The following is a 72,089-nucleotide window of genomic DNA, read 5'->3' as shown; positions in this document are numbered from 1 at the left end:
TTATTTTGAGAAAGATTATGACACCTATATACTCTCTACCCATGGGCTTGTAAGACCACCTTCAGGAATTTTTAAAACACAGTGTTTCCAAGGTGCATATGGGTTTGGCCTTATCTGACACCTCTACACAGGAGAACAGGGTGCCTCAGAGCCCTCTCCTGAGCTTCATCCTTCTTGCTGCAGCAGTTAACCCTATTATGGTATGTCTCCTGCTAGGCATCCCCAGCTCCCTTTTTGTTGATAACTTTGCCATCTATTGCAGTTCTCCATGGACCTGTCTCTGTGAGTGGCTTCTTCAGCAAAGTCTCAATCATCTTAACACATGCAGCATCAACAATGGCTTTTAGTTTTTCACTGACAAAACTGCTTATATGAATTTCTGGTGGGTTTCTTCCACTGTCTTTACATCTTGGACATGTTGCTCTTCCATTTAATTAAACTATGAAATTTCTGGGGCTCACACTTGATGGAAATTCTTCTTGTTTCTCCCATGAGCCTTTCATGGCTGCACACTGTATCCGGTTCCTCAGTACCTTACATGTCCTAAGCGGTACTTCAAGGGGAGTGGATTGGACCACCCTCCTTCAGTTGTACCAATCACTTGTCCATTCAAAAACTAGACTATAAGTATTTTGTTTATACAACTGCACATCTGTCCATCTTATGTCATCTTAATAAAATCCACCATTGTGGAGTCTGTTTGGCCAATGATATCTATTACACTAACCTGGTTGAGAGTCTCTACACAGAAGCTGCACAACTACCACTGTTATACCTGTGTAATGTTCTCCTCAGCAGATATGCATGCCATTTGTCTGCCATGCTGGGCCACCCATCACAAAGCTTCCACTTGCAAACTGTTGAGAGAGCCACTGTTGTCATGTTCATGTGAGTACCTGGTCAGGTCAGTCTGATGGGAAATTATGGTGCTGGCACTGCTGCCAAGGCTGCAGTCCTTCTACCTTGGCCTGATAGCTCTTACAATCCTCCAGATGAGCTCCATGTTGCCATCTGTCGGTGGGTGGTGTCACTTTGGCATCATCAGTTGTCTTCTCTTCGTGGGAACAAGCTCCATGAAATTAAACCCCTCCAAGCAGCTTGGTCAACCTTCTCTCAGCCCACTCACTGCAAGGAAATCATGTTAGCTAGGTTGTGTATTGGGCACAATCTTTTTTAGCCATCACCATTTGTTAATTGGTGATCCCCCACCACTTTATGGTCATTGTCATTAACTTTTGACAGTTTGCCATTTCCTGACTGAATGCTCTTTTTTTAAGTACTTACATTCTAGTGTATGTTTGATGTCAGGGTCATAAGTCATTTTAGCGAATGACACATAGGCTGTTAAATGCGTATTACATTTCATCCATGGTAGCAGTATGGCAAAACACATTTAATCTTTGGTTCTGGACCTCCTCTGCCTCTACAGCATATTTCGTGGACCTTTCTCCAAGAAAAAGTCCTTGTTCTTAGCTCTCTTTCCTTCCAGCAGTTGGGCTTAAGGTGTAGTTGCTTTTAACTTCCTTTTCACATTATTTAGTTTTATAAGGTTATGATATGGGTGCTTATGACCTCATTGTTTTTAAGCCCTAAAACAAAACTAATAAAAGAAGCTCCAGATTGCAGGAGGTGAGCTGTCTTGGAGATTCTTCAGGTATAACCAAGTGTAGCTGCTGCTCCAGAGAGTGTGAGAGGCACTGGAGAACCAGTTCCTGGCTGTCCCATACTTTTTGTGAGAAGGTGCTGTCAGAAAGAGGTCACTGATTATATCTGTGTTTTTACCAATGTGGCTGAGTAAAGTGATAAATCTCAGATCATTATTGATGATTCTGTGAGCAGACACCAGGCACTTGCATAAGGCAAACCATACTGCTGGCAAATCTACATGAAACATGGGCTGTGCACATGGTACAGGCCAGAGCATAACATTAACTATCACAGCTAGCACGGGACCGGCAGAGTGTGTAGTATACAGTTGCTGCATCTTGTGGAAGTTCATGTCAGGTGGGAGTGTGATGGCATGCAATGCAGATGGCACAGGTATTACATCATATGTAGTACAGGCCTTGGTTAATGTCTTGTACTGTTGAGGCTGTTTCAGAAGTGCAGTGGTGTTTGGCTCAAAAACTGACATTTCAGGTGCAGAAGAGATGGAGCACAGTCTATCCAACAGATATATCTCAGTTCTGTGTGGTGCATGAGAGGTCAAAAACACTCAGCATGAATGGTGTGAATGCGCTGTCAGACATGGTTTGTCCCTTCAGAGGCAAAGTATGAAGCGGTAAATGCTGCAAAAGTTCACACTTGTGGAGCACATTTGCATTGTACACAGTAAGCACCAAAGAGGTGTAAGATGTGAGGTATAAGGTTGTGGTGAGGTTCAAACCACTGTGTGACATGGGAGATGGAGCTGGAACAGAGGTGCCATCATTGTTATTGCACTGGAATCACTTTTGAGTGGAACAGACAGTATGTAAATAGGTGCAGCATTTCTCAGTCACTGTAGAGGGATGATCCATCAGAATTTGCTGTCCATAAACTGAAGATGTAGACAAGATAATGACAGGATTGCTTGCCAGACTCCATTGTTGATGAATGGTAAGGGCACTGATCACATCGTCTGTACAGTGCTGTTCTCAGAGATTGTCACTGGAAAGGTTTGAAAGTTTGTGGACAGAAACAGGAGTCAGTTCAGTGAAAACCCTCGTGGCATGTGAGGTAGCTGTTGCAGGATATATGTGCCATTGTTTGTGATTCCTCTCAGTATTGTACCTGCACAATGCATTGAACTGAAATTCAGTTGGTGCATGTTGGAGGTTGTTTCACAAATTGTCATACAGAACATTCACAACACATTGTGACACTGTATGTGAAATATCTTCAGTGCTGCCATGGAGGGGGTGAGGAAAAGTGGTGGACAATGGCAGTGTTGTTGTCTACCCAACTGGTGTAGTAGATTTGCACAAAATTGTGACGCAGTGTGGTAGGTGGGCTCACTAATGTAGGAAGTGCCACACTGGTAGGAATGTAGATGGAATAATATACACTGGCACTGAGTAGACAATTCCATACCTTATTAGCAGGATAGCCACTACACCATGACACTTAAGTCAGAGACACAGAACAGACTGAACCAGAGTCAGAGACATTACTGTAGCCTTCTGCTCGGGGCAGTGACATCAATATTTACAGTGAGAGATGATAAATACTTGCTAAGTCACCACAAGTATATTGTTTTTAGTCTTTTTGTTTGCTATAAAGCAGTGCTACTTTACTCCTAGGTGCATAATTTTACAGTAACGAAAGTCTGTATTCCATACAGATAAAAAATGTCCAACATAAAAAATGAATACAAAATACAATACAAAAAATTGACAAACTCTCCAAATAAGTAATGACAAGCTGTAAGCTGGCAAAGGTGAGATAGGAATGGAATAACTAACCTTATATCATTTAAATAGAAATTCAGATAATGCTACCCAACTGTAAATGAAATCCAAAAGTTGAGTGAGACTGTGAACCGATCACAATACCCTAGATATAATTATCAAGTCAAAACCTGGTGGAAATATGCTTCCTACAAACAGAAAACTAGCACATGCCTTTCCCTAACACAGAAGCTCAAATATTCTTAACATAAACAGCAAGCAGTCTGCAGCAAACACCAGCTCCACAATTGTTTTCATAATGTGTTGGCTCCAGTTGTTCGTGACAACTGAAAGCAAAGTCTAAATAATCATACCATGTCCTGCACAGTGAACTAACAGGACCAGCTCCCGACTATGCTGCCCAGCACCTGTCTACCCAAAGCAATCTATGGCAGCCCACACGAGAATCTCAATCTACAACTTTGGTGGCTGTCTACATACTTCAGCCACTGGTGCCAGAACAGTCTTCTCCTCACTTGCAGACTGCTGCACTGATACATGGCTCTGTCTTACTTGGACCAAAGCTGTTCTCCACCAAATAAGAAAATTCTGTGCCTTTACCACACCTATAGAGTAACCTAACACCTACAACTAGACTCCCTCCATCACAGCAACAGAAAGTCATCCAATTGGTGGAATATCCACAAAAAAAGCAGGGCCACTTTGATTATTTCTGACATTGGTGAGCACAACAGCCAAGTAAAGCTCATTCCTCCTGTTTCCATGTGAAATAGCTACCTTGCTCACAATAGGAAGTAAAAGAACTTCTGTCATCACTCTAGTGTGAGACCTAGCATTCTGTGGTGGCCACTTTCTCTAGGGTCACTGCCATAAGGAACCACGAAGAATGTAAGTGCCACTACTGCAGGCATGACCAATGTTTACATTCAGAGCTTCACTGACACAAAGAGGACTCAGCACCACCCTGGTGGCTGGCTGACCAGTGCTATTGTACACAGATCCTTCTAGTTCATCCACCTGTACCGTGTTGTTGGGTGTGCCTTCATCATTGGCACCAGCATTTTTTGATATCAGCTTCCGGAACATGGCTCAGTATTTATAACAGTGCTCTCTGCCCTGTATCAGACCAGACAGTACACCTGGCTTTTCAATTGTGTCATCTCTTAGACTCTCTCAGTACCCTTCAAAGACTCTGTGTGCTGCACACCACTCATCCATTAGTGTAATGGGTCCAGAAAAACTGTCACTTGCTCACTCTTGATGGGGCCACTGTGATGTTTATGTGGGTTCCTGGTCAGTCAGTCTGACAGAAAATGAGACCACTGACGCTGCTGCCAAAGCTGCAGTCCTTGTACCTCAGCCCACTTGTTCTTATATTTCCTCCGATGATCTCTGTGTTGCTGTTTGTCAGCAGGTGGTGTCACTTTGGGATCACCACTAGTCCTCCTTTCATGGGAACAAACACAGAGTTATGAAGCCTCTCCCAGTGGCTTGGACGACCTTTTCTCAACCCTCTCACTGTGAGGAGATCACTTTAACTAGGTTGCATATTGGGCACTGCCTCTTTAACCATAACCATTTGCTAATTGGTGCCACCCAACACTCTGTGCACATTGTGCCCAACTTTTGACTGTCCACCATTTCCTGATGGGATGCCCTTTTCTTTAATTGCTTACATTGCCATATCTGTTTGCCATCTGAGTTATTGGCAGTTTTGGTGAAAGTCACGTGGACTGGCAACCACATTTTACTTTTTATCCTCTGTAACAATGTGGTGAAGGCCATTTAATTTTTAGTTCTGGACCACCGATTCCCTATTGTGTATTTTATAGACCATTCTCAATGTCCCTATTTTTAGATGTCTTCCGTTCCATTGACTGGGATTGACATGTAGTCATTTTTAGCTCCTCTCTTTGTCATTGTCTTTGCCTTCTGCAGTTTTGACATGGGTGCTTATGACCATAGTTGTTCTTGTAAAAAAAAAAAAAAAAAAAAGAGAGAGAATGTGTAACCTCTGTTTTCTTTATGAGGGGTAGGCAGCCATCTTTGAGCTGTTACTCAGAAAAACTGTGTATTAAGTATGGAATAGCACAAGGCCCCATTGTGAAGACTGTTTTGTTTTTGCAGTACATAAATTACTTGGAACCAACCAACCTACATCATAAGTATATTGATAAGTCCTATAACACAAATCTGTTAGTCAAAGGAATGACTAAAAAAGAATAACAGAATGAAATCAGAATATGCATTTCAGACATTACAAACTGGTATTCTGCAAACAATCTAATAAGAAACATAAAAAAGTTACTACAAATATACACACACTACAGAATAGACATGTTAGCCCCATCTGTAAAGTTATTCACCATAAAGTTGGAAAATATAAATGTTACAAAGTTTGTTAGAATATGAATAGTAGAGGATCTAAGATGGATTCAATACACATAATGTGTAACCAAGAAACGGAAGACCATCTGTTACTGCAATAAAAAATCTTTCAAGCTGCACATTAAAAGAAACAATAAAAAAATGTGTACTTTGTCAAAGATGAATCTCTACTGTAATATGGTGTACCTTTTTAGGGAAACTAAAGTGCTGGCAAAAATTGTTTCACGTCCTAAAGATAGTTTTACAGGCCATAGAAAGGACAGCTATAAGAAACTCATCCAAGCCTTCATTCACACAACTTCAAGTCCTTCCATTGCCTTGTTTATATTTCTTGCAAGTAATGCTTTTCATTAGGAAAATCTTATATGATGATAACCAACTTCTAATCAGAAATCAGGGTAGTCACTCACATAACATGAGAAGAGACCAGGATATACATGTTCAACATTGAAATACAACACTGAAACAAAATGGAGCCCTTCGAGCAGGAAAGAAGCCTGTGATGAAGCAAGCTGGTATATTTTTACTTCCCCTCTTGTTTTGCCATATGCCTCCTTAAAATTCATTTTTACATTTTAACTGAGTACCATTAACATGTGTGAGTATAATCTGCATTTTCATAAAAGAGGAAGATTGGCCTCAGTTTTAAATAATATAACACCAGATCTAATTTTGTGCTCAGTTTTATGTATTCTCATGCCCATTGGCTGTCGTAATTAAATTTATTATTTACTACAGAAATTGATTGGTAATGGTGATTGTTGCCAACTTACGTGGTGGGCCATAATCAAAATGATATTTCATTCAGTTTTGATTTACAGTTAAATGCTTCTGTGAAGCTCATTTTTTTAACAATATTAATCTTCAGTGTAAATTATTTTTTATGTCAATGAATGTTAGACTCACTAAATCTTAAAGCATGAGCATATAAGTTGAACAACAGAATAAACTTTTCATACTAATTTCCTCGGCTAGACAGTTCACTTTAAAGCAAAAAATCTTTAGTTATTAATTACATTTGTGGCCCAAAACCCGCAAGAGTATTTTTTCTAACCTCTGTTAACCATTGCATTGCAGTTGGAGTCCTGGCTCTGGCTCTTGGCTGTTGTACTGAAAATAAGAATCTTAAAGCTACGTATTTTCTGCAACACTGGGCGGCTGTGGAAAAAAATGTATATTATGTTAATAGCGGATGAGTTTTTCACTTCTGCTAATTTTTATAAGTTAATATTGCCATGTAATGGCGTCATTGGCTGCTTCGGCCGCTGTGATTGTTGCACTGTAAATTACTTGAATGCAAGTTAATTCAAAGAAGGCAGACATGAAATAAGGATCACCTCTTACAAATTAAAAGTGAACAATAATATTAAATTAATATATTATCTGCTTAATTAGTATAAATATGCTGCATTTGCCAGCACTTGCAAGATGTCCGTCTACATGCAACCAAGACAAGAGAAGAAGTGAAGATGTCTAAAAAATTAACAAAAGAGCATATCTTGTCATCTCTTTACATCATTTTGTTACATTTCTTTGCCCTCAAAACTTACACAGAGAAATTATTATAATACGGATACATGAGAAAAATGTATATTCCCCTGAGCGGCTGGTGTCCACTTATTACTCAATTTTTAAATGTCTCTTCTTTATAAATACTGTTTTTTTTAAGTCTTTTCGTATTATTTCACTGAGGACACTATAGTATGTAATTGATTTTCTAATTTATTTGGACTATTCCTAGTTAATATCTTTTGTTATATGGTGAAATCAGTGATTGTTTTGTAACTTAAATTCTATTGTTGACTTATAAACGAATATAAATTCTGCACTAATTTAAACATATGGAGGAACAACTAATAGTATACTTAAAGGATCTATTTGGCTCTATTGGAAAACGTGTTAGCAAAGCCAGCCCTTAATTAATTCCAAAGTAATTTTCAGTTTCATCAAAAGTATTGTTTTCATAACTATATTTGTTATGTGGATATATAAGGGCCCAATTTTTTTGTCCCGAGTCAGTCAGTCCACAGCTGAGTTTCAGACAAGAAACCTGTGTTGGTTAGAACAACAACAATGCATTTACTTAACTGTGAAGTAGGTGTAACACAATTAGGCTGTGTGTTAAAACAGTGACAGTGTTTGTTCCATACATACCTTTTTATTCTTCAAGAACTGTGGACTGAGTGGTTAGGCTTTTACTGCTTGTAGATGTTCAACAGTAAACTGTTGTTGCAGTATGTGGATGTTTGCCTGCAACCTATTAATGAGATGTACCGAAAGTTAAACAATAGTTAACTGGCCATATAACTGTGTAATATTGGGGAGGGGGGGGGGGGGGGTTGTTAACAGTGAAAGTAAAGGACTGTGAAATGCATTTGTGCACCTGTTGGCTACATCATTATTTAAAGTAGTTAGTGTTGGACTTTCAACCCCCATTTTTCAGCCAGTATCGCAACACAGTACATTAACACTGAGGACAATCAACAAGATAATAAAGCAGCTGAACATCACGTATGGAGCCCCAGGTAAGGAGTATTTTATGTGGTCACAATAAAGTGGGACTCGCAAACATTGACAATGTACTCAAGTGGTTTACAGTACAGTCTTAATGAAGGAGGAGCAGCAGCTAATCAGTGCATGGGTTCCATGCCCACAGTATGAAAGCAGTCAATCAGCGAGTGAGTTCTGTGGGAGCAGCCACTGAGTACAAGAACAGCCAATCAGCACACAGGTGGACACATCTAACTGGGATAAACAAGACACTGTGCTGAGAGAATTACAGCTTGCAGCAGAAGACAAATCGAGATGACAACCATAGCAACAGCAGCAGTAGAAGAGTGATTCAGAATAAGGTAATTTCAAAGCAAAAACCATTTTATATTAAGTGATACATAATGAGTGGCCTTAACAAACAAGACGGTGTGACTGAGAACAAAGCTGTTAAGGTTAAGTTGTTAAATAGACAGAAAGACCTAAGTGGGACTGGTTCTGTAGATGATAGTCATTATAAATCAGACATGAATGTAACTTTGAATGATGCTGACGAAAGTCCTATTGTGTAGTAATGTGAGCAAAATGGACGAAAACAATACTGAATTGGATGAAATCATTAAGGTTAAGGGGGAGGAATGAAGAGCAAAAGTCAGCAAGGGCAAAAGTTTGTGGCAGATGAAAAGGTGGAAGTGATGTTAATGCTAATTCTGAGTCATTTGAGTGATATGTGTATGAAGGAAAACATTAGTAGTATGAAAGTAGACATTATTTGTATTAAAACTGACACGACTAGCTTAAAAGATGAACTGAAGAAAGAAATTAAAAATGAAATTAAGGTAATGCTTATAAAGAATCTGCCTTGATTGCAAATAGAAACCGGATGTTGACCTAGGTTCCAGCATGGATAACCAAGTCTTCTTTGGAACACACTAAAACTACAAACTGCCTAAAGAGACCTGGTCCAACATTAATACAGAACGCCCAAAATGGCAAAAGACTCGCATAAAATGTAAAATAAACAATACGTGTGTAATATGTCAATAGCTGAAGCATGCTTCCTCACCCAAGTCAACATTCGGTGGGCTGCAGGCTCTCAGGTAAACTGAGGTGGTGCCAGCTGCTAGGTTGTGAGAATGTCGGAAAGGAACACGCATGCGCAAATTGAGAAATCATCTTCTTCCATGTGATTGGCATAAAATGTGTTACAAAAGTGATCCGATGACTGGGTCAAAGGTGCATGAAGTTAATGTGTGTATTTGTATAATGTCCTAGCTCAAGGACAATTTTATAGAACGTGGATAGGCTGAAACTATGTATGTGGGATAGCAAATTCCAAAGATGCTCAAAATGCATGCATGCAGGACAGAAGAAAAAAATACCATCAGCTAGAAGCAGGCTAAAAATATGAGGGATGAATAACCCATTTTTCAATTACTTGGGGTCAGTGATAGTATTTGATGACTATGCTTGGATAAGTGTGTAAAGTTACTATATTAAATTCTAAGCACTATTGACCAGAAAAGGGTCAAATTAGTATTTGTAGCTTTAGTGTGTTCTGAAGAAAGCATGGTTATCTGTGCTGAAACTTAGGTCAATATCCAGTTTCTATTTGCAATCAAGGCAGATTCTTTATAATCATTAAATTATTCATGATTGCTGATGTGCTGCAGTGTTAAAAGTTCTGAAATTAAGGTAGTTAGCTCTAGTCTTTGAGAATTAAATAAGAAGTTTGAGGTGGTAGTTAAAGATTGTGATAATACTACTGAGAAATTAACATTAATGAGTAGTAAATTTGTGGAAGAGAGAAAGAAGCTACTTGATGACAATAGTAGGAAGGTGGAGGCTTCCGAGAAACAGCGTGCTGAAAATTCAGTTAAGGGGAGTTGGAATGCCCTATCTCGCCAATGTTAAATTTGCTAACTTTGTGTACCTTTTTCTTTGGAACTATTATCTTCAGAACTTTGAAATTCTGGCAGAGGTTTTCAGCATATATTGTGAGCCCACTGAACTAGAACCAATGTTTTCTTTTTGTTGGTATAGTATTTATGAATTTTTTACCATTAAGCCATTTTTTATTGGAAAAAGTATAACATAAACTTCCCTAGTTCAGAGAATAAGCCAGTTCTTGTCATGATTCTAGTTCAGTGGCCTCTTTGAACTGTTTTGCAGCATTTCTGAAAATTTGAATGTTGTTGGTTGAGTGGTTTATGAGATAAAGGTACATGTAACACTAAAAATGTCAAATGCCAGAAAATGCGATTAAAGTAATTTATTATGAAAATTCACAAATACCTTTTATTCTATTATCAAAAGTGTCCAGCAGAGTAATCAGGGTCATCTTCTAGTTCTTCTTCTTCACCTAGAAGCTTTCTTCTCCTTGCTGCCCTTGCTTTTTTTGTATTAAATTCAGCTGCATACTGAGCCTTCCTTACTCGCACGCTGTCCAGAAGCTGAAGACCTCTGATGGTGTTGATACCAGGAGCAATGCCGAGCCTTGCCATGACCTTTAGCCTACCCATATGACCATCATTGAATGAAATAACAGCATCACTGACTCCCCATTTCAATGTTTTTATCCCAACAAATACATTCTTAGGTACACGAGTCCAAATGAGGTTGTTGAACGACTCGTTTTGATTCTGGGTACAACCATGAAGACATTTTCGCAGAAGATCAGGATGCCCCAAGTCTCTATATATTGGTTTAATTACTTCCATAACAGCCAATGGAATATAATTTTTATGGTGATAAGGATCCCCAGTAGCTTGAGATTTTCTATAATTGCACCATGACTGAGGACCATCTGGACAAGCAAAATGTTGAGGATTATCATCAGTTGATGATCGATGTAAATATGTGGCCCATACAGCTTGTCTCATTTCCTGCAAATTATTTGCATTATTTCTTATTGCCATACCATAGTATTGTTGTAATTCATTTATAATTTTATCTGACAGGCGACCTCTAATGGTTTTACCATCTGACAAAATTTTGTCCTTCAGATTCTGTTTCAGTTTCCTTAGACGAGTGCCCATTCGTTTCTGAACATGACCGACACATTCTAGTTTAGTTATTGTCTTATTGACATATGGCATGGATTCTGTAACACTTTTGTATGCCTTGGAGTCCCCATCTCCAAGGAATTTTGTGTAAAATACTCCCCGTTCTTTTTCTGATCTGCTAAACATTTTCACAGCAGCGGCAGCCTCCATGCCTCCACTCGTACCTTCATAATTCTTGCTACATATGTGAGCTGCTTCTATCTTACCAGATGCACAATGGTAACAATGTTTAGTGAGCACTTCATAGTCCAAAACTTTACCGCTGTCCACACTAGTAACAGTAGCAACAGCATTTTTGGATGTGTGACCCCTTTTCTGCCAGGTTCCATCAAAAGCAACAGGGATATCTGGGTTTCCTTCATTTATATATTTTGCTTCACTGGCAGCAGCTTTCATTGATAAATCTGCTACAGACTGAACAGCATCTCCTATCACTTCAGTGTAATTGTCAATTTTAGCAGGTGGAGGTGGAAGATTCATTATGGCACAAAATGTTTGAGCAGCAGTATGTCCTTTACCAATTGCTCTCATTGCATACATTAGCCTGATATTACTCTCAAACAAATTGCTACTGCATGTTTTAGAGCTCCAAAAACAGGTCTCATTTTCACAACTGGCACAAACTATAGCAATTTTGCAGGAAAGTCCTATAGATTTTGTTATGTTCATATCAAAAGAACCTCCACAAAGATTACAACACAAACATTTCTTCATAAACTCAGTAAAAACAGGAAAGTCGACTAAAACATATTGTTCATTAGAAGCTTCATCTGTAATTTCACTTGCACAGTTTGATAACTTCTTTTTTGATGCACTGGTGGGCGTGTCTCCTTCACACATCTCAGCTGTACAAACGTCAGAACTTTCACCAGCATCAACAGGTGCTGAAGCAGAATCACTTGAACAAACGTTATTTGTAAATCTATTACCGCGAAACTTTCGCTTTTTAAATAATGATGCACTCCTAGGCATCGTAGAAACTACGCACTCACCACTGAAAGTCAAAACAAGACAGATAACAAACTCCAAATGAGCGACAAACTAAACTCGAGGCTCAAAACAAACACTCACAGATCAAAAACTGAACAATAAACACAGCTAGTCGTAAAAACAATGGTACCTATGGAAGGATCAAAGATTCTACAACTGAAGAGTGAAATCCACAGCCTTCTATATGTAATGTTTTCGGAAATGCGAAGATTTAAATGTGTACAAATCACAAGATGGGTAACTTTGCTGGGCGCACATGTAATTTTGAAAAATTAAATAAAAATACTTCCAATTGGAATTTCTTAACAAATTTTGCACCATTTTAAGCAGAAAATTTCAAATTAAGTTATAAGGTTAAAAACTGAAAATGTGAATTTTTTCCATTTTCCGGCATTCCAACTCCCCTTAAACTTGAGAACCAAATGGATCACATTAAAAATGATTCAGAAACTGAGGTAGAAACCAAGTGTGCAATAGTGGTAGAGGAAAAAACAGTAAAAGTAAATGAAAATGTAGATTCAAAATTGACTGAAACGAAGAAAAAGGTGGAAGAGGCACAAAATCTAAAGCATAGAGAAAGTGACAGTGGGTCTGATAATCATTTTGGTAAGCAGGATGATAGTTTTTCCAGGGAAAAGATTAATGAGGAATTGTTGTATGAAGAAGATCACATGGTAAGTAAAAATGAAGTGTGGCACCCTGTAATAACAGCAAGTGTAGAAGGTATACATGGTAAGTGTTTACTGGACAGTGTCAGTGATCTGAATAGTATTTCACGGGCATTGTTTGAATCTGTTAAGACACAGAGGGTATAGTAGTGATGTATGTTTTCTGGGATAAAAATTATTGGTGCTACTGTTAAGCTACAATGAGTGTGAAACAAGAGGTACTATTAAGTGTGGAATTGGCAGTACAGCCGCTGGATTGCAATTTCTTGGTGATTCAAAATCTCGGCACTGAGGTTATATTTGGATCTAATTTCTTGTGTATATAGCAAGTAGGGGGTTCAGTATTCTGTGTTGAGTTCATTATGTGGTGATAATGCTTGCCCCATCTGTCTGTCTCATTTTTCATGTTTCATGAAGCAGTCAAACTCTTCTCCTATCCCATCTGTAGTTTGTAAGTGAATCAGAATTATGCTATCTTCTACGTTCATGTGGTTTTGTTCAGTAGGATACTTTAATATAGAAACATTTTAGAAAAGGTTTCTCCAGTGTTATATATGTATATATGATATTATGTTGTGTTAGTGATAAGTAATGGAATCATAAGAAGATGGGAGAAAGTAAACTGGTACCATGGTTAAAGACTTTCTGTAAAACAAAGAGGTAAGGTAAACAGAAAATGAAAGGTGTCTGCATTATGTGGAGGAGATGGTGCAGATTATCTGAAAACTATGATTAACATCTGAAGTAACCAGCTCACTGGTGCAGCATCAGAGGCAATATGCAGTACAAACCATCTTGAATACTAGGAATTAATATTAATTGTGGTATAATAGAAGTGTTTGTATTCAGTGCAGTCAGTATATTGAGATAACTATCTACCCATAAAGTGTCATGGTACATTTTTCTAACATTAAGGAATTACAACTTTAAACATAGTTGCTTGGAGTAATGTATGTGGAAATAATAAGCAAGATTTGTATTTATATTACCCTTTAGGCCAGAATCTCAAGCAGTTTGATGGAATACAGGAAATAATAGTTTTTATGAGTGATAATTTTGTATGACCGGTACTGAGGGTTAAGTCTGCCTTACCACAAGGATCTGTTACTGTGGAGTGTTTTTCAGTAGAATCAATTTTGCATTAGACAAGCAGAGCAGGTGTTTATTTATTAGTTAATGAAGTAACAATGAAATTATAAAATAATGAATAATGTTAGGGTCTTAATGGTTAGGAAGCCTGTCTCTGTGGTAGTGATAATTTTTGAGAATGCACTCCACAACCTAACGAGATAAGAAAGGTAAGTGAAATAATGGTGCTGACAGACAGGACTGAGTACTGAAAAAGATAACTGTGTACCAACAAATGTGGAGCAACTGTATCGAGGATCTAAAATTTGAACTAGGCAACATTGGGTTAAGTGTATATTGTGCAATTCATGACACTGCAGCTGGGAATGAGAGCTTGACATAAAGAGCAATATTTTAGTGAGGTACAAGTCACATTATGCTGCATTATTGGATCTATAGGTTATCTGAAAACTTCTGTTTGTGTTCTGAGGTACTATGAGCTTGAGGAGGTAATACTGGAATGAAGAAAAGCACTTTTGCTGATTAACAGATAATGCGGTGCTAGACTGATGTGAATATTCTGACAGGTCAAATATTTGGTAACATTTTGCGGTTTTGTGAGGATTTAGTGCTCTGGTTTAATGAGAGTCATGCTCTGAGTTGAGTGGAGAAGTAGGGCAATGATTTGGTATAACTTCCACTGCCTTAATTTTGATCTGAATAGGAATTAAGTTATGTGATGGTGATTCTATTATTTTTTTAACATAATGATTAGTAAATCTATGCTACTGCACATCTTGAGTTTCTGCTATTTTGCAAGTGGAAAAGAAATCCAAACCTTTCAAGTTTAACCAATTTCAGACAGAGTTATGTCACAGAGTAATGATTGTAGTGTAACATACACATATTTTTACTTGTCCACATATTTCATACTATAGTCAATTTTAGAGCTAATTACTGCAATGTCATGAGGACTATGTAATGTATTTATTTATGAAGTAATGGCCATTATTGGCCATTAGTGTTAAATATTTTTCCTTATGTTTAGAAGTAAAAGTAAGTGTAATAAGTAGGGTATTTTGTCTAATATTTTCATGTTGTATGGTGGAGGAGAACCACCTCCAAGGGAACTGATAGCAGTGCATTTCCTTACTAACTGCCTCTTGGAACTATTGAAGGCGTGGACAACTTGGTGAGAAAATGTGTAAAAGCCCATTAAAAGTGTGAAATTGCTTATGAAAAATACTAAACATTGAGTAAGTGAAATTTTCTGTCCACGTAGTGAACTGCAATGCAGAGTGTAATTTAACTTATTGCAGCACAAGAGAATTTATTACTTGAAGGAAGACGGGACTTGTATCAAGTGATATGACTTTTAGAATGTAATTTTCATTTACCCAAAAAGGACATCACTTACGATAAAGATGCCTAAATTTTAATAAAAGTAATGCTTTTGGATATTTTGTGCCACTGTACAATACACTGTATGTAAATATTTTGTATGGGGATTTTCACATGGCCAGTTCATATAAGTTGGAATTTAAAAAACATACGTACTGTAGTTTTTGATAAGATTTCTTATGTAATATTTCTTTGTATGTAGATTTTAACCCACTGTCTGGGGTCACTTGTGGTCATTGAATTGCCCAGTTACTATTTGCAATTTCTATCTGATCAATCCAATGAGGTGGTGATGTGAGGAAGCAAGCTGAGATAATTTTACTTCCTTCTTGTTTTGCCATCTACCTCCTTAAAATTAATTTTTGAATTCTAACTAATTACCATTAACATACAAGAGTATAATCTGCATTTTGATAGAAAGAGGAAGATTGACATTAGTTTTAAAGAATATAACACCAGATCTGATTTTGTGCTTAGTTTTATGTATGTAATTGATTTTCTAATTTATTTTGACTGTAGATTTTAAACCACTGTCTGGGGTCACTTGTGGTCATTGAATTGCCCAGTTAGCTATTTGCAGTTTCTATCTGATCAAGAGAGGGTGATGTGATGAAGCAAGCTGAGATAATTTTACTTCCCCTCTTGTTTTGCCATCTGCCTCCTTAAAATTCATTTTTGTATTTTAACTAATTAGGCCCTACTATTAACATACAAGAGTATAAGCTTCATTTTCATAAAAGATAAAGGTTGGCCTCAGTTTTAAAGAATATAACACCAGATCTAATTTTGTGCTTATTTTTATGTATGTAATTGTTTTTCTGATTTATTTTGACTATGCCTATTTAATATCTTTTGTTATAGGGTGAAACCATTGATTGTTTTGTGCCTTAAATTCTTTTGACGACTTATAAACAAATATAAATTCTGTACTAATTGTAAAAATTTGGAGGAATAACTAACAGCATTCTTAAAGGATCTATTTGGCTCTATTCAAAAACACGTTAGCAAAGCCAGCCCTTAATTAATTCCAAAGTAATTTTCACTTTCATAAAAAGTATTGTTTGCATAACTGTATTTGTTAATTTCATGATTTAAACATATAATACAGCTTAACCATGGCAGTAGAAGAAACTGTTAAAAAGAAGAAATTTTTCTATGTATTCAGCTAATTTAATGAGTGAAGTTTTAATTGTAATTTCTGTAAATTAAACATCAAACAATGTATAGTTTCAGTACCTATTATTGTGAGGATATATAAGGGCCCGATTTTTCGTCCTGAGATAGTCAGTCCACGGCTGAGTTTCAGACAAGAAACCTGTGTTGGTTAGAACAACAACAATGCATCAACTTAACTGTAACGTAAGTGTAACACAGGCCATGTGTTAAAACAATGACAGTGTTTGTTCCATACATACCTTTTTATTCTTCATGAACTGTGGACTGAGTGGTTAGGCTTTTACTGCTTGTAGATGTTCAACAGTAAACTGTTGTTGCAGTATGTGGATGTTTGCCAGCAACCTATTAATGAGACTTACCAAAAAAGTTAAACATAGTTGACTGACCATATAACTGCATAATATTGAGGGGGGAGGCGGGGGGGGGGGGGGGGGGGTGGTTTGTTAACAGTGAAAGTAAGCAACTGTGAAATGCTACTGTGAACCTGTCGGCTACATCATTTAAAGTAGTCAGTGTCGGACTTTCAACCCCCATTTTTCAGCCAGTATCACAACACAGTACATTGACACTGAGGACAATCAATGAGATAGTAAAGTAGGCAAATGTCACAGGCCCTACCACAAACTACCCTGTGACATCAAAATGATCAAACTTAATTCAGCATTTTAAACAGCTGTTCTACCTTCAGTAGAAATCTTATGGTGTAGCTGAGTATCTATCAGGTTATAATCTATTGTAGTAAATAGTGATAGCAGAAATTTTGTATAGATTTTGTAAAGTGTGAAACAGCCAAACAGGCTATAAAACTCAAGGATCTGCACACGACTATATCCTCAGTAAATGTTTTCTAAGAGGGAAAAACATATTTACTATCATTAAGAAGTAGAAATCATACAAAATATTTTCATCATGGTGTATAAATTGTCAATATGTTTTAATTTTCAAATTTGTCTTTTACACAAAAACCTGCAGTTCTAAATTATGATCACAAAGATGTTGCAAATACAGTTCATAAGCAGAGTATGATGATGTCATGCACATTTGTGTCTTTTGTGTAAAAAATGAAAATGTAAACTATGATCACACAATGCTATAAGAATGATAAATGTCTTGCTTTCTTGTCTTCTGAAGAGTATCCAAGCATGTACCTTTTTTGATATCTAATCAGAGTTTGAACTGAAAAAAAAAACCAAGTATAATTGTGTATGTATATTTGCTAACAGTTTTTTTGTATGTAAACTAATGTATATTTGTAAATTTGTAATAGATATACAGTTTCTAATCATCTCATTAATTGATATCTCATCTCATCTTCTCATAAAACTGACTTTTTCCCTAACAGTTTGTATCCATCCACGCAAACGGCCAAGAGAATCAGTACATCTGCATCTATATAGCTACTCCGTAAGCCACCTTATGGCATGTGTTGGAGGGAACCCTGTACAACTACTAGACATTTCCTATCCTGTTCGCAAATTGAGGGAGGGAAAACTGAGTATCTATATGGATGGCTCTGTAAGAGCCCTAATTTCTTTATATTATCTTTGTAGCCCTTATGTGCAATGTATGTTGATGGCAGTAGTATTGTTTGGCAGTCTGCTTCAAATGCCAGTTCTTTAAATTTTCTCAATAGTGTTCCTCAAAAAGCTACGTTGCCTTCTCTCCAGGAATTTCTATTCGAATTTCTGAAGTATCTCAATAACACTTGCATCTTGTTCAAACCTGCTGGTAACAAATCTAGCAGCCTGCCTCTGGAATTGCTTCAATGTCTTCCTTTAATCAGACCTCAACAACATCATCAGATGTGCTTGGACGACCTGACAATTTCCCACATCTTACTGATCACCCCACTTCTCCAAAACATTTATGCCAATCACAAAGTGTAGGCCTACTAGGAGGATCTTTTGTGAACTTCGTATGGAAATTATGCTGAAATGTTGTTGCTGACTTCAATTCTTCAAACCAAAACAAACAGCTAGCATGCTAGGGTCCAGTGAAGGCAGCCATCTTTAATGCAACTGCCACTAGTGCTCCTTACAGTGCTACTGGCACTAGCAAACTACACAAGACAAAACTCAATGAATTTCCTTACAAAGTCTCACTACAATCACCTCTGTAGATACTATGAAGTAATTTAAATGAATTTTGAAAGTTGTAAAGTCCTTTTTGAAACAACCTGTATAATGGGCATGTCACACCTACTCAGGCTGTTTTGACCTGCAAATTATTCAATGGTGCCACCTACTGGCATAATCAGCTTACAAAAACTTATTTTGTAGTATGATATTCTTTGTACTTGCAAATCAAACACTGCATTTTTTGGTTTACCATTGGAATAGCATAAAAATGTTGTGCCTTTTTATGTCAGTTGGTGTAAAGTGAACTTGCACTGGGTGGGAGAAGGTTTTATGTAAACCTAATACTATACTTATAATAGAGGGAAACATTCCACATGGGAAAAATGTATCTAAAAACAAAGATGATGTGACTTATCGACCTGCCAGCACTTTCGTTTGGTAAGTTACATCATCTTTGTTGTTAGATATAATATTATACTTATCTTTATGTGGTTTATATGTGTCAAAGTATGTAAATGTTCGAAGTATATAAAAAACTGTCAAAACTGCTGTAACAGGGAAAATAAGGGCACCAGCTGAAAAATGCTCCTGTCAGAGCACAAAAAGGTGAATATTCTCACCTTTAAAGGACTGACAGAAAAGTGGGAAACCAGCTGCCTCAGTCCTCACTCTGCCTTCCTCACCATAAATTTTGGGATGTGAACATACAATTATTTCCACTTTTTTCTGCTGAAAGACAGTAGCAGACAGACAAAAAGCGGAAGAGAGAGGAGACAGTGGCAGTGGGAAAGAAAGAGTGGACACAGTGACAATGTGAAAGAGAAAATGGCAGTATAAGAGACGTGGTTGAAGATAATAGGAGTGGAAGACAAAGAGGAGATGGTTATGGCAAGTGGCAGTAAGAGATGAATGGAAACAGTAGCAATGAGAGCAAGAGAGACAGTGGAAATTAAGATGGGAGATGAGTGGAGAAGTTACGTAGGCCTGGGGAGATTTGGACTCCCCTCCCTCCCCCCACCCCCACCCCCCCAAGTATTCGCTGGTCCTTGGTGTCCAGTTCAAAGTGAGACTCATCACTGAAGACAATTCTGCTTCAATCAACGAGATTCCAGGCCGAAGGTGTGTCTGGAGACACCCCAGATAGCAGTGGGGTAACAACCTGACTGTTGCCTGCCACACGACCTTGCCATCAAGGATGATGCTCCAGGTTGCCATTTCTTTTCATAGCATGACCCCTTACTGCATAGGCACCCTTACTGAACAGAAGTACATCAGCAATATTCTATGCCCCGTTTTGTTGCCTTTTATGGCAAGCCATCCTGAGCTTACATTTCATCAATATAATGCCCACTTGCACAAGGTGAGAATTTCTACTGCTTGTGTTCTTGCTTACCAAACCCTGCCTTGGCCAGAAAAATGAGAATGTTTGCAGTATTATAAGCAGCACTGCCCAGACAGCTCAGGATGTTTACAATTTATTGTGCCAATTGGACAGAATTTGGCATGATATCCCTCAGGAAACATCCCACAACTCTATGAATCAATGCCAAGCTGAATAACTGTTTGCATAACAGCTTGTGGCAGACCAATACACTACTGTCTTGCTCAATTTGTGAAGCTTTTTCTGTTTAATAAATCATTCAGCTGTTTTAAAACTTTAATCATTTGTTTTTCTGTACATGTGCATCACATCTACCAATTTCCATTGCATTCACTTAATTTCTTCACGGTGCGTCTTTTCTTTCATCTTAGAGTGTATCAAAAATTGAGCTTTCAGGATCTTGCTCCCTGTTGAATAAATTTCTGCAGATTCTGATGCTGACAAGTACACCATACTATGACTGAAAGAATTTACAGACATGTTGAAATTAAATGCATTTGAAAAAGGAAGGTATTTTATTTTATATACTGATATTATATTTTTATTCTCTGCTGGTGACAGGAGTTGATTCTGAATCAAAATTATACAACATAAAGTCACTTCTTCCTGCGTATCACTCACATTCAGGTCACTTAAGATCATTTACTGTTTTAATTGTGAGAGTAGCAGAAAATGGAACTTTCAGAAAAAACACAATCATAGTATTGTGCTACAGAGAGCAAAGCATAAATTCAAGTTCTCCAAAAGAAATAACTTGTCCCTCTTGCATCAGAGTTTTCACTATATTATTTTATTTGTTCTCTATCTGGTACCGTGTGAGTATGCAAGGAAAAACACAGTATTCCCACTGATTCTTCCATATGTGAAAGCCAAACATTGTAAAATTAAACAGCTAAATCTGATCTACAAATCTGAGACCCTAGTTTACCTGCTTCAGTCTTCATCACATCAGAAAACAATGATAGCACCTCTGTTCAAAATAAGAAAAGCAAAAGGAAAACTTCATTCCATGTCATTACAGTTCAAGGACAGAAAATTATTCAAAACCATTACTGCCAGTTCCATTGATACAAATACAGCCACTGTGAATCAATATTTACCTTGAGCACTATTCATAATAATGAAGACAGTCTTCTTTTCTCAGGAGTGAATATTTTAGGCTGCTTATACACAGGGATTATTGCCAATGTTGACCTTATTAACTCCCACATTTACATTGGTTTTCTACACCTTTATGCCTTGTGACATTTGAACATAAATTATTGTATTGCCTGAAGTTGTAAAAATGTTTTTGTTATCAAATGAATTTGCTCAAATTTGGAAACAGACAGAGGTTCTCTTATCTTGTCATGTACTGCATGGAATGGAATTCTGTTGGCAGTGGAAATAGCTAGCTTTTTCCTGTTTTCATCAAGCCTAAATGACTTATAACATTCTGATGATTCATACATGTAGTCACATATGGAATTTTGCAGCTGCCATCTCCCCTCTTGGTTACTTCAAAGCTGACAGGACAGATGCCTTGTACTCTGTACATGAGTAGTATTTGCAAATACTACTTTTATGGTGGATTCAGATGAGGAGAGCGAGTGTCCTAGTTCTTCAGAAACATGTATTGCCATTGTTCCTGCTGATACCACACCTGAAGTGCGTGGATGACCAAGGGTGAGTATGAGACCGAGAACTTTGCGCCGTACCGATTCTGAGGAAGGCTGGACAACTACTGATCGTGTGCCAAATATCTGTCCATTCTCAGGACACTCTGGAAAGTGCAACCTTACCAGTTTAGACTAGACAGCACACATCTAGACTTCTTTTTGTGTTTACTTACAGACAATATGGTGAATCATATGAAGCAGCAAACTAATCTGTATGCACAATAAAGCATAAGGAAATTATGAAGCACAAATCCCTTCCCCTACCTGCTCACTATCAAAGTGGAAAGGAGCTACTCTCATAGAAATAAGAAAGTTTCTGGCAATTATAGTCCATGTGTGTGTAAGTGTGAGACCCTCTATACGAGAGCACTGGTCCAAGAATCCTGTTGTGTCACATAATTTCTGTCCAAACATCCTGAGGCATGACAGGTTTCCTTCTATTTTGAGAAACTTTCACATCAATGACAATTAAGTTACTAAGAAAAAAGGAGAAGCTGGCTATGACCCACTGCACAAGGTGAGACCACTCCTGGGTATAGTGTCTGCTAATTTCCAGTGAACATATGCACCCATTCAAAACATTACAAATGGTGAAAGCACACGCAAATTTCATGGCTGTGTATTTCAGTACATACCACTGAAGCCAAATAAATATGGTATAAAACTGTACATGTTGTCAATGTCAGAGACAGATTATGTCTGGAATTTTTCTGTTTACGCAGGTGAGAGGTCTGACACAGTGACACTTGTAAAGACATTGCTTGGGAATCTGTCAGGAAAAGGTTACACTTTGTTTACAGGCAGATACTACACCAGCTGAGTCCTTTTTTAAGAACTGGAAGCTGCAAAAACTGTTCTTGTGGGAACTAAAAAAAAAAATCTAGGCAGGGACTACCTTCTGCTATAAAAGATCTGAATCTTCAGTGAGGTGAACTAATTCTTAGGCATAAAGGAAATATCTTGGCATTCTGTTGGAAGGACAAAAGAAATGTGCACATGATAAGTACAAGACACACTGCTGAGATTGACGTTTATTGATAAGAGAGGCAGAGAGAAGTCAAAACTGGCCTGTGTGGTGGACTATAATAAAAAAAAGTTGGGTGTTGACTTATCAGACCAACGACAATCATACAGGGCTTTTGAGCATCGAACTGTGAATTCATGGAGAAAGTTGTCATTCCACATAATACTAATGGTGATAATAAATTCTAGTATATTGTACCACAAGGTAACTGAAAATGCCTCACAACATCACAGTTTATGACTATCTGTGCAGGTCTTGCAGACAGCAGAGATCTCGAACCACAACCTGGTACATCGGGACTCTCCAGACTATCAACTGGAAACCATTTTCTGGAAAAGATTGAGACAGAAATAGACAAGAAACAGAAGCAAAAACAATGTGTAGTGTGTTCTCTGAGAGGCAAAAAGCTTACTGGGAAAGTGTGGCACAAAGACACAAGCTACCAGTGTAGTGAATCCAAAGTGGCATTGTGCAAACTAACATGTTTCAAAATTTATCATACAAAGACCCAAATTTCACCTTAAAATAAAGCCAAAGGAGGTTACTGTATATAAAACAAGCAGTATAAATAATTATTAAAATTCTTGTTTAAAATAATGTAGTTTTCCTTCTGAACATTAACTGCATATATCCTTGACCAATTTTTCCTCTTTTCAAAAATTTTCAATTATAAAGTTTTCAAAAATTTTCAATTATAAAGTTTCATGGAAACAAATATTAATTAAAAGAGCAAAGTATTACACACAGCTTCAAACTAGAAAGTTTAGGCTTTTCAGTAAGGGTAATGTCATTACTATAATAAAAACCATTTAATAGTTGTAGTAAATTAAAATACGTTAAAAACATCTAGGCTTCATGCACTATGGCTCAAGGCCCAAAGTGTTAAATACCAACCAACTGAACGAATTTTCACCATCATAAAGAATGTGCATGATAATAAACAAGTGTCATTGCACAAACGATAATTTTCTTTGACAGCTCCATTATTAATGGGGTTGTACAGATAGTGGACTGAATCAGTTGCTTCTAATTGGCCTGCAAAATAGATAATGAAATGTGGCTTCCCTTGCTACCTGCAGAATTACCACAAAACTTCAAACAAGCAACATAGTGTGTAAGAGTAGACTTGATGCATAAGATAGCATATTTGGTGAGTTACCTGGTCGCGGAATCTTCCAAGTTGCTGGCGACACTTGTGGTTGCGACAGTTACATACATTATACTCTCCCACGGTTAATTCAGTTTGACATTACTTCACAAACACATGATAATGGTGTGTAGTCTCATTAAAATTAACTGTCTAACAGTACTAATGAATAATTTCTGACTCATCTGAACTCATGTCAATAGGTTCATTGCAAACAGCTCCCACCTAGGAGGAACCACGGAAGTGTGAAGCAATGTCTTCCAAAATATTTTGGTGAACTGTCCATTCTTCTTGCTGGTGAGCCTTATAAATAACCTCATCTTCAAAAGAAAAAAATTAGACAGGCCAACTGGACCCCATTTTCTAGTGCTGCCTGACTTTTGCTGTAGGGGAGAAAATGCAACTGTACCAGTTACATCTTTTCCACTGCTTCTTAACTGCCAAAAGTCCTCCCTGACATGACATCCATACATCCAAAGGTCACTCAAAGAGCTTCCAATGGAAACTTCTGACATATATTCGTTAATTTAATCTTTCAATTGTTCAATAACTAAGCAATATAATTGTCTTTCTCTTCTTGGGGCCGTACGTAAATTGCTTTTGTAAATTATAGGTACTATTACTGACAGACTTAAAAATTAATTTGCAAAAATCATTTACAGTACTAACTCAGTCATTTGATGTCTTTTTGTCCACTGCACATTTTTGGATGGCGTATTTGACACTTACCCAATACCTCAGTAACTGTCATTCATGTGATGATTGAAGAGAGCAATACTATCTTTCTCAGTGAAACAAATTTAGTATTTCCTAGCATCCTTTGTGTCTTTTTCATTTTTAAGCTGGAATGATCTCTGAGAGAATGGATATATGACTTTCATACAAGTTATGTAAGACCAAATTTCTTAGGTACTCTTCATGCAACTGGTAGCCAGAATTGTACTTTTAGACTGAATCAGCGTTTCTCACATAGCTCTCCTTGCAGTCATTTTGGTTTTGTTTGTAATTTGCCATCATGACTTTATCTCCACTTTAACAAATGTGAGATGGATCTCTCTTTGATTTCATTGCACCTTTTGACACATTTATTGGATCACTGTGGGACTTTCCCACTCCTGAAAATCTTATTTAGCACGTACATATCTAAAGCATACTGCAACATACTTGTGAAAATTCTTTTCATTGATACTCCACATGTTCAGCCCCAGAAATGGATGTTTGATCATCGATTACCCAAGTAATCTGTTTCTTATGATTTTTGTTATACAAAAAATATTTTCTTCACTTCATTAATATTCCTTCTAACTCCTGCATTCATTAATGTGTTGTTCAGCAGCCAAACAGTTGATTTGATGCAGCTCTCTGTTCCAGTCACTAGCTAACTATCATCTACATTTTAGCTTGACAATTTGCCTTATGCACTAATATCTAGGCCCATCTCTGCAATTCTGTCCCTCTACCACCCCTTCAACTCTTGCTTTCAGGAACAACTAATATCGTAGTATGTGCCAAACCATACTGGCTCTTCGTTTCATAACATTCTTCATTAAATATGTTTTCCATTGACTCACTGCAGGGAATCCTTGTTCCTTACTTGACCAATCAATCAATCAAACAGCAGCAGTATCCTATAACACTGCTTTTCAAAGGTTTCTAACCATTTCATTTCAGTGTTCTCCACTATCCATTTCACATCCAGTGCTTCAAACATAGCTCGTTTTTAATCTTTTTCTGGTGTGTCAGTCATTATGCTTCCAGGTGTTAGCTATTTCTTTTTGTAGAAAGCCCTTGGCCAATTCTTGCTACTAAATCCCTCCTGCAACTTCCTTCTTTGCCAGTCCTACTTCTGAGGAAGCAAAATTCGTTCATCACTGCAACAGAATTTTTTCAAAGTTTAAGATGTAGCCCTTCGGCATCTCCATTACCATTAGTTTTATTTTTGTTTATATGTATATTGTGGCCATTGGTTAGAACACACTCCACTTCAACAAGAATCGGACTAATTTCCTGATAACGGCTGCTATGTCATTGGTAAACTGTATCATGCTGACTTTCTATTCATGACAAAAACTCCCAAATGGAGATTTTCCTCGCCGATTCTTACATATACAAATTAAATATCAGGGGTGACACTGAACAACACCGTACCTAACAACTATCCTGATCTTGCATCATTTCATCAGTGCTGATTTCTCCTGTCAGAGTCTTGTACTTCTGATGTATGAGGTAGGTCACTAAGTTGAATGTGCAGCAGTTTTCACATCCAGCTGCTATTGCTTTCTTCACAAATACAAAAATTATGATAGATTGAAAATCTGATGTAACTTCTCAATTACATAAATTTTATTCACTGAAAATGTCTCCAGGAACAGCCCGATTCCCTCCTTCAAGGAGCAGGATTGCTTATGATCCAGCTGATCGCAGAACAACTAGAGAGGTGTTTATCCAAAAAGAAAGAGAATGCAAAGAGGGGCTCAGGCATATTATTTAGTGATAACTCTGGTGCCCTCTGGACCATTAGCCACCATATTTTGTGCGTTCATTCTATAGTTTTTTATTTTTTAGAAAGAGTGTTCAATTTGGTTTTGTGAGCTCCAGAATTGCTGATTTTATTTTTGGGATTATGACTGCTGTGTGCTCAGCATATAAATACTCATTTATATCTGGGGAAAACACTGAAGACTGGTGTATATATTTTTGTACTCATTCTTTCACTCAGCTGTATTATGTGTATACTGATGTATGAGGGCTATTTGGAAAGTAAGTTCTGATCGGTCGCAAAAAGGAAGCCACTGCGAAAATGAAAAATGTTTTATTTGCAATAGTTAGCTACACTTGTCAGTTACTTCTCTACAAAGTCGCTGCTCTGACTTAAGACATTTGTCAGAGTGTTGTACCAACTAGAACTGATGGTATGGAACATTCTTAATATTTTGGAAAATGAATGGTGACTTATCAACTGAAAATATAAAGTACTTACTGTGTACTTACATGTTTAGTTTGATGTGGATACTGCATCAGAACATTTATGATCTGAAGATGGCAGTAGCCGAAATGGCTAATAGTGAAGTGTAAAAGTCTGTGCGATCGGGACGGTCCTGTACAATAAAGAATGATGACTTGTAAGTAATCATAAAAAAGTTCAATTTCTAACCCTGTCAAAAACGTGTGTAACACTGACCTATAAATAATGTTCTTGGAAAAAAAGGAAAACCTGACATTATATTTTTTTCCTTTCTGTAAGAGCTAGGGCAGATATGGGGGGCCCCTTGGCCCCAGGTATGGGTGCCCTTGGCTGTGTGGGGTTAGGTTGTAACGTACACAATCTGCAAGTAAGTTTCCACACTTGACCCTTGTAACACAAAGTTTATTTCAGTTCATTTAAATTAAAATGAAAGTTAACCACATGGTACATTCTATTTATACAAGAGTTAACTTTATTCTAGAACAGTTCTGTCTGAACTCCATTATTCTCTGTAAGTCAAAATCTACTGTGCATCACACCCCTTTGATGACATAAAACCTGGTGTGCAATCTTTCGATTTGCTTCACTACCTCTCTAGGGCAGCCTATCTTTTCCTTGTGATAATCAAGCAGCAAGCGGCTACCACCTTTTGCGAAGCCTGCTGTTTTGGAAGACACAGTGAAAGAAAAAATTTTTTGTTCAAATATTTTATTGTTTCTGACAATATTTGCTTTTAAAATGCATACACTTCTGTACGCTTTCAAACTAATTATGGAAACATTTTTTGAACTTTGTACTTCCAAATTTGGGTTCTGAAAAGCTTCAACAGCATCCTGAGGTGCTGACAATCAGTGTCTACAAAATTTTTATTTCACATAAGATAATAAGAAAACTCTTTATGATAAACCAGGTTAATACTGGCAACAAGACATTAATTTCATGATGTTCTCCATCAAATAATATACTGTCTGATGTGCTATGAGAGCTTATGAGAGCTAGCACTGTGATGAAGAATGATACAATTTTTTTGGGTGGTTTTCTTCATTTCATCGATGACTGTGATGAACACATTGCCACATACAAGTGAGCATTAGCTGTTCTTCAAGCTTCAAAAGCAATTGACATTACACATCCAGTGTACCCAATGAATCAAATGATCATTTTCATGAATGAACCCCTATTGTTGATTTCAGATCTCATTGTAACACACAAACAGATGTCTGTGATTAGTTTCCAGCTTGTATGAATATGTCCAAATCTCATCTCCTTTATGGGTTTTTCATTTCCTCAGTTGAATTTTTGAGCATTTCCTTGTACCAATCAACAGGGGCCTCAGTCAGGAGAAAAAAGCTTTTACACATCTAAATGGTAATACAAAACTGAATGTAACACTGTATGCAAAAGGATGTCTCTGCCTCACACTACGTCACATAACAGCCCTCTTCTACACTGAAGAGCCAAATAAACTGGTACACCCACCTAATATCATGTAGGGCCCCTGCGAGTATGCAAGTGCTGCAACACGATGTGGCATGGAGTGCTGGAGGGAATTGACATCATGAATCCTGCAGGGCTGTTCATAAATCTGTAAGAGTACGAGGGGTTGGATATCTCTTCCTGAACACATTGCAAGGCATGCCAGATATGCTTGATAATGTTCATGTCTGGGGAACTTTGGAGGCCAGCAGAAGCATTTAAACTCAGAAGAGTGTTCCTGGAGCCATTCTGGTCATGTGGGTGTTGCATTGCTCTGCTGAAACTGTCCAAGTCCATTGGAATGCACAATGGACATGAATGGATGTAGGTGATCAAACAGGATGCTCATGTACATGTTACCTGTCAGAGACATGCCTAGACCTATCAGGGGACCCATATCACTCTAACTGCACATGCCCCACACTATTTACAGAGCCTCCACCAACTTGAACAGTCCCCTGCTGATGAGCAGGGTCCATGGATTCATGAGATTGTTCCATACCTGTCCATGTAGATCCACTCGATGCAATTTGAAACGAGACTCATCTGACCAAGCAACAAATCCAATGTTCGTGTTGACAGGCCTAGTCAAGGTGTAAAGCTTTGTGTCGTGCAGTCATGAAGGGTACACGAGTGAGCCTTCGGCTGTGAAAGCCCATGTCGACGATGTTTTGTCGAATGGTTCGCACGCTGACACTTGCTGATGGCCAAGCACCGAAATCTGCAGCAATTTGCAGAAGAGTTGCATTTCTGTCATGTTGAACGATTCTCTTCAGTCGCTGTTGGCCCCCTGTATTTGAATATGCATGCCTATACCACTTTCTTTAGCGCTTCAGTGTATCGTCTCATCCACAACATTGATGTTTTTTGGAACAACTGATTAGACTTACCTTCACAAAATTTGTCACTGACAGAACTGACTGTGATGAAATTCTGTACAGCAATCATAAAGAGTCTTGTCTGTTGGTCATTTATTATCAAAAGTAGAAGTAAGTGATCTGACACATTAGTTTTTGAGGTACAGCGGTAAAAATCATTCAAAGAAAACCGATGAGTCACTGCCAGGTGGGAGCTCATTTATGCCAATCGGTTTATGAGGGATGTCTGAACAAATGAGACAATAAAAACATTGCCTGTGAATAGCACTGGTCTGGATTTAAGTCCTGGTCTGGCACACAGTCTCAATCTGTCAGGAAGTTTCATCATTGTGTACATGTCTGTAAATTCTTGATCATTAAAGTGAGCTCAGAGTGTGTAACCTAAATACAGGAGCAAAAGAAACAAAAGAAGATAGGTCTGATGTTAGGCTAGTGAACAGTTTTTCTTGACAATTCCAAACAATTGGCAGTACTGACTCACACATACAGGCTTTATCCCAAAATAAAAAAATTCTTAGAAATTTTCATCAAACGCTGTAATGACAAGTATTATTAAGGGGACTGGTCTGTGTTCAGTTTTCTGAACTCAAAGAATAAGATTTGTAAGCCCATATAATGCTTACCATCTTTTAAGACATCTTTTGGGAACATTTTTATGTATGAACCACAGCTTTAGCTCTCACACTTTTTTATCATATTTTTTTGTTGGGTGTGAAATAAACTGTGCTAATTAGCTAATTATTTATGTATATTACAGGCACACATTACTCAAAATACAAACAAAGTAGAAGGTTTATTTTTTTCCTGCAAGTTCTTTACACTATTCTCTCTAAAGCAGATAACTGAAAAGATGGCGCTGTCATAAATTGTGGTACAAAAAGATTTTAAGTATGATTACCAAAAATTTTGAAATGAATTCACAGTTTTTCTTCAATAAACATTTTATTTTCAAAGTTAAGTCACAAGAGTAGTCTACTTTTTAGTTGAGCATGTTTTTAAGACAGTATACAAAATTTCAGCTCTCTACATTCAATCGCTTTTAGCAAAAGTGTTCCAGAACATGAAATAATTTAACTTTTGGGAAATTCAAGTTCAAGTTAGGACTCGCTTTTTCTATTAACCCTGCATGGCACTAATGCATCCCAGGTCAATATTCATCTTGTTTCCTGTGTTGTTCTTCCTCCCTTCTCTTTTCCACACTTCTTATTCTTGCGTCTTTGGTGACTTCCAACAGTGATTTTTCTGCTTCAAAGAGTCTCCTTTGGTCATTGGTTATTAGAGCTCTATGTATACTCAGTCCATGAGGCACTCCCATCAATTCCATAACATTAAGCCTTCACACTACACCGTCACTAAGAACATAGAACAGCACCTAGCACACCTATTTTCAAAGTATTTAGTCCTACTAGAACAGTTTTTGGTATCTGTTCCCATATACAATTGTTGAAACTTTCATTTGGATTTTGAGTCCTACCATGCAAACATTTCTCTAATAATGTTGTGTCACTAAGATCCCTACATACAGGTTTTATAACTTCTATTATAGCAAATGCCAAAGAATGTTAATGGTTGTAGGTCTCACCTTGAGTTACAGCCCTCTGGCACCCACACCATGAATCACTGCCAGGTGGGCAGAGTGCAAGACAGGTGTTGTCATTTGTGGAGGATTTATGAAACAGGGTTACTGCAACCTGTCTATTTCTTCGTCTGTAAGCCAAACATTTCCGTTAACGCACGTACCATCAGCTAATTTCTTTCCCTTCAAATTCCTCAATCTTGTACATAATTTTGCACCTCTAACTGAATAAATAGGTGGTGTCTCAACACTAATACTATCAAGCCCATTGTCCACATACTTTAGTTTTAGCTTCGAAGCATGTGGAGTAATTGAAGGGGATTCAAGTGTTGTGTTACATTGTATTTCAGTATTAGCAGAGTTAATCCATTTGATGAACCAATTTCCATAAAATTTATGTTGTTTTACACTGAACTTCTTAATTTTTCCCATTACTTTCAAGTGAATTAAGAAACTCATGCACACAGTAAGAAACTCACGCATACAATTGCTTTGCTGTAAACAAAATATTTGCGCCAAAACAACAGCAAACAATGACTAAACTCTCTACATAAACAAAAGATAAGCAACTGTAAAATCTTTGCAGGTTATCCTACTTACAGACTAAAAAGTCATAAAAATGAAAGAAATGAGAGTAAAACTTTATTTTTAACAGAGCTGACTGTGTGCCATGGGGACATTGTGGTGCGTGCAGGCACTTTTACATTCCTCTAATTTTGGTACTTTCTGTGGTCCATTTTCATGGAAGTAAACTTTTTCTCGTTCAGTAAACTACAGAGAATTTGGCAGTTATTCACCTACAAGTCCCCTTAATGGACCTTTATAAGGTTTAGGGAAACATATTTTAAATGGTTAAGAGGTTATGAAAAACAACACAGTAAATATAGTTAAAGAAGGTTCATATTGAAGTAAAAAGTATCTTATTTCAGAAACACTTCACTCACAAATACTCAGTATCCAAATTATGCAATAGCATTTCATGATGGGGCACATGAAAACTTAAAGATGAGAGAAACCAACAACAACAAAATAATTTTGCACTAATGGTATATATCAACCTTACCTTTAACAAAATTAATGTTTTTCGATGAAATCTTCCAGGTTTATCTGCCGAGTTGTGATGTCATGTTGCCACAACATTTTGACAAGTTTCAAATTTGTCATCTTGAGGTGAAATGATGCTACAACTCGACTGATAGGCCAAGAAGATTTCATCAATCAAATTTGCCAAGGAAGACTACATTTTCAAAGAATGTTCACTGTGTCAAACTAAACTAATTTGAAAGTCACTATTACAGACATTTCATTTAAAAATTGACTTTGAACTAAATAACTGAAAAATAGTACAAAGAGTGTTCACAATTTCAACAATTTGTAAAAGAAACAAATTATATTCACAATTATAATACAAAAATACAGCATGTTTGACTGTCAACCTGAGATAAATTATCACGTCTCAGGCACCTTTGCAGTCTTACTGACACGAAATCAGTCACTTTCACCAGCAGAATCATCTGCAAGAACAATATCATGCCCTGGAATATTTTGTGGGTCAAATGTAGCTTCAAAGCACTTTTTGAAAACATAACGTGCTTTTTTACTAGGTGGGGAACTGGGCACCATATCATCTTCACAATCAGACAATCTTGTCGGTAGTCTACTAGTCTGATAAGTACAGCTATTTCTACTGTAGAAGGTATCACAACTTTCACGATTGTCAAGAACATCCATGTTTTCGTCGACATCCATTTCACAATCTCTGTTAGCTATGTCCCTTTTCATAGCTGTTTTGCTGGAAGATGGAACATCTTTCGATCTTTGGTTATTTGCAGTGTACACCTGTGAGCAGCCCTCTGCTGGCTCTGTGTCATCACAGAACATTTCAAAAATTTCTTCAGCTCCCAGTGCTTCATCACGTGCTGATTGTCCTGTAATACAGAGTCTTTTTAAGTAATGAATCTGCAGAAGAGAGAATAGGGAGTACACATATTAAAATATGTTTGAGAAAGTATTAATGAATCATAGACAAAGGGAGAAGCTGCAAAACTAAAACAAGATTGTTCCTATTTGGAAGGCCTTGACTTCCAATCCTTAAACAGATTTTCAGTGTTTTCCTAAAGCTGCTTAAAATTACTATGATGCAAACGGATGTTAAAAATCACAACTATGATCCAGTATTTTCCTTCAAATATACAATATATTGCTCTCCTACTTTACACATATAACAGTACAACACATCTGAACCATGGAAAGTCCAGGACGGAGTAACAACAATCTGAAGAGGATATATTGCTACTCAATAACCTGGTTTTCAATCTATCCAGGTTGAGTGTTTCAGAGAGAACATTAGGAAGTAGTTGACTAGAACAGGGGAAAGGAATACAGTAGAAGACGAATGGGTGGTTCTGAGAGATGAAATACCGAAGGCAGCAGGGGATCAAATAGGGTAAAATACAAGGTGTGATAGAAATCCTTGGACAAAACAAGATATATTGAATTTTATTGAAGAAAGGATAAAGCAAATGAAGCAGGCAAAAGGAAACACAAATGTTTAATACATGAGATTGACAGGAACTGAAAAATGGTTAAGCAGGTATGGCTAGAGGACAAATGTAAGGATTTAGAAGCATATTTCACTAGGGGAAAAACAGAGACCCCCTACAGGAAAATTAAAGAGGCCTATGGAGAAACTAGAAGCAGATGTATGAATATCAAGAGCTCAGATGGAAAACCAGTCCTAAGCAAAGATGGGAAAGCTGAAAGGTGGAAGAAGTATACAGAGGGTCTATATTATGGAGATAAGCTTGAAGGTAATATTATAGAAAAGAAAGAGGACACAGATAAAGATGAGAAGGGAGATATGATACTGCAAGAAGAATTCAACAGAGAACTGAAAGACTAAAGTTGAAACAAGGCTCCGGGAGTAGACGACATTCCATCCGAACTACAGAAAGTCTTAGGAGAGCCAGCCAAGACATAACCTCAGACTTAATGAAGAATGTAATAATTACAATTCCAAAGTGTGAATATTACTACAGTGTGTCCATACAAAGGAGATGAACTTGAAGGAAGTATTATAGAATATTACAGAAATGGGTGATGACCTATAAATTACTTGTTAAATAAGTCATAGTTGCAAAATACTACCACAAATTCTTTGGAGTAGAATGACCTCAGTGAAAATCAGTTTGGATTCTGGGGAAATGTAGGAACAGGTGAGGCAATACTGACCCTACGTCTTAGAATATAGGTTAAGGATTGGCAAACCTATGTTTCTAGACAGAGAGAAAGGTTTTGACAATGTTGACTGGAATACTCTCTTTTAAATACTGAAGGTAGATGAGGTAAAATACAGGGAGTGAAAGGCTATTTACAAGACAGCAGTTAGAAGAGTTGAAGGGCATGAAAAGAAAGCAGTGGTTAAGAAGGGAGTATGACAAGGTTGTAGCTTATTGCCAATGTTATTCGATCTGTACAATGACCAAACAGCAAAGGAAACAAAAGAAAAATTTGGAGCAGGAATTAAAGTTCAGGGAGAAGGAATAAAAACTTTGAAGTTTGCCGATGACACTGTGATTCTGTCAGATACAACAAAGGTTTTGGAAGAGCAGTTGAATGGAATGGACAGCGTCTTGAAAGAAGGATATAACATGAACATCAACAAAAGCAAAACAAGGATAATGGAATCTAGTCAAATTAAACCAGGTGATGCTGAAGGAATCATATTAGAAGATGAGACACTTAAAACAGGACATGAGTTTTGTTATTTGGGCAGCAGAATAACTGATGACAGCCGAAGTAGAGAGGATATAAAATGTAGACTAGCAATGGGAAGAAAATCGTTTCTGAAGAAAAGAAATTTGTCAATGTCAAACATAGATTTAAGTGTTTGGGAGACTTTTCCAGAAGTATTTGTACCGAGTGAGGCCGTGCATGGAATGTGGATGATAAACAGTTGAGACAAGGAGAGAATAGATGCTACAGAAGAATGCTGAAGATTAGGTGGGTAGATCATGTAACTAATGATGGGGTACTGAACAGAATTGGGGAGAAAAGGAATTTGTACCATAACCTGACTAGAAAAAGACATCAGCTGACTGGACACATTCTTAGATGTCAAGGGATCACCAACATAGTATTGGAGTGAAGTGTGGGGTGTAAAAATCTTAAGGGGAGACCAAGAGATGAATACAGTACGCAGGGATGTAGAGGCTTGCACAGGATAGAGTAGGAAGGAGAGCGCTATCAAATCAGTCTTTGGGCTGAAGATGATGAAAACAATAACAACAACATATTGCTACTCAACAAATAGAGGAAGTGTTGGAGTCACAGACAAGCACAATCAAAAAAGGTTGCTAAAATATTTAAGCTTTCAGATAACATTTTTCCAAAATAGAAAACACACACACACACACACACACACACACACACACACACACACACACACACACACACAGTGTGTACGATTTCTAACTCAGAAGAAGGACTTTTGTCTGAAAGCTTAAATATTTTAGCAGTTGCTCATTGTGCTTCTCTGTGACTCAATGTCTCCTCTATGAGGTAAGTACAAGACTTTCTTATACTGTCCAGTCTACATTTCTATTGACATAACTGCCAAGCAATTGTAGTTCTACTGTTAGCAGAACATGCAAGCTCAGTTTCTTGTTTTGAATGCACATGTAGAGCTTTGATGCAGCAATGCCCATGTTGTTAAGAAGAATGATAGAATATCACATTTATCCACTGATACCAGGCACGAACTTTCAATCAAAATGTTCTCCCCTGTACAGGAATTACATAATGTGTCTACACGTACATGTTATGGCACAGGAACGATGACATATGGAAGTTTGGTTCGGGCCATGAATCGAGCATGGATAGCCAAAGTGGTGAAGGCGACCACTCGCATAAAGCGAGAAATCTGTGCTCCAGTCCCGGGCCGGCACAAATTTTTCTTGCCATCATTCCCTTATGCAGCTGATGGTTGTTTGTATTCACAACTGCAAATGCATCTCATGTATCTACAGCCTGGTTTAGTATGACTAACTGCACAATGATAGCATTGCGCTCTGGCACTGTAACCGATCAATCACAAAGTTGTTTTATCCATTTTTTTTTACATTTTGTCTTTACAAATGACTATTTGTCCATATAATATGAACTATCTAACCATAAAATAAAGTATGCATTAAGATGCAGGTGTGTACAGACTGCATTCATCTGTAGGCTTGCACCCTGTGCATGGTGTATTGTAAGTCTGCAGTTACATGCAGTCTATGCATAACATATTTTACAACTAGATATTTCACATCAAATGGTATATGTGGGGATGGAGCAAGAAGAGCCAACATTCAAAAGTAGCCATCTGTGAATGCATGAAATAAAATTCTTTGCAGGTTAAGACTGAACAGTATATATTTATATAAAAAATAATAATTAAAAAAAATCAAAATATGATACCTACTTGACTTTACTTATCTTTATCAAAAATACTACACATATCAACAATTATTTTTGATCTAAAATCACAAAGATGCAAAAGAAAGTGTGGGCTATATGAAAGCTTGCATGGCAAGAAGACTACATGTGTACATTTCCTCCCTTAAACAATGACAAAATCAGCACCCACTGGTAAATGAATGAGGCCTATTTCTACATTGTGTCTGTTTCTCTTTCTGATTCAGAAATACTGCTGACAATGATTCAGACTTTTAGCGATACAACCAAGAAGATAGAAAGAGAAGGGATTTGGTCCTGGAAAATGGAAGAAAAATTTGGCAAAAGAAATGTCATCCTTCCACATTTATCACACATTGATGAGTCTACAATAAAATTTTCTTTACAGACTGTAGACTTCTGAAGAATATCCTAAAGCTTCTGGTTCAGCCCTGACAGCTAATTTATAATAAAATAACAAAGGAGAAGTTTGCCTTCTCATATCTCGGAGACTAAATGTATGATGAACGTGAAACTTGGTATGTTCTAATCTAACAACACAAGATTCTCAACTACAAAGTTTTGTTTACGTGCCACTTTCCAATTAATGAAATGCAAAGAGAAAGATTTTGTAAAAAGATCAAAAATGCTGTATCTTTGACCTGATTTTGCAAAAAAACTATGTTCTATAAAACTTTTGGCTCATTAGAAAGATAATGGTTTTAACCACCAAAAAATGCATACTTGATTGCCAAACACGGACTAACAATGCTAGACAATTTGAATCAAAATTAGGTGCAAAAACCATGGCATGAAAAACTGTAAACCTCATATTCTTATATCTCGTAAACACATGCTAAACATGAAACTTTATATACGGTAAGATGGTAGACTGAACTTCATTCACCTATTATTTTCCAGTAAACTACAAATAGGGTATATTCAACACTTGTTTTACAAATACTGTTTCCTTTAAAACTTACATTTTTCAAACTTTTTGAGCCACTTTCTGCAGTCCAATTTCTGGAAACATACTCTCGGCCAGATGTTGATATTAAAGAAATGGGAAGCTTCGAAATGAGGTGTCGTATTGGTATGCAAAATGCATCCTAGCTTTTAGGTCAATAAAATGAATGAGCTTGGCCTCGAGGAGGCATGTATTTTATTAGTGTGCCATTTTGTTCTGTTAATATGTCAATAATGTTGCAATGTTGAGAAGTTTAAAATCAAAATTGATATTATTTTTTGATCACCGCCTATATGACATATGCCCATATATTTGAGAATCAGAGATAAGTACTTAGCAAATGGCTTTGTAAGCAGACAGGTACCATAACGAGGCTTTGAAACCTAAATTAGGAAACTGGATTACCAGCTTGGGAACCTGGATAAAGAAACCTACCTGTAGCTAGTACTGTACAGCTACTGGGCATGGCCCCTATGGTGATGGGATTCATGTTCTTGAACTGGCAGTGACACTGTCACTGTGGTCCAATGCAACACAGTGAGATATTAGTTGTCAATTTGAAAACAAAACCACACACAATTAAACATGGGCAACAGATTGCTGTAACACAACCTGTCTCCATGGTACATCTCGCCGAATTTGTCCGTCATTGTCAAGTACTGTTAGTGCCGACTGAATATGATTTTCCGAATGCCTGAAAACATACTCTTTCCAGCATTAAATTGTTTCATATTAATTATGGAATCCTAATTCAGTGTTATATATTTCAGCAATTTTTATGAAAATCAGGTTTCAACTGATTTTGTAGAAATTTAGAAAGTGGTATGAGAATGATATTTTACATTGGAAAACCTAAGCTTTTGTGTCCACAGTTTCATGTTTATCACACCTTTAATCTACGAGATATGACAGGCCAAAATAAAAATTTTATTCACAGTGTGATTTTTCGTCAGTTTGTTTCAATGTATGCAGTATTGTTAGCCCCTGTTGGAAATTAAACCCACTGCCCCACTGCTCTGGGTTTTTTTTTTTTTTTTTTTTTTTTTTTTTTAAAACATGTTGTTTCGAATGAGACCAGTTTTGAAGCTTTAATAGAAAACAGTATTTGTAAAAGAAGTGTCGCATATACTCTATTTCCTCTTTCTAACAAAATTTCTCATATTTTTGTCAAATTTGTAGATTATTGTAAAATAGTAGGTGAATGAAATTTTGTATTCTACAACCTGGTGATACCGACCTTTTATATATAAAGCTTTATGATCAGTACACATTTATTCTGTGAGATATAAGAATCCGAAGCTCAGATTTTTTTTCATGCTACAATTTTTGTGCCCAACTTTGATTCAAAATGTCTAGCATTGTTAGCTTACATTGGATAATCAAAAGTATGCTCTTCCTAATGAGTCCAGTTTTGAAAGTTTTATAGAACAAAATTTTTTGCAAAATGAGCTCAAAGAGACTGCATTTTTATCTTTTTACACAATCGTCAACTTTGCACTTCATTCATTCGCTACTGGAAAATGGTACATAAACAAAACTTTATATTTGAGAACCTCTGTGTTCTAATATTACTACATGTCAAGTTTCATGTTCCCCATACCTTTAGCCCATGAGACAGAAAAAAACAAATTCTGAACTTTCTCTGGCACCTATTTTTTCAGATGATTTTGTCTCAAATTTTTTGGCTGAATATGGCTCATAAAATTCCTTTCATTATTATTCTTAAGAGAATGCATAAAATTGCACAAGATGGTTAAATCTCATTTCTTTCAACAAAACATTGCCCAAGACATAACAGCTCAAAGTCACCAGAAATTCACACTCACTCTGCACCATGTCAGGCATGGAGGCAAACAAGTGACTATATCTCAGCCAGTATTGCTCCCACAAGTGTCTGGGTTTTCAAATATTCATGTAAAAGATCATTAGCCATTATAAATATAAAAATATTTTTAAATTTCTTTTCAGTTAATTGCTTAACATCTATTGTACATCTCCACAGCATAACGTTCATAGGATTTCTCACCACCTGCGGCGCAAAAAGTAAATGTTTCTTGAAGCCTGAAATTATGCCATAATCATATCAAACAATGGAAACTCCAGGTAGGAATATCAACAATGTAGAAAAAGACAGATGGCTACATACCTTAAAAAGTACACACAAGTTGCAAACAGGCACAATTAAAAGAGACTTACATAAAGCTTTCAGCCTTAGTCTTCATCAGTAAAAGAGAGACAGACACACCATTCACACACACAAGCAAGCATGCCTGATGCACACAAGACCACCAACTCCAGCATCTTAGACCGGAATGCCATAAAGACACTTTTTAAAGCAATTAACAGATACCAAAAGAAATAACTACAAAAAACTAATCCTCATTTTTATTTTTAATACAACCCTGAATTGATTAAAATGTTCAAATGTGTGTGAACTTGACTGCTATGGTCATCAGTCGCTATGCTTACACACTACTTAACCTAACTTATCCTAAGGACAAACACACACACCCATTCCCGAGGGAGGACTCGAACCTCCGCCGGGACCAGCCGCACACTTGAATTGATTATTTTTCTTCAACATGCACTGCACTGATATAAGACTAGCCTGCACTACCCTAAACATTTGTACTACACATATTAATTTGGCAAGTATCAGGTGACATCTATAGATATCCATGTTTTTGTTACATTTGATAAACATGCAAAGAAACATCTATAATCAACTGAATAGCAAAACAAACACAACACGCTTAAATTGCAAAGATTAGCCTAATGGATTCCCAACCTTATTTTTGCATTCATAAGTAACCTATTCATCTCCTAACAATTTTTCTATATTAGATCTTCCATGACAACCACAGTGACACCATTTTTAATGACTTAGTATCCTCTTTGTTTCCTATGGTCACTACAATAAATTACATTTACCACTCAAAGAAATTTAAGGTTGTGATTGCCTTCTACTAAACAATGTTGTGCCGGCCGTTGTGGCCGAGCGGTTTTAGGCGCTTCAGTCTGGAACCCCGCGACCACTACAGTCGCAGGTTCAAATCCTGCCTTGGGCATGGATATGTGTGATGTCCTTAGGTTTGTTAGGTTTAAGTAGTTCTAAGTTCTAGGGGACTGATGACCTCAGATGTTAAGTCCCATAGTGCTCAGAGCCATTTGAACCATCTGAAACTACGTTGCAAGAAAAAATAAATGCAATACCATTTTCAATTGGTGCCACAACAGGATCCACCACGGCACTCTGCTTGAGCAGCACTTCTTGAGTGCTGTTTTGATTGCTACTGGGTTGTGTTGTTTTAGCTTTTGCAGCAGCATTGTCTTGTTTCTTGTGTTCTTTCACAGAACTTTTCGATTTTTGTGATGTCTGGCTTTGTGAGTCACTGTCAGTTGATAAAGTTGCAAGAACAAAATGAGCCTCAAATGTTGGTTTATTGCTTATCATAAACACAACTGGCCTGAGGGAAAAAAATGAAGAAATGTTAGACATTACCTTCTGACAGAGACAATTTTAAACAGAAAGCATCCAATTACTTATATCAAAACCCAGTTCTGAATTAATTAACATCATTTTAATATAAATTTAACATGGCACCACTTCTCTGATGAAATCCAACTATGAATGTTTGAAGGGAGAAAAAATTGCAGTTAGTCAATCCTGTATGTATAGCTGACTGGCAGAAGTGTTGTAGCAAAAAAGTCATCCAAATTATTATTTCCAAAATGAATCTTTTACTCTTTAATGGAGTGTGTGCTGTTTTGTAACTTCCTAACAGGTTAAAACTCTATTCTGGACTGGGACTCAAACCCAAAATTTTGCCTATCATGTGCAATGCTCTTACTGACTGAGCTATTCAGGCAGTTGCAACTCACCAAACTTTTTACAAGACGTATACTATCTCATAACCTCACACTTACAGTTATATAAACAGGGCAATGTGATGTTATGGTGATGTTCCCTTCTGTTCTGTGACAAGTCTGTAGATGCTCAGTTTGAATGACCTTAATACAATGAGGCAGAAATTCAATCTGTGCTATAGTCTAAAGTCTGCATTACAATGTTCACCCTCTCATTCGCACTGACCTCCCCTCTCTTTTTAGGATTTAGGGAGCTACCTCAATGGCAAGCTTGTTAGCAAGCTTGCCTCAAATATTCTGAGAAGAATGTGGTTGTGGTGCTTCTTCTTCTTCTTCTTCTTCTTCTTCTTCTTCTCCTCCTCCTCCTCCTCCAGTTCCTTTAAACTTTCAATTGTTGGGGTGGGGGGTAAGAATGTGGTTAAAGCACATAACATTTTAAAGTGCATAAAATAGTAATGCAGTTAAAACTGCATTCAATCGTTTTCATTGCCTCACTTAAACTGTTAAAATTGTAAACATGGTCATCTTTCCAAAATATTATTAGAACTTGAACACATAACAGAGCAAATGCACAAATGAAACCCTAGCTGTAAACAAGGTAAGGGATAAGTTGGTTGTGTTGAGAAATTGCACAGCAAAGTTTCAATAAAATGTCATACATAAGATATATCAACGACAGCCATTGTGATTTTTTAATTCAGATAAGTCACTGTTGTCAAGTAATTCTTCAGTAATGACATAGCTTTAAAATCATAAATATATTCAAAATTTTATTCTTAAAAATATCTCAATGGGTGCTTAACATTGTTCAGTTGCAAACTGACTGCACTTAACAAGAATTACCATTGACTTATCACTGTTTACTTGCTGGGCCACTTATCAAAACATTACTGTGAAACCTCTCCAAAATACAAATTTAAAAGGTCTAAATTGTTTCACTTTATGATTCTAAGATTTGCATTACCAAGTTTTGAAATAATGACGTATAACAACCTCAAAATGTAATCTATGACATTAAGGATGATCCTTGTAACTGCAGCCATAACACTGTCAAATAAATTCATTTAAACAATGTTAAGGGTCACAGCTTAACGTGGTTTACTTGCTTAAAGGATTATTCACCCTTACCTGAATACTAATGGCTTTCGAAGAGCATTTGTGTTCAGGATCTTTATCTGAGTCATAGTTATCCTCCTCAGATTTGTACAAATCGACCCTGAAATACATTTTCCTAGCACGAAACCACACACATTACTACAAGGGCTATCCAGAAAGTGACAGACATTTTGGTCTATAGCTGCAGTGGGCAGGGCTACAGCTGCCATGTTGGTGCCATAATGTTCCTATACTCAGTATGCATCCAGTGGTGGTAGCATATGGTCTGTTCCTCTGCTACTTTGCTTTCTGTGACATGTTCAAATGTGCACTACAACAGAAAATCCCACCACTTGTGAGGTGCATCCTGTGATTAGGTTTTTGTTGGCAAAAAATTGCAAACCAATTGAAATTTATCACAACCCTTGTGATGCGTACAGAAAAGAAATAACGAGTGAAAGCTGGGTGAGGAAATGGTGCATAGATTTTAAAAATGGCTGTAACAATGTTCATGATGAGGATCGCAGCAGTAGGCCTAGTCTTGTGAATAACGAACTAGTGATGAGAATCACCAAAAAAGTTCATGAAAAACATCGTGTCATGACCTTTGCAAGATTTTCCCCAGATTTCACAGAGATTGGTGCATGAAACTGTGGAGGAGAAGTTTGGTCACAACAAATTTTGTGCCAGGTGGGTTCTCAAAATCCTAGTGGAAGACCACACACTGGCTAAAGTGCTGATCTTCTTCAAAGATTATGAGAAAAATGGTAACAAAGTTATTGATCATATGGTAATTGGAAATGAGACTTGACCAAAGCATGTCAGTTGTGGAACAAAAAGTTAAGTTGATGGAATGGGGACACACAAATTCTCCCAGAAAACAAGGAACTGCTTGCAAATGATGACAGCAAGAAACATCATGGCTACTGTGTTTTGGAACTCAAGGGAGTGATTCTCATTTATTTCCTTGAATAAGGTATGACATTTACCTCAGAGAGGTATTGTCCAACAATGACAAAGTTAAGATGGGCAATACAAAACAAATGTCAGAGAAAACAAGTACTTTTTTTTTTCACAATGCACATCTACACACAGTCAGTCATACCTGTGATCTCCTACGGGATTTTGGATGAGAGGTGTTTCATTGTCCACCACACAGCCCAGATTTGGTGCCAAGCAACTACCATCTCTTCCCAGGATAAAGACATGTCTTGCAACACAGTGTTTTGATACTGATGACAAACTGCATGCTGGTATAAACCAGTGGTTGTGATTGCAGGCAGCAGATTTCTACAGAAATGGTACTGAAAAACTTGTGCCACAGTATGATAAGTGCCTCGGTTTGAATGGCAATTAAGCAGAAAAATAGTTTAAGAGTGCATCTTCAAAACATATACAATAAAATTTGATTTTCCCATATTGTTAATTGTTTAATTTCAAAATCTGTCATTTTCTGGATAGCCCTTGTACAGCCAGCACCCACGTTTCTGGCAATTACCACTATTTACGCGCAAAAGTTGCTATTATTGCATTCACGTATCATGTTTTATATGCAATAGCTCTGTTTTTCATTGACTGTCTCTTATCACTGTTTACACCCGAGGTATTCAAAAAGATATGTTCCACATTCTCTTAATACACTAAGACATACTCCCTAGTAAATTATAGAGCACAAGAGACATTTCAAAAAATCTTAAAATTTACTCCACAATCATCTCTATGTCTGTGAAAATGGGTGGTAAACTAATTGCTGATGTCTTGTCTGGACATAAAGAGCTATCATTTAAAATGTTACACATGAAAACTACCACCAAGAGCATCACATGTTAGACAGTCCTCTTGCTGGAACAGAAGCTGTGTGTATTGTATCCAGAGACTAGGAAGGACGACTTCTCTCATCTAAGTGAATGGAAGGCCAAGGCCGAAGAGCTGACACCATCTGCTGTGGCTTCTGGTATTCTCGCTGATACATGGCTCTACACAAATAAGATTATAGACTGTAGGGAAGCATATGATTCCCAGCACCTGCTTCCTTGGCCATAAATCACTTCCCTAAATACTATGTACTCAGTACAACACTCTTCCCCATAGTTTGTAGATGAAGAAGGCTCACCTATGTAGTCTGCACTGATCAGCACATGCCCTGTATAGTCTGGAGGTGACTTGAACCAGGTGTGCACATGGTTGCATATAACTCTCTACAAAATATAGTAAACTTATTTGGTACATAGATCTTGAATAAATGACCAATAAAAAGCACATAGCAGCTAAGAGTATCCACTTGTGAATACTGAGATGCAGCTCCAGCATTAATTTAAAAAAAAATTATAAATCACAGCTGAAAACATATACAAGAAAGCAATCTCTCCTGTAATCAATAAAATTTGAATATTTTCAGCCTCTTCAAAGTTAGTGACTTTGTTTCATCCAGAGCCTTCCATGAGATTTTCAAGTTTTTCCAGATTGACATTTCAAATTTTTCTGGGCTAATTTTTGGTGTTTGTGAATGCATATTCAACATTTACCATTTTTTATGGCTGCAAATGAAGTTTTTTGAGATATCTCATATTAGTCATCGCTCCAAGTTCAGACAGAATTGAAGGCTGCAGGAATTTTTCAGCATAATTGATAAAACTAATGAGAGTCCACAAACAGAACAGAAAAAAAAATTACTTTTGATGTTGTGACTGTACTGATCAGGAGATTTATAGCTAAACCATTAGCTACATACTAAAACAGTGACAATGAGCAATAGTTTGCTTTTCAGTTTCATCAACAACTCTCAAAACTGCAATCTCTTCCCGCCCCTGGAAATTTCACTGTTACCATTATCTGTCAACAATGTACACTATGCCATGTCACTGTATGGTAATCTCAAGTATATGAGAAATGCTCACATTGAAGTGCTGTCACAGGAAGGTGTAATATTAATAAACTTTGATGGTAACAATTCATCATGTATCAAACTGGACAAATTTCCCACTATGGTCATTGTTAACTTGACGTTTGACACTGCAAGAAACTTGGCAAAGTATTATTTTGCTCTAAAAGTAGTAAAAAAGAACAGAAGCCTGACTATTCAATCTTCACAAGATGTATGTTCCAAAATGGACATAGAGGGTGATTATAATTAAAGATCCAGTTTCAAAATGCCATAAGAATAATGTCAAATTTGAACAGGATATTATCAAAGATGGGGAAAGTTTATGGAAATGAAAAAATCTAATGAAAAATTTTACCACTAGATGGCTTTCTAAATATCACAACATAAATGGGTACATCTACAAGTGACAGATGAATTGCAATATGACAGCTATGGTGTGAGCTGCGCACTGTACTGGTAATGTGCATGATTGCACAAGTTTGGCATTCAATACCTATGGCACTGTTAATAAGGTAAGCCGTTCCACCAACGAAGATTGTACCACACTGGATGGAAAAAAATCAGTTTTTAATTGTCCTAAGGTCAAAACCAATAAGTAGCAGAAATGAAATTGATTTTTAATTGCCTTGGTGCCAAAAGCCATAAATAAATCAATCTGGTACCGGTTTCTAATTGTTAAAAGACTGGCGTATGACTTGTTCAAGATGGTGTCCACTGTTTTCCACCACAAAAGTATGTTTCACAACAGATCGGAGTGTCTCAGGGATCACATTCAGAATGCATTGCACAATGTTTGTAATCGGAGCACTGAACACACTGCATCTTTCAGATAATCTCACACCCAGAAGTCATATAGATTAATACTGTGTGATCTGGACAGCCAGGCAGTATAATGATGGCTGATAATTCTATCCTTTCCAAAATGCCTCTACAGCAGCTGCTTCACAGGCTGTGCAATATGCAGATGAGCTGCATCTTGCATAATGATCCTAACCGCACATCCACACTGTTGAAGGGTTGGAATGATGCTGGTGCACAAAAGCCTCTCATAGTACATACCAGAAATGGTATAGTAATACGACTTGCAGGACCCATTCCTTAAAAAAATATGGCCCTACGACAAACAATGCCATCGGTCTGCAAAAAACAGTTACCTGTGCAGAATGAAATGGTACCGGTGTATCTCAAAGTGGATTTTCTGTTGCCTGTATTTTGAAATTCTGCATATTGACATGTCCCTGGATATGGAAATGGGGTTCATCTGTTCACAGGCTCACTGTCTACTTCCATGCGAGCAAGAAATTCTTGAGACAACATTTGTGTCTTACTGGTAGGTCAGCATTAACCAACTCCTAAACATGGATAATTTATTATGGATAGTAATGCAGGACGCTTCGTAGAAATGTATGCACCATGCTCACATGCATGTCAACAGTTTGGGCAATTCCCCAGCACTGCATGTTTGCACACCACGACACGATTCCTCCTTGCAATGCTGTGGCTGCACCTTTTACTGATGTTGGATTAATTGTTTCCCTTCCTCTGCCACTCTACACTTCAGAGGAAAAAGTCTTTTCAAATTTCATGATCATTTTCTCCAGACCCTTGGCAGTTATCAGACTACCTTTTTTCATATCCTTCAATGCCTGGAACTTCTGCAGAGCTGGCACACAGTCACCACTCTTGTAAAAGAGCTTTAACAGTAGTATGTGCATTGAGAGAATCCAAGCATCTCAGATGGAAATTGTGGAACAACTGTGTATCCCACATCTTTTATTTTGGATAGTCTGTTGCTTACAGTTCCACCTAGTGATAAAATTTCTGTTTTTTTTCCCATTAAGTTTCCCCCTTTTTCAGTAATATTAATATTCCATTCAAATTTGATAACATTGTGAGCAGTGGCTCTTTTTGACAGAATTTTGAAACTGGAACTTTAATTATAATCACCCTGTATATTTATATATTTACTTTAATCAAACAATCCTTCTTTGCTTATGGTAAATGACGAATTCACTGCTAAATGATAAATTCTCATGCACATGTTACACTCTGTCACACTCACAATCATGCAATGGGAAACAAATCTGGTCCCCAAGAAGCCACAAATGATAATGAACATTCCTATGGTCAGCAATTGCTTGAGAGGTAGTTACAGTTGAGCAACAAATGCTACAACAATTCAATACATTTCTTCATCTTGTTTTTTGTGACTCCACAAACAACTGGTTCCAAAGCAAAATCTCAGAGAAATTTGTAGCAAAATAGCTTAGTACATTTCTTTCTGTAAATGAACAGTTCAACTCCCCACCAAAGTATTTCTGAATTTCCTGAGAGTTTAACCTATTTCTCCAGTCAGTCAGTTCGATTTTCCTGCTATTTTAGACTTTCCAGACAAGCTGTAATGTTGAATGAGTAAGCAAGGCAGCAGTTGAGAGCAATTAATGAAAACTGACTTTATACCAGCACTTGCAAAGGTTTGGTACGGTAGTAATTTTTGAACAGCAAACAATATATTCACTTAAGGCATTACCACCAAAAGGTAAGTGACAGCCCTTCAGTCTCACTGGAGAGGCTAGATATGAGACTGGCACTGTAGGCAACTGTGGCTGGCATAATTCTCTCAGGGCAGACTACTTCAAAGGCCTTGAGGTCTATAGGCCACTCCGGTCCATACACTGTGCTTCTGTATCTACTGAAGATCACACAAAAGCTTTATAAAACTGAATCATATGCACTCTGTCTATCCCAGGGTAGACCTGTGACTAAAGCACTTAAAGATGTTCAGCATGTACATGTCCCTTAAATGCAGGAACAATGACAACTTTGAAACAAATACGTGGTCCTGAGACATATGAGTTAAACAAAAGATGAGAACAGTTCAACTAGTCTCTTCAGGCCAGTTTCCTGGGAGTTGCAAGGGTGAGTTTCTGTTGCATAATTAGAGAAGGAAAAAAAATTACAAAACTGTCAACAAGTAAGGAGCACCGCACTGGCGTCCTTGTTGTGAATGTTATACTATTAACGGCATTGTCAAAGAGGGTTAAATTTAAAAACTTCCTTGAAAGGACACCACCAGTGAAACCTGTGCCCTAACTGCTCAAATTTGGTGTCTAGAAAGTATTGTCATAGTAACAACAAATGAATAAAGATAGACAAGCATGGAAGCCACATCAATGGTGAAGTGCTAGAATATTATGCTTCCAACTAATGTCAACCGTGTTTCTTATATGACGAATGTTTGTAATTAAATGCTGTCTGTCTTCATGAATTGTCTCCAGGGTGGTCTAGTTGTCAAGATTTCACTGTTACTGCTAACCTACACTGACTGGAGGTAAGGATCCATGTGCTCTGATTCAGACCAGAGGACAGCTGAGCATTCCATCCAACATTCAATGTTACTTCTAACCTACACTGACTGGAGGTAAGGACCCATGTGCTCTGATTCAGACCAGGGGACAGCTGAGCATTCCATCCAAAATCTTTTCTACACAGCTCATTATTGTGATGCTCTGTAAACATGTAAAGATGCTTCGACCTTTCCCAGTTTGAGGAAGGAGAGCAAATTTCCTCCGTCATAAGGTTTGAAATTCTCCTATGTGCAAAATTCTCCTATGTCACACATCATGCAGCCCAAGCCAGCAATTTCTGGCTCATGCAGCACTGCTCTACCAAACATAACAGGTGCAACCCCTGCAAGTAGTTGCTTCTGCAGTATCATAACAACACTAGCTGGCATTCCCTCAGAAACAGTTACACGTCAACACTGCTCCAACCATGTTGTGCCACACCCAAGCAGAATCATGGTTAGCAGGCATATTCATGTCCCACCAGGGCTCTATAAGAGCACAAGGTACCACACTAAGGCAGTCTTGGCCTAGACTACACTACTGCTGCTGCTGCTGCTTTAAAGCCTCACCACTAGGACCAATCTCATCTGGGCTTCTACTCCGCTTGGTATGGAATTTGTAGTATGTGGCACTCCGACCTAAAGATTTTTCCATAAACTTTGCCATTCACCATCCCAGATGTAGCACTCAGCCCAGGCACTAAAGTGATGTATAATACTTTTTCTGTCTTCACTTGATGAGACATAAACTGTGCTGCTTACTGATGCCTTCCAATGATTTTTTGTACCTCCATTCACAGACACATTTCTCATGCCAGAAGCGAAACAGTAATCAAACCAGTGGGTGAAAGACAGTTCTGTGCAAAAGGAGCAAAACTGACTTCATCTGCTGTAAAAATTGCCACAGGGTTTCCTGGGCTGTAAAAGGATTCTACTCATAGATTGTCTTGCAACAAATGAAAAATCAACTGCTGAATACTACACAGACGAATGTTTAACGACTAACTAGAGAGAAGAGCCTTGGATTGTGTAAGGAAGGGTGGGGGTGGGTGAGGGATGGGAGGATGGGACCTTTCATAGGGATGTTGCACCTGACTAGGGTCTTTTGGTATGGAGAAGCCTGATGAATCTGACGTTTGCACATCCACGTTGACACATCCACCTTCCCCAAAAACTTGACATCAAATGACTTCCACATACAAAAAAATTTATTAACGGAAAACATTAATAATGATGTTATGGCAGAAAGTTATTAGTAATTTACAGACCTTCTTGAATCACCAAGTCAGTAAAACATGCTGGACAAAGTGCATTAATGTAGAAAAGTATTATACTGAAAGTAAGTGATTTTTGAATTATTTTCTTCTTGTGTTTCTGCTAAGACTGTGTTACAAATTACAAACATAATCAGGTTTTATGTGCCCCATTCTCATTTCTGTATACATCCTAAATGACAGCTCTGAACTCAAAATCCACAGGATCAGAAACTAAACAATACACACATCATTCACTGAAATTCTATCTATATAAAAATTAAGCTAAGAACAAATCAAGCAAATACCAAAGCTTTTACTATCCATTGTGGTGTTACTTACTGTCCAGATTCCTTAAAGTTGATGGCCACAGGGACAGAAACACTTTCAGCAAATACAACTAGTGATTTGAACTCCTTCAGGCAAAAGGTAATTGTTGTTTCAGTACCTACTTTAAAATACTCAAAGTCTCTGGGCTCCAGACATAGCTCCGTGTTGATAACCTTGCTACGATCTGAAATAAAAAGAAAAGAAATCTGAAAATGTGGATAAACTACAGCTCATATCAGAATTTTTCCACAATTGCACCTAAGTAACTGTTCTCTTAGTAATCATTTTTATTAATTTCCAGCAATAGAGATTAAATCACTTTCAGCTGTGTCACACTACAGAAATGTCTTAGTTCGTAAGTAAAATTTCCATGTTTGCTTAAAAAGGGTTGGGGGGGGGATAAAGGGATATGCTGAATAAGATAATGCAGTAGTACGAAATTTGACTGTCTTCTTTCAACATGGTTGAAAAGGGAAAGTTAACACTTTAAAACAGAGGTTTAATCCCTGCCACTCTGATAAAACACAAACAGCAGAGGTTGAAAATTATGGCATCAGTTTCATGCAAAAGTTCTAAATGTTCTAGTGCTTTGCTAGAGCTTTACTCACAGGATAGTTACACAAAACATCAAGTGAAAGTGGCTGTAATGAAGCAACGTAATCTTTTTTCGTCATCTCAGCAAAATTGTTGTTGTTGTGGTCTTCACTCTGAAGACAGGTTTCATGAAGCTCTCAATGATAGTCTATCCTCTGGAAGCCTCATCATATCTTAATAACTACCGACATAATCCATATCAATTCATGCAGGGGGTTTATCTTCATAGTCTCAAATGTCATTGAATTCAACATATGTTATAATTTAGGACACAGTAAAAAACTCATTTTTTTGTCCAAAAAAAAAAGAAACCTGGCCTAAGATACAAGCTGCTGATGATGCCTCGAGCACCACTTCACATGTTATTTTCAGGAAAAATGTTAAAATGCTACATCTTTGGAACAGTTCTAGGTATTTTTTCATTTATTTATTTTTTACTTGAAAGATAATATATTGCGATATCCACTGTTTGAAAATGTGTGAGAATGTTCTCTTGCTGTACTCTTCCACCTTTCCTAAGATTTTTTTTCATGACAATCCCAAAAATTTTTGTATTTTTTTTCTTTTGATTAGTACCACACAACACTACAGTCCCTGAAAAAGGTAACTTCTATTTTCAGCTGAACAGGTTTTATAAACAATTGAAAATTTTGCCATACATTAAAGTAGTTTCTTTTAACATGTTGTCACGTATTAGTCACAAGAAATCAAAACCTATTCTTATTCGACACAGAATTTTATTTCTTTTGGAAGATAAGTAAAGAGGCACATTTTTCAAACATTACTGGATGATTGCAAAATCTATGTGAAAGTTACAGGTCACAAAGCAATCAACTTTTGTGCACTCTGCTTAAAACTGAAACTAGCTATTCACTGAACTAAAAATGTGTTCAACTGCAACACAATTTTCCTTTGACATCGAGAGACAGCTTCCTGCTGAACAAATAGGAACTGAGGCACTCATAATCTTTAAAATATTGCGAAATGGAGGTGAGCACTGGCAGTGGTGAACTCGTAACTGATGTCTATAATCACTGCAATCCACCAGTAGCAGTCATACATACAGGCCACAAACACCCCTCTTTGTAGGTTGTGAATCTGAATATTCTCTAGCTGTTTCTGAGGTCTTGGCCAGACAAATGAAATTTCTTCTTTCTTGCTCTTTAAAGTTCATGCAAGTTCAGTCATCTGAGTCCAGGAATGGGTTTTCTGAATTACTTTCACAGAGGGTGTTTGGCTAGACCATTTTTCTTTTTCTGCTGGTAGAATTCTTCAACTTGCCTGTTTGGACAAAAGTATCAAGGCTGCAAATATGTATGATTTCACCACTCTTGTAAAATCATTGGCATTCTGAATTGCAGTTGTAGTTGTGCTGGAGAGATTATGTTTTGTAGCATGGTGCTTCAGTTAACCTCCTACTCCATCACAAGGCCCTTACCCATGACCAGAAGCACTGTATATCCTCTCCATTGGCACAAATGTCTATAGTCAATTCAAACAGTTGGCAACAATTTCTGAAGTGACTAGGAGCACCGGTGGAAACTGATGATCTTCACTGCCTGTGATCGAACTTGTTGATGAATTTTGCACATTGCCAACAATGCGTCTGTTGGGTCATGCCCCATGTCATCACTTACAACTGCAACAGAGGTGGTTGTTTTGAAACTTACATGACTTCTGCAAAAATTGAAACTTGTTCATTACTCAAAAGGCATCCTTGTACTTCTAGTGGCAGAACGACACACCACTTCTAAGCTGTGGATGAATGGCGCACCATTTCTCAGCAAAACCACAGTGAAGCTCTTCAGCCTGTTAACATCCCTTCACTTTTGCAATTTCTTCAGATGTTGGTATATCACTGCTTTCAGTGTCCATTTCTCAAGTTCATCAATGAAAATGTCATTGGCAAAAGTTTTCTTGGTTAGTTTATTTTTCTCCCATGTTGCATACTTAACTTCTGTAGACTCATCTGCTGTGACTTCCAGACTAAGTGTCTGTAAAGCCAATCCTCCCTTTACAGGGCAGTCACCACAATCCTGAAACAAACAGGTCTCTTGCTTCACATCACAGACTACCAATGAGTTCAAACATCTGACAAAGGTGTCATATGTGATGTATTCAAGTTAGTTCTTCAAAGCTATGACACTAAGTTTGAAATTCGCACAATACACACATAAACATGGGTGTGGAACCATCTACTTTTGTCATAGTGCATACAAGTTTGATCTTCCAATGCATAATATTATACTGAGTAGTTATAATTAAAGTGCAGCTACTCACGGAGTTCCACTGCAGGCTGTAACTAACATATGGTAGCAAAACTTGGTAAACACAGAACCAATTTATGCTGGAAAAAAATTAGTTTCAGTTTTGGTTACCAGGTGCAAATCTGGCTCTGTATGAGACTATGACATCCACTCTGTCACTTACACGTCATAACATGATTAAACAGTATTGCTACTGAGAAGAGAGACTGTGCACTGTTAGTGCAACTGTTTTTTGTGAATGGCAGCAATAACTGCCACATTGAGGCAGTATCGCCGACTGAAATGTCTGAGGAGATGTCCGACATAATTAAATGGTTTAAAGAAGATAATACTGAAATTCGAAAACACATTGGAAGAGAAAGATGTCTTGTCCTAGTGGCAGTTATTGATGAGGTTGTTGTTGCTGTAACATACCATGCAAGAGAGATGTATAGATGATCTTTCTTACATTCACAGTGCCAGATTTGCACTTGGTGGCCAAAACTAGAACTAATTTTTCCAGCATAATTCAGTTCTACACTCACATATTAGCATATCTACTAAGTTTCACTGGCATATGATAATTATAGTCCACACCAGATCTCCTTGAGTAACTGCATTTTACTCCTAACCATCCAGTATATTCCTTCTTGTATATGGCAAAAGTTTCTTTAACACTGCCAGTTATTTATCTTTTCGCTTTCACCAATTTTCCTCCTTTATTTTTTATAGTTACAGTGTCGTTTTTGTTGGAACTTTGGTGAGGACAGTCCCACTTATCTTCCAGATAAAATGACATGGTATTTGAACTTGAGCTTTTACAGGATAACTATAATAGGTATCTGGTCTACTGAACACCCCTTTTACAGACGTCACATTTCTTGTTTTGTCCACGATGTATATGTCCAGTGATCACCTCTCACAAGCCTGAATATGGTCCCCAAGGATAGATGCATACTTGTGTTGATCCATTTGCCTTCCAGAATGACAAGATTACCCAATGAAAGCCATGAAAACATTCCCCAGATCATAATGCTTCCTCCTCTGGCCTAGACCTTTCTGATGATTGCTACAGGGCGTATGCTTTCAGGCATTTCACAACATACAAGCCAACAGTTATTGTTCAATGGATATAGAACATGATTCATCTGAAAAGGATAGCTGTCGCCACTTAGTGGATGTCCAGTGGTGGTGCTGGCTTGAAAATTTCAGCCTTTGTCACCAATGAACAGCAGTTAGTTTGGGTGCATTAACCATGTGCCTGCTGCAGGGGCCCATATGCAGCAATATTCGCTGAATGATGGTTGAGAAACACTGTTGGTAGCCCCTTAGTTCATCAGGGTGGTCAGTTGTTCAACAGTTGTACAACTACTTGTTCACACACACTTTTGCAGCCATTGTTCATGCCTGTCATCTAAAGTCCATGGTACACCACAGCTGCCTCACTGCCAGTTTTGGGTAGCGCCATTTTGCCATGCACATTATACTTTACCCATGCGGCATGTGGACAGTTTATAAATTTACTCATTTTGGAAATACTTCCAAAATAATTATCAAAGTCATTTCAATTAAGATTCAAAAATTCAAGATTCAAACCCACAACCTCCTCCAAGTGAAGCTATTAACCTATCCATTACACCGTGCAACCAGACTATGTAATTTGATTTTTTAAAATATTGTTTAGAATCACGCAAAATTTTGAAGTTTCTTTTGTCAATGACTCGCAAACATGGGCCCACCAGTGTGAATGGGTGCAGGGTGTGATATCTGTGATCTCAATCTACATCACTGTATATTTGGTTTCAAAAAGTCAGTCCCACCACTGGGGACCTCTTCTTGTGAGACTATAAAAGTAAGATTTTTTTCGTAGCCTGCCTGAATTGTTATTTACTCTGCCAACCACAACCTAAATTCATTTAAATCTGCCTACTGTATTCTTGTCTAGGTCTCTGTCTATAATTTTTACCCCCACCTTACCACCAATTCTTCATGCATGACTCAGGATGAGTCTTACCAACCAATCCATTCTTTAAGTCCAGTTGTGCCATATATTTCTTTTTTCCCAAATTGGCTCAGTGCCCCCTCATTAGTTATTCGATCTACACATCCAGCCTTAAGCACTGTTCTGAGGCACCACATTTCAAAAGCTTCTATTCTCTTCTTGTCTGAACCGCTTATCCGCTTATCGTCCACAATTCACTTCCACACAGGGCTCCGTTCCAGACAAATACCTTCAGAAAGTATGTCCTTTCATAGCCATTGCTCTAACCGAGTTCTCCACACAAACATCATCACTGAATTAAAAGTTTCAATATTTCAGTACCTCCACTCCCACCCTGAAACTGCATTCTAAAAAAAGAGTATATATATATATATATATATATATATATATATATAAAACAAAGATGATGTGACTTACCAAACGAAAGCGCTGGCAGGTCGATAGACACACAAACAAACACAAACATACACACAAAATTCAAGCTTTCGCAACCCACGGTTGCTTCGTCAGGAAAGAGGGAAGGAGAGGGAAAGATGAAAGGGTGTGGGTTTTAAGGGAGAGGGTAAGGAGTCATTCCAATCCCGGGAGCAGAAAGACTTACCTTAGGGGGGAAAAGGACAGGTATAGACTCGCACACACACACATATCCATCCACACATATACAGACACAAGCAGACATTTGTAAAGGCAAAGAGTTTGGGCAGAGATGTCAGTCGAGGCGGAAGTACAAAGGCAAAGATGTTGTTGAATGACAGGTGAGGAATGAGTGGCTGCAACTTGAAATTAGCGGAGGTTGAGGCCTGGCGGGTAATGAGAAGAGAGGATATACTGAAGGGCAAGTTCCCCTCTCCGGAGTTCTGACAGGTTGGTGTTAGTGGGAAGTATCCAGATAACATGGACGGTGTAACACTGTGCCAAGATGTGCTGGCCGTGCACCAAGGCATGTTTAGCCACAGGGTGATCCTCATTACCAACAAACATTGTCTACCTGTGTCCATTCATGCGAATGGACAGTTTGTTGCTGGTCATTCCCACATAGCAAGATTCACAGTGTAGACAGGTCAGTTGGTAAATCACATGGGTGCTTTCACACGTGGCTCTGCCTTTGATCGTGTACACCTTCCGGGTTACAGGACTGGAGTAGGTGGTGGTGGGAGGGTGCATGGGACAGGTTTTACTCCGGGGGCGGTTACAAGGGTAGGAGCCAGAGGGTAGGGAAGGTGGTTTGGGGATTTCATAGGGATGAACTAAGAGGTTACAAAGGTTAGGTGGATGGCGGAAAGACACTCTCTGTGGAGTGGGGAGGATTTCATGAAGGATGAATCTCACTTCAGGGCAGGATTTGAGGAAGTCGTATCCCTGCTGGAGAGCCACATTCAGAGTCTGATCCAGTCCCAGAAAGTATCCTGTCACAAGTGGGGCACTTTTGTGGTTCTTCTGTGGGAGGTTCTGGGCTTGAGGGGATGAGGAAGTGGCTCTGGTTATTTGCTTCTGTACCAGGTCGGGAGAGTAGTTGCGGGATGCGAAAGCTGTTTTCAGATTGTTGGTGTAACGGTTCAGGGATTCCGGACTGGAGCAGATTCGTTTGCCACAAAGACCTAGGCTGTAGGGAAGGGACCGTTTGATGTGGAGTGGGTGGCAGCTGTCATAATGGAGGTACTGTTGCTTGTTGGTGGGTTTGATGTGGACGGACGTGTGAAGCTGGCCATTGGACAGATGGAGGTCAACGTCAAGGAAAGTGGCATGGGATTTGGAGTAGGACCAGGTGAAGCTGATGGAACCAAAGGAGTTGAGGTTGGAGAGGAAATTCTGGAGTTCTTTTTCACTGTGAGTCCAGATCATGAAGATGTCATCAATAAATCTGTACCAAACTTTGGGTTGGCAGGCCTGGGTAACCAAGAAGGCTTCCTCCAAGCGACCCATGAATAGGTTGGCGTACGAGGGGGCCATCCTGGTACCCATGGCTGTTCCCTTTCATCGGTGGTATGTCTGGCCTTCGAAAGTGAAGAAGGTGTGGGTCAGGATGCAGCTGGCTAAGGTAACGAGGAAAGAGGTTTTAGGTAGGGTGGCAGGTGATCGGCGTGAAAGGAATTGCTCCATCGCAGCGAGGCCCTGGACGTGCGGAATATTTGTGTATAAGGAAGTGGCATCAATGGTTACAAGGATGGTTTCCTGGCGTAACAGATTGGATAAGGATTCCAGGTGTTTGAGAAAGTGGTTGGTGTCTTTGATGAAGGATGGGAGACTTCATGTAATGGGTTGAAGGTATTGATCTACATAGGCAGAGATACGTTCTGTGGGGGCTTGGTAACCAGCTACAATGGGGTGGCCGGGATGATTGGGTTTGTGAATTTTAGGAAGAAGGTAGAAGGTAGGGGTGCAGGGTGTCAGTGGGGTCAGGAGGTTGATGGAGTCAGATGAAAGGTTTTGCAGGGGGCCTAAGGTTCTGAGGATTCCTTGAAGCTCCACCTGGACATCAGGAATGGGATTACCTTGGCAAACTTTGTACGTGGTGTTGTCTGAAAGCTGACGCAGTCCCTCAGCCACATACTCCCGACGATCAAGTACCACGGTCGTGGAACCCCTGTCTGCCGGAAGAATGACGATGGATCGGTCAGCCTTCAGATCACGGATAGCCTGGGCTTCAGCAGTGGTGATGTTGGGAGTAGGATTAGCTTCAAGGAATCCTTGTAACCATTGATGCCACTTCCTTATACACAAATATTCTGCACGTCCAGGGCCTCGCTGCGATGGAGCACTTCCTTTCACACCGATCACCTGCCATCCTACCTAAAACCTCTTTCCTCGTTACCTTAGCCAGCTTCATCCTGACCCACAACTTCTTCACTTTTGAAGGCCAGACATACCACCGATGAAAGGGAACAGCCATGGGTACCAGGATGGCCCCCTCGTACGCCAACCTATTCATGGGTCGCTTGGAGGAAGCCTTCTTGGTTACCCAGGCCTGCCAACCCAAAGTTTGGTACAGATTTATTGATGACATCTTCATGATCTGGACTCACAGTGAAAAAGAACTCCAGAATTTCCTCTCCAACCTCAACTCCTTTGGTTCCATCAGATTCACCTGGTCCTACTCCAAATCCCATGCCACTTTCCTTGACGTTGACCTCCATCTGTCCAATGGCCAGCTTCACACGTCCGTCCACATCAAACCCACCAACAAGCAACAGTACCTCCATTATGACAGCTGCCACCCATTCCACATCAAACGGTCCCTTCCCTACAGCCTAGGTCTTTGTGGCAAACGAATCTGCTCCAGTCCGGAATCCCTGAACCGTTACACCAACAATCTGAAAACAGCTTTCGCATCCCGCAACTACCCTCCCGACCTGGTACAGAAGCAAATAACCAGAGCCACTTCCTCATCCCCTCAAGCCCAGAACCTCCCACAGAAGAACCACAAAAGTGCCCCACTTGTGACAGGATACTTTCCGGGACTGGATCAGACTCTGAATGTGGCTCTCCAGCAGGGATACGACTTCCTCAAATCCTGCCCTGAAATGAGATCCATCCTTCATGAAATTCTCCCCACTCCACCAAGAGTGTCTTTCCGCCATCCACCTAACCTTTGTAACCTCTTAGTTCATCGCTATGAAATCCCCAAACCACCTTCCCTACCCTCTGGCTCCTACCCTTGTAACCGCCCCCGGAGTAAAACCTGTCCCATGCACCCTCCCACCACCACCTACTCCAGTCCTGTAACCCGGAAGGTGTACACGATCAAAGGCAGAGCCACGTGTGAAAGCACCCATGTGATTTACCAACTGACCTGTATACACTGTGAATCTTGCTATGTGGGAATGACCAGCAACAAACTGTCCATTCGCATGAATGGACACAGGTAGACAGTGTTTGTTGGTAATGAGGATCACCCTGTGGCTAAACATGCCTTGGTGCACGGCCAGCACATCTTGGCACAGTGTTACACCGTCCAGGTTATCTGGATACTTCCCACTAACACCAACCTGTCGGAACTCCGGAGAGGGGAACTTGCCCTTCAGTATATCCTCTCTTCTCGTTACCCGCCAGGCCTCAACCTCCGCTAATTTCAAGTTGCCGCCACTCATTCCTCACCTGTCATTCAACAACATCTTTGCCTTTGTACTTCCACCTCGACTGACATCTCTGCCCAAACTCTTTGCCTTTACAAATGTCTGCTTGTGTCTGTATATGTGTGGATGGATATGTGTGTGTGTGCGCGAGTGTATACCTGTCCTTTTTTCCCCCTAAGGTAAGTCTTTCCGCTCCCGGGATTGGAATGACTCCTTACCCTCTCCCTTAAAACCCACACCCTTTCATCTTTCCCTCTCCTTCCCTCTTTCCTGACGAAGCAACTGTGGGTTGCGAAAGCTTGAATTTTGTGTGTATGTTTGTGTGTCTATCGACCTGCCAGCGCTTTCGTTTGGTAAGTCACATCATCTTTGTCTTTAGATATATTTTTCCCACGTGGATTGTTTCCCTCCACAACCATAAGCCAAAGGGAAACTGCCTTTGAGGGCTGTATGGGATAATGGTGAATACTGAACACAAATGAGAAGAAAATAAGTTGGGTAGGGGACAAGAAACTGGAAATGGAAAGAGTCGATGAAGGAAGTGGTTGTTGTCTTTGACACGGGAGGCTTGATTCTGGGCAATTGGTTGGTGGTGTTGGTTAATGAGGACCGAAATTCTTTCAGTAGAGCCACAATGTAGCATCCAGGATTGTTGGGATTGGGAATTTTGGGGAGCATGAAGAAGGTGGGTGTTCTGGGTATCACAGGGGTGAGCAGGGAAATGGATTCAGAGGAGAGATTCTGGGAAAGCTTTACGCAGGGATTGGAGGTTGTGTTGGACTTCTACGATGGGCTCACTCTGGCAGAGTTTATGGGTGGAGTCAGACAGTTGGCGGAAGCTTTCTGCAAGGTAGTCTCTGTGATTCATAACAACAGTGGTGGAAACTTCGTCTGCAGGCAGGATGATTAGGTCACAATTTGCTTTGAGGTTCTGTATGGCTATTCTTTCTTCTACTGAAAGGTTGGTGTTCTGAGAAAGGGACCTGGGGAAGGATGGTGAAGCTAAGTTGGAGCTAAAAGACTTCCCAAAAAGTGACCTGTGAGTAGTTAGGTGGGGGGGGGGGGGGGGGGACAGGGGGGGCGGAGGAGGAGAGTATTATGGTTAGAAAGTGGACTGTGGTATGAACTGGAAGATGTGGGATTCAGTGTTGCAATTAGGGTGGTTTTGGTTGGAGGCATTGGTGTGCAAAGAAATGCTTTCATTGCAGGGATCAGGAGAAGAAGAATAGGTCTTTGACAAGTCCAGCAGGGTTAAATTTGGATGTAGGACTCAAGGTGAGGCCTTTGGGTAGGACTGAAACTTCTGTGGAGGTGAGGGTTTTGGTGGAAATGTTAGCAATAGCGTTATGAGAGTTTTGGGGATGTGGCAAGTTGAAAAGGTCACCAAGTTAGGGTTTAGCTGCTATGAAGAGTGGATGAGGAGGAACACTGTGAGTATGGTAGTTCTCATATTTGTTTGTAAGGAATGGAAAATAATTTTGAACATATAGATTCATTTCTTTATTCCTCTGACAAAATAGCTGCAGCCCTAAAAAGAATACCATCTTTTACTCATTTAATTTATGTTTGGAAGGCATTACAGTCCCATTCAAATACCAATTTGTCCATTTTGGCTTCGGTTTTCCATCTTAGCCTTATGCAGCTCAGTGTAATTCTGGATTATTTCATCTTCATGGATAGAAGCAGTTTATTCCCCTGATCAAAATGGACTTAACTGTGTGTCCATGATGACATCACTGGCAGTGGTGCTTCACAAAATTTTTATCATACGGCAGGATGTTTGTTTATCATGGCTCTTGTGCTCTTAGGACAACTTCTATGTTCAATGTACATTGGATTACAGCTCCAATACAAGTGGGTGGTAGCACAAAATTGTTGGCAAAATGTTTTGTATTGATTACTGGGGCAGCAATTGTTTAACACCATTTGCTCCACATTATGTTGTCTTTTATTTCTTTGTTCTAATCATCGGACAGAAATGAAGCAAACAATTCAGAAGCTCTGCAAAAAGTTCAGTGACAGATACCTATCTTAGCTGAAGGTGGCAGTTAGATTCAAATGTGACAGCTCTCCATGATCATGGCACCATTGCTAACACCTATACTATCTGATTTGATAGTGTAACTGACTCTGAGCAGTCTGTCCCATATTTGAAGGTGATTGCTATGCTGAAATTTGATAGCTGCACTTTTTGGAAGTTTCTGCAGTGATGCTGGCATTATGCATATCAGAATCACAAAGTGCAAATGAGGACAACTACTTCGTAGAAGTCAATATCGAATTGTAAAGCATCAGTCGCCAGAGACTAATGTGGACACTGTGGTAGATGACTTTTATTAGGCTATCCATAGCTCTACATCTTCACTTTGTAAACAAAATATGTATTTATGGAGTAGTCCAGCAGGATGATTCAACAGCCTTGCCACAGTGGTAACACCAGTTCCTCTCAGATTGCCAAATTTAAACACTGGCTAGGACTTGAAAGAGTGACCATATGGACTGTTGAATGCTGTTTGTTAGTGATGTGCACTCAGCACTTGTGAGGTCAATTGAGGAGCTACTTGACTAAGAAGTAGCGGCTCCAGTCATGAAAACTGACATGCCCCTCCATAGCTGCATCCAGTGATGCCTATTGGCTGGGGATGACATGGCGGTCGCTTGGTATCACTGGACCTACAGAGGCCTGTTTGGATGGAGTACGGATCACTAGGAAAACACCCACTCATAATATATACTGAATGAACTCCTCTTGTGTACTTAGACGGGTGCATAGTAGATCATACATACATCTAGCTCTCTTGTGACCATTTATTAAAATTCACACTTTTTCCAACATTCCCTGAACTATATTCTTAATTTAGTTTCCTTTCTAAGATACTTAAAAATGAAAATCTCAATTTCCCCACTGCTGTTTACATTACATCCCCAGTGCAAGTATATTAGCCTCAATTCATTACCACAATAAAATTCATTATTTAGAAAGTTGCACATAAGGGAGATGTAATATTACATTTATACAGAATCCACTACACACAGTGTTAACCAAGAATTTTTTTCCTTCTGAAAATCATATTTTGAAATTCAGTTTATCCTGCCACAGGTTCCTTGAACTCATTACAAAGTAACTTTCAGTCTCTTGCTCAGTTGATGCAGTACTGCTGGGAAAATCTGTAGATTCCACCAGACAATGTTCATCTCTCTACCTACCCGTGCACTACTATCCCTTCCCCTTCTCCTCCAGATTGCTACTTGCATCCCATGTGATAGTTGCATTCTGGCCCGAGATGATGTATTTGGCATTCATGCGTGCATGAGGTGTGCTTGCTTGTGTGCATGAATGATGTGTTTCCTTCTTTTACTGATGAAGGCTGTGGCCGAAATCTTTATGTAAGTGTCTTTTAATTGTGCCTGTCTTCAACTTAACATGTCTCCTTTATGGCCAATGGCAGTATGTCTTCTCCTACATTGTTGAAAGTAAAATATATTTGGCCAGCATTGGTTGTAAACAGCTTAAAAATATACTTACAAATTATGTTCCAACCAACAGACACATTGGCGGATTATTATACAAAAATTTCCTTCACTAGCAAACCTTATCAGCATTTAGTGACTAATCTGTAAATTATTATGGCCATGATAATGTAAAGCCCTCATTTTAATAAATAATGAAGGGAGTGAGGTAGGCACATATTATATAGTTATTATGTTCAGATACCTGATGCAAATAATGAATTAATTAGTCTTGACACATCCTACATATGCTAAATACTGCAACATAAACAAATATCTATGTTTTAAGTTTTCAGAAAACTGACAATTCAAGTTGTAAACAACAAGCAACAGAGTGGATACTTACAGATTTTTAAGAATGTTGGTGCAATAACACCCTATGATAAAAGAATTATACTCTAAAGCAATAAGACTTCATTAATAATCAGCTAATATATTTTCTAGTTACAATGAATATGTTCACATTATTGTCAGTTTTATCATAATCAGTACTCTCAGCCCTTTGTTATCACTGCTGGATAGAGGCACGCTCTGCACCTTTCTACATATTACAGTCTTATGTAATACTCATCACTTTTGCTTCTGCATTTTTTCTAACATTGTCTATCCAACTTTTATTTACATGTCTGCCTCAATATTTGCTTATCTCTTGAAGGCCAAGATTTGCACACTGAAAGCTCATGCTACACTGCCATTAATTAAAATTGGCACTGTACACTTATTGTAAACTGCACACTCCAGGTGTATCAGAAGTTTACGTCTGAATACTCCTCTTAATATACAACATATACTCCAAGTTGTTTTTACTCTTCTATTTACTTCTTTTGCTGTCATCTTGCTGTTGTTTTAAACTACACTAAATAGAAAAGCCATCAACTGGTTCAACGAATTAATTTTAATGTTGATCAACATTATTTTAGTCTTATTATAATTGATTTTCAGGACTAATTTTAGGCTTCCACTTATTAGGTTCTCTTCAGCTGACTCCATTTTCAATCCTGAATTTTTTACATGAAGTCTAATGAATGTGGTAACATTAACATACACAGTATGTACTATCAAAGAGATAGAGGGGCTGGCCAGTACTTACCTCAGCTCAGTACAGCCAATAGATACACAAAAAATAGAACCGAAAATTTACGTTCCTAGCTTTCAGAACAAATGTTCCTTCATCACGGAGGAGAGAGGGGAAAGAAAGGGAAGAAGGGAAAGTGAATTCAGTTACTCACAACCCAGGTTATGAAGCAAGAGGGACAGGAAAACAAGGAGGGTAGCAAGGATGGAGGCATGGTTGTCAGAGGGAAGCCAAAGATATTCTACTGTAACTACTGTGCCAGCTTCAAACCAAAGAGGATGCATATAGAAGTAAAGAGGTATATAGTATAAAGATAAATACAACTATGTAGGATGAAAAGATGCGTGAATGGCTAAAGAGGAAAGGGAAAGAGGAGAAGATTGAAGAGTAAATGGGAGTGAGGTTGTTTAACGTAGGTTCAGTCCAGGGGGATGGTGGGATGAAAGGTGTGTTGGAGTGCAAGTTCCCATCTCCGCAGTTCAGAGGGACTGGTGTTAGGTGGGAGAAGCCAAATGGCACATACGGTGTAGCAGGTTCCTAGGTCCCTAGAATTATGCTGGAGGGCATGCTCTGTTCTGGGTATTGGACATCTCCTAGGCGGACAGTTTGTCTGTGTCCGTTCATGCGCTCAGCCAGTTTAGTTGTTGTCATACCGATGTAAAAGGCTGCGCAGTGCACGCATGTCAGCTGATAAATGACATGTTTAGTTTCACACGTGGCCCGGCCTTGAATTGTGTATGTTTTACCAGTAGCGGGGCTGGAGTAGGTGGTTGTGGGGGGATGCATGGGGCAGGTTTTGCAGCGGGGTCGGTTACAGGGGTAGAAACCGCTGGGTAGAGAAGGTAGTCTGGGAATATTGTGGGGTTTAACAAGGATGTTACGGAGGTTAGGGGGGCGACGAAAGGCAAATCTGGGTGGTGTGGGAAGAATTTTGTCAAGGGATGATCTCATTTCAGGGGTTGACTTGAGAAAGTCATATCCCTGGCGGAGTAATTTATTGATGTATTCGAGGCCAGGATAATATTGGGTGACAAGGGGGATGCTTCTGTGTGGTCTGGGGGTAGGAACATTGTTGTTGGACGGGGAGGAATGTATTGCTCGAGAGATCTGTTTGTGGACAAGGTCTGCAGGATAGTTGCGGGAGAGAAAAGCACTGGTAAGGTTATTGGTGCAATTGTTGAGGGATTCGTCACTGGAGCAAATACGTTTGCCACAAATACCTAGGCTGTAGAGAAGGGAGCGTTTGATGTGGAATGGATGGCAGCTATCAAAGTGAAGGTACTGTTGTTTGTTTGTGGGTTTGATATGGACAGAGGTGTGGATGTGAGCTTCAACAAGATGAAGGTCAACATCCAGGAAGGTGGCTTGGGTTTTGGAGAAGGACCACATGAAATTCAGATTTGAAAAGGTTTCAGGTGGGAGAGGAGTGGGAATGGATCTGACCTTTCTTGTCACCATAGATGCTACATCCCTTTACACAAACATCCCACATACCCATGGTCTCTCTGCCCTTGAGCACTACCTCTCCCAACGCCCACCCGAAGATCTTCCAAAAACCTCGTTCCTTATCACACTTACCAACTTCATCCTCACCCATAATTACTTCACTTTTGAAGGCCAGACCTACAAACAAATCAGGGGAACGGCCATGGGAACCAGGATGGCTCCGTCCTATGCCAACCTCTTCATGGGCCACATGGAGGAGGCTTTCCTGAAGACCCAACAGCTGCTTCCCCTGGCCTGGTATAGGTTTATAGATGACGTCTTTGTGGTTGGACTCATGGTGAAGAAACACTCCTCAATTTCCTCTATAACCACAATTCATTTTCAAATCTGAATTTCACCTGGTCCTTCTCCAAAATCCAAGCCACCTTCCTGGATGTTGAACTTCATCTTGTTGAAGCTCACATCCATACCTCTGTCCATATCAAACCCACAAACAAACAACAGTACCTTCACTTTGATAGCTACCATCCATTCCACATCAAACGCTCCCTTCCCTACAGCCTAGGTATTCGTGGCAAACGTATCTGCTCCAGTGACGAATCCCTCAACAATTACACCAATAACCTGACCAGTGCTTTCCTCTCCCGCAACTATCCTGCAGACCTTGTCCACAAACAGATCTCCCGAACAATACATTCCTCCCCGTCCAACAACAATGTTCCTACCCCCCGACCACACAGAAGCATCCCCCTTGTCATCCAATATTATCCTGGCCTCGAATACATCAATAAATTACTCCGCCAGGGATATGACTTTCTCAAGTCAACCCCTGAAATGAGATCATCCCTTGACAAAATTCTCCACACACCACCCAGATTTGCCTTTCGTTGCCCCCCTAACCTCCGTAACATCCTTGTGAAACCCTACAATATTCCCAGACTACCTTCTCTACCCAGCAGTTTCTCCTGTAACCGACCCCGCTGCAAAACCTGCCCCATGCATCCCCCCACAACCACCTACTCCAGCCCCGCTACTGGTAAAATATACACAATTCAAGGCAGGGCCACGTGTGAAACTACACATGTCATTTATCAGCTGACATGCGTGCACTGCACAGCCTTTTACATCGGTATGACAACAACTAAACTGGCTGAGCGCATGAACGGACACAGACAAACTGTCCGCCTAGGAGATGTCCAATACCCAGTAGCGGAGCATGCCCTCAAGCATAATTCTAGGGACCTAGGAACCTGCTACACTGTATGTGCCATTTGGCTTTTCCCAACCAACACCAGTCACTCTGAACTACGGAGATGGGAACTTGCACTCCAACACATCCTTTCATCCCGCCATCCCCCTGGACTGAACCTATGTCAAACAACCTCACTCCCATTTTCTCTTCAGTCTTCTCCTCTTTCCCTTTCCTCTTTAGCCATTCATGCATCTTTTCATCCTACATAGTTGTGTTTATCTTTATACTATATACCTCTTTACTTCTGTATGCATCCTCTTTGGTTTGAAGCTGGCACAGTACTTACAGTAGAATATCTTTGGCTTCCCTCTGACAACCACGCCTCCATCCTTGCTACCCTCCCTGTTTTCCTGTCCCTGTTGCTTCATAACCTGGGTTGTGAGTAACTGAATCCACTTTCCCTTCTTCCCTTTCTTTCCCCTCTCTCCTCCCTGATGAAGGAACATTTGTTCTGAAAGCTAGGAACGTAAATTTTCGGTTCTGTTTTTTGTGTATCTATCGGCTGTACTGAGCTGAGGTAAGTAGTGGCCAGCCCCTCTATGTCTTTGTTAGTATCTGTTTCACATCTTTATATGAGATTTTCCATTAATCATTAGATCACAGTATGTACTATGATATAATAACAAACACCCCATGAACAGTGGACCTAAGTGTAATAGGGTGGCATACTCGCCTCAACAACGGGACATCCATATCATAGGTGCTGCCATGTCGGAGGTGTAGCTGTGGAGGGACCAGACTAACTTATGGTTTCTGGACAGGAACAGCAGCATTTTCAGTAGCTGGAAGGATAACAGTCTTGAGGATCAACTCATTTGCCCAAGCAACATCAGCCAACATGCTTCTATGTCAGTGCTGCAAGTTGGCTCGTACCGGGGAAATTGCAGCCCTATAGTTTCTCAATGACATGCAGCAGTAATGTATGGTTTAATAATGATGGTATCCTCTTGGGTAAAACATTCCATAGATGAAACAGATTCTGGGGGAGATTCCACAGAACGCTATTGTCATCAGAAAATACAAATGTGGTGTTCTAGGAGAAGTGCACAGAATGTTAGCTCACTTAACCAGGCAGGTAGGAGAGAATTTAAAAAGAAAGTGGATGGTCTGAAGTTGGATATAATATGAAATAGTTACGTGTGGTCGTACGAAAAATAGGATTTTTGGCCATATGAGCACAGGATTGTCAACAAAAAATCAGACAGAGGAAACACTGGAGCACAGGGCTGATAATAAATAAGAAAAATGACTGTGGGTGGACTACTACGAACAGCATAGTGAACAAGCCAAGTTTAATACAAAGCTAAATTCCAACACAACAGAACAAGTATGTCTGTCTGCTAGCTCCAAAGATGATAAAGATATTGAAAAAACATGTCTGATGAGACAAAAAAATTGTTCAGTTTCTCTGGATAGATGAGAAATTAATTGTGATGGACAACTGGAATTTAACAGTACAAAAAGCATGAGAAGGAAAAATAGTACGAAAATATAGACTTAAGGAAAGGAATTAACGTGGAACTCTCCTGGTAGAATATTGCACAGAGTTAACAAACAATCGAAACCGCAGGTAGGAATATCAACACTGTAGAAAAAGACAGATTGCTAATTACCGTAAAGAAGACACGTGAAGTTACAGATAGACACAATTAAAAGACTCTTACACAAAGCTTTCAGTCACTGCATTCATCAGTAAAAGAGAGATACACACCATTCATACATACAAGAAAGTACAGCTCCTGCACACGTGACTGCCAACTTCAGCATCTCGGGCTGGAATGTCACATTTACAATTGCAAAAGCTTGCTTTAAGAACCTTGACACACGACTATACATGCAACATCGGGAGGTTGTAAATAGATAACATAATGGTAAGACAGAGAATTTAAACACAATTTTAAACTGCAAAACAGTTCCAGGGGCAGATGTGGATCTGACCCTAATATAGTGACAATAATCAGACAAAACTGGGAACGACTCAAAAACCACAACTGCTTGCAAAGTTGCTGGCTTTAAAGGAAAGCCGTAGCTGCTGATAGGCCAGCATGTCTTCAGTGGCACCGACAGCGGCATCTGCAAATGCAGCCACACCACCTAGCGCCCATCATTGATTCTCATGCCATCTGTTGGGTCTACAGACTCACTACATTAGGATACCAGATCCCTCACCCAGAATGGTTGCATAGGGCTGGAAGTGCCAGAGACAATGGAGGGGGAGGGCAAACAGTGGCACGGGTTGAGGCCTGGCATAAAAGCCTCTGCTTCCACGCACTGAGCAGGAGCAATGGTATAGATGGTAGCCATGGATGGAGCACATGGGCATGCCAGCACTCCAAATGCCTCAGTGTCCACCTCGAAAGGCACAGTCCATGGGTAGCAAACACTGTGGTTGGCATTATGAATGTTTTGCCCCACACAAGCATGTCCGCACAGCTACGTTCCATGGGCTGTGGGGTCAGGAGGTGGAGGAGAGTACATGGCAGCTGCCCATGGAGGAGTCTGCCAGGCTATGTCCCTTTTCTGTGCTGAGAAACAGCATGAGTGGAGCTGTAGTGGTGCCTGCTGCTAAGTGTATGCACCACATGCTTCACTTTGACATTTAAAGGAGGGCTGAAATGGCAGACTGGTGCTTGAACTGGAGGTGCAGAATTGTTTGAAATCTGCCGCTATGGAGCATGGTCCATTGTCCAGCATGATGGTGTGGGGGAACTCCTATGAAGGCTCGAATCTGGGTGAGAGCAGTGAGAGTGGACTTGGCAAAAAGAAATGGGCCACCCATGGAGCACGTAGCGGATGACATGCCGCAAGATGGGGTTGCGACGTGTCTGCAGCTATGTGGTTTTTTGTTTTCTTGGTACCCTTCTGACACTCCTATTATATATAATTTTAAAAATCAGCAGTCACTTAAACCTACTGTAATGAGGTAGAAACAACGAAGACATGTAATGGCATGGAATCCAAAAACTAACTACATATAAACGTACAAAATGCCCTGCTACTGGTTTTAAATTAAATATGCAATGATGCTAATACATACCTATCACTTCATCATTATAGCTTTTCAACAGTGCCTTCCCTGAAGTAACTGACAGTGATATTTTAAAAATCAGCAGTCACTTAAACCTACTGTAATGAGGTAGAAGCAACGAAGACATGTAATGGCATGGAATCCAAAAACTAACAACATATAAACGTACAAAATGCCCTGCTACTGGTTTTAAATTAAATATGCAATGATGCTAATACATACCTATCACTTCATCATTATAGCTTTTCAACAGTGCCTTCCCTGAAGTAACTGACAGTGATATTTCCTCCTGTGTCAACTGGAAGTTATGCACAGCATCAGCAAGTATTTTGGCTTCCAGCAATAACTTATTAGGTACATCATCCACTGGATAAACAGCTTGCAATGTTTCACATTCAAGTATTGGCATATAGTGTGTTTTCACTACATTGTGACGGCAGCGTAGTTCAAAAATTAATTTTGTGCCATCACGCTCAAGATGAATCAAACATGTTTCCACTTGTTTATCTAAATTTGCTGGTGAACGAATAATTGGAGCACAAGACTGCAAAATAAAACACAGTAGGCCTAAAGTGAGTGAAATAAAAGGTAAAGCTGTAGAAAACATATACGTAACTACTGTAATGCAGTAACTCATACCTTCATTGATATTTTACATTTTACTATTTCCTCATTATCAGTGCTGGTTTCCCTTTTGTAATAGGAACAGAAAGCCTTTGAAAATGTAAATGTAGCATATGCTGATCGGGCAGAATTCACACTCCTAAAAGCAATGCCATCTTTTTGTGGTTCTACATAAAGTTCATCCCCAATCTTTGCTAATGATTGTATTGCTCTTGCCAGTACTGCAGAAACAAACAAAAATGTATATCAGTCTATTTTTCAAAAAAGCTCTTGATATGTTTTTCCATTTTAACCTCCTGTATCTGATTAAAGCACCAATTACAATTTTATAACCAATTTCAATATTTAAAAACAGTTCAAGATGTAACATGGAATTGGTCCATAGTTCCTGTCTGTCTGTTAGTGTACAGCTAGACTTCTTCCATACCCCAGAAAGTTCTCACTCATGATGGAATTAATGGAACATTATGTGTGGCTGAATTAACGATATACGTAAGTACTTAGATCTCAAGGCATAAAATGGTATGACTTTTAAATATGAAAGTGGAGTAAAAAAAGAATTTTTTATCATAATTTTAATCTATCCTAAAATGATACTTCTGCCAACTCTGTACTATACTTATTTTCCCAGGTGCCCAGTGATAATAAACACTGGAGTCAGTAAATGCAGATGAGAAATGCATGGGCATTTCAGGAATCAGGAGTCATTTGTTTCCCCTACCTTCTATATCATTTTTTTTCTGAATCACAAGTACTTGTAAAGGTATATGTTAGTAGCTATTACATAAGTTTGTGCTGCAAAAACAAATAAATTATTTATGGTGTGCATTTCTGCTACCAATGGTAAAAAGGTAATTATTTGCAAATTTTGATATATGTGCAATGTATCTTAAATATCAGTAGCTGCTAGTGGGAGTCACTGATTGTGTAACACATCATTAATCACATTTCACGAGTCCCATGGAGAGTGCTCTCTCAGACGAGGAAAGAAGTTAAATACGTTCCTTTAATGTAATAGTAAAGGAGTATTACAGTACTAATTAGGCCTGCAGATTAACTTAAAACATTAAATTCAGAGATTCTATGTAGATATTCTTCACTAGAGCAAGAGGAGTCACCCCATATAAAGTTCATTAATTCCGTCTCATACTCCAAACTGTGATCTATATGACATTTAATGTGCTCTGGTAGGTTGCTGAATACATGTATATCAATGTATGATACTCATTACTGTACTAACATTATCTCCTGGAATTCGTTGTGGAAGTTGTTTTTGGTCCTAGTGTTGCACACCTTAAGCTTGCTGTTAATATGTGCAAAATCGTCACTCTATTACCTCTTGTTTCGTTACATTCATGTATACAGTTACCACCTAATATTATTACAAATAATGACCAAATTATAAAAACAGTGTCATACAACATAAATATTTACGAAGACTCGTGCGTGCAACAAAACTAATTTATGTAAACGCTAGGGACAGCATTGATAGGTTACTTGCAATACACCAGGGTGTGTTATATACTCAATGACTGAGGTATCATATCATACAAGTTCTTGCACTTGATTGCACGAAGCAATTCTGTTCGTAAGGCAGTACAACTCTAACATTCCCTCTCGATTAGTGCTGTTTAATATATGGATTGTGGAGGAGGAGCAGAAGATGTTTATTCATGCAGTTTGAGGCACTGCATGGAATGGAACTAAATATTAAATTCTAGCATAAAATAAATAAATCGCAAACCTTTCACATTCAAGCCCGGGATGATACACTTCATAATGTGACAATATAGACATACATGATTTACATATTTTTTTGGTTCACTTATCACACATTGTTTATACTATATCACCATACCCATAACATAAACAAATGTTAACCTCCTACCACTACCAAAGATTATTTGCAAATTGAGTGTCTACCAGCGATGTTTGTATAACCATGCTACCAATGCTCTCTGGTACTTACAAACTCAGAGTTGCTTCTATCCTCCCCTAGACAAACCTGTGTATAGACTCTTTATCTCCCACTAAGGCTTGTTACGACTAATTTTTTTACATGGTATTTTTTGTCGCCCTAAACGTTACAAAGTTCTGTCCACGATCTGCGATTGTTCATGATATTACACGTATGTTGGTAATGCGTTACCGTGTCGAGTTCGACGCAGCCAATGGGAGGGTATTATGTGCTAGCCAATGGGCAGCTGTTAATCAGATTTGGTTTTATGCCGCTATATTCGAAA

At 38.8% G+C, this 72,089-nt stretch overlaps 1 protein-coding gene across 1 annotated transcript; it reads right to left on the bottom strand.

Annotated features, from left to right (window-relative positions):
• Positions 1-31,700: 31,700 nt before the first annotated feature.
• On the bottom strand, positions 31,701-71,739 carry LOC126419071 (cell cycle checkpoint control protein RAD9A). Its single transcript, XM_050086152.1, has 6 exons — positions 71,591-71,739; positions 69,862-70,067; positions 69,445-69,766; positions 50,009-50,180; positions 40,435-40,688; positions 31,701-32,746 (listed from the first exon to the last, which is right to left on the bottom strand). The coding sequence occupies exons 1-6, from the start codon at positions 71,622-71,624 to the stop codon at positions 32,307-32,309; spliced, it is 1,428 nt and encodes a 475-aa protein (XP_049942109.1). The 5' UTR covers positions 71,625-71,739; the 3' UTR covers positions 31,701-32,306.
• Positions 71,740-72,089: the final 350 nt, after the last annotated feature.

This window comes from Schistocerca serialis, chromosome 9 (assembly GCF_023864345.2).
Source record: "Schistocerca serialis cubense isolate TAMUIC-IGC-003099 chromosome 9, iqSchSeri2.2, whole genome shotgun sequence".
Classification (NCBI taxonomy): domain Eukaryota; kingdom Metazoa; phylum Arthropoda; class Insecta; order Orthoptera; family Acrididae; genus Schistocerca; species Schistocerca serialis.
Note: the sequence above shows the minus strand (reverse complement) of the source record. Positions and strands in the feature narration are given on the sequence as shown.

What these genes read in the sequence shown, in the direction of transcription:
- LOC126419071 (XM_050086152.1), bottom strand. Translation starts at nt 71,624, where the DNA reads ATGAAGTGTATCATCCCGGGCTTGAATGTGAAAG. An exon ending in AATGTAAAATATCAATGAAG is followed by an intron (nt 69,767 to 69,861) that starts GTATGAGTTACT and finishes TTTATTTTGCAG; the next exon opens with TCTTGTGCTCCAATTATTCG. An exon ending in TGTGGCACCAATTGAAAATG is followed by an intron (nt 32,747 to 40,434) that starts GTATTGCATTTA and finishes TCTGTATTACAG; the next exon opens with GACAATCAGCACGTGATGAA.